Source organism: Schistocerca americana, chromosome 3, assembly GCF_021461395.2.
Source record: "Schistocerca americana isolate TAMUIC-IGC-003095 chromosome 3, iqSchAmer2.1, whole genome shotgun sequence".
Taxonomy (NCBI): Eukaryota; Metazoa; Arthropoda; class Insecta; order Orthoptera; family Acrididae; genus Schistocerca; species Schistocerca americana.
The window spans coordinates 235,842,764-235,914,852 of NC_060121.1; positions in this window are offsets into that span (position 1 = coordinate 235,842,764).

The following is a 72,089-nucleotide window of genomic DNA, read 5'->3' on the forward strand; positions in this document are numbered from 1 at the left end:
AATAAAATATTGAAGCATTCGCAACAATATTCCTGAATTCACTGTTCTCCAGGAAAGTTACCACGCTCAAAATTTTCTTGGAACCGAGAGCAGGCTGACACCCGAAGTAGAAAGCTCCGAAATATTTAGCGAGGCATGCAACTTATGTCAGAAATACAGATTAGACGCCATACGTGGCGAAATGTTCTTTCCAGCCAGCGAAAAGATTAAGTCTGTCGACAGCGAAACTGAGTCTGGTTGTGAACCTCTCTGGACTCATGTAACAGGGCTAGGTTAATTCGGTTTAGTTATGGCACGTGTTTACAGGCTACCCTACTCCGTCATGACAGTTTAAGAACAATTCAAATCAAGTTTACTGTCAGATCATGCAACCTTAATTGGAGGCAAACCTAACATACCGAGTATGGGGCACCTATGGATTCACTGCAATGTAGACAGCCAGTCTTGTACTTTTGAACACGTTTTCCGCAAACTGTCTTGAACAGCTTGTTCGACAGCCCATACACGAGGGAAATATTTCATAGCTGGTAGCTTCAAACAAACCAGACCTTACGAACGGTGCCAGTATAGAGGTGGTTTAGTGATTGTGATATCACGATTGCGACGATGCCTACTCAAGTTAATAAATCCATCAAGAAGTTTAGGACAGTATGTTTGTTAGAAAGAGAACAAACGAATGGACGTCACTTAGTTCCAGTATGATGGATGCAGAGGCATTAAGGGCAAAGTTTTAAACAGATTTCTAAAGGTAACTTGGAGAAGTATGTGCAGAACAAGCGGAGCAGGGTCGGAAGAGACTCACTGTAATTTAATAACAAAATACGGGAATTTATGAGAAGATAGAGAGAGAGGCACTCTTAGTTCAAAACGGAATGACGACAGGCAAAAGTAGTCGGAAATCCGTGTATCTGTAAAAAGATCGATGCCCAAAGCGCACAACAACTGACCCCTAGAAAATTTTAGGGTCTACGGAAAATCGCGAACCGGGCAGAGGGCTTCTATGGAGTCCCTCGTTGACCAGTCCGGTGTAGCTATAGAAGGCATCAAAAGAGAAGCCCAAGTTTTAAATCACGCCCTTAAGAAATCACCCACGCAGAAAGGTCATATAAACATAGCGTCGTTTGACCGTCGTGCGGTCTCCCCTTTGCACGACACAGTAATAGGCACCCCTGGCGTACAGAAGTAACTGGAAGAGTTGAAAAAAGACTAATAAGTCACCAGAAACTGGTGGAATCACATTCCGATTTTACGGGGAGTACTCTTCAGCACTCGCCCCTCATCTATCTTGTGTCTATAGCGAATAATTCGCCCACAGCAAAGTCATAGGCGACAGGAAGAAAGCGCAGGTCTGTCCCATACATAAGAAGGGTGAAAGAAATGACCCACAGAATTACTGATGAGTACCCCTAACTTCGGTTTGCAGCAGAGTTCCTGAACATGTCCTCAGTTCGAATATACACTGAAGCGCCAAAGAAACTGGTACAGGCATGCGTATTCAAATACAGAGTTATGTAAACATGCACAATACGACGCTGCGATAGGCAACGCCTACATACGACAACAAGTGTCTGGCGCAGTTGTTAGAGCAGTTTCTGCTGCTACAGTGGCAGGTTATCAAGATTTAAGTGAGTTTGAACGTTGTGTTACAGTCGGCACACGAGCTATGGGACACAGCATCTCCGAGGTAGCGAGGAAGTAGGGATTTTCCCGCACGACCATTTCAAAAGTGTGCCGTGAGTATCAGGAATCCGGTAAAACATTAAATCTCCGACACTGCTACGGCCGGAAAAAAGATACTGAAAGAATAGAACCAACGACGACTGAAGAGAATCGTTCAACGTGCCAGAAGTGCAATCCATCCACAAATTGCTGCAGATTTCAATGCTGGACCATCAACAAGTGTCAGCGTGAGAACCATTCAACGAAGCTTAATCGATGTGGGCTTTCGGAGTGGAAGGCCCACTCGTGTATCCTTCATGACTGCACGAAACAAAGCTTTACGTTCGCCTGGGTCCGTCAACACTGACATTGGACTTTTAATAACTGGAAACATGTTGCCTGGTCGGACGAGTCTCGTTTCTAATTGTGTCGAGCGGATGGACATGTACTAGTATGAAGACAACCTCATGAATGCATGGACTCTGTATGTCAGCAGGGGACTGTTCAAGCTGGCAGAGGCTCTGTAATTGTTTGGGACTTGTGCAGTCTTAATGATATGGGACCTCTGACACGTCTAGACACGAATGTGACAGGTGACACGTACGTAAGCACCCTGTGTGATTACCTGCATCCATTCATGTCCATTGTGCATTCCGACGGACCTGGGCAACTGCAGCAGGGCAATGCGACACCCTACATGTCCGGAATTGCTACAGAGTGGCTCCAGGAACACTTTCCTGATTTTAAACACTTCCGCTGACCACCAAACTCCCCGGAAATGAACATTATTGAACATATCTGGCATGCCTTGCAACGTGCTGTTTAGCTCTCTACCCGCTTGTACTCTTACGGATTTATGGACAGCCCTGCATGATTCAGGGTATCAATTACCTCCAGAGCTACAACGTGTACAACTTTGCAACCGCCGTTTTTTCTCCAACATTTTAGGCTTTAATGAAACAAATTGGTTACATATGTATCATTCAAAGTAGTTTCCATCGCTGTCCACTATTTTCTCCGATTTTTCGGGCAGTGTACGAATCCCGCGTAGAAAAAAATTGTTCATCTTTTGAAACGATCAACGAATGGATCCAATTTGTGACTTCTTCATGAGATCGGAAGTGTTGGTCAGCCAGACCATGAGCCACTGATCTAAACAGGTGATAGTCAGAGGGAGCAATGTCTGTAGAAAACGGTGGGTGGTGTAGGACTTCCCATTTTAACGCTTCCAAGTGCGTATTGACCTCTTTTGCAAAGTGGTTTCGAGCGTTGTCGTGCTGCAAACTCACTTTCTCTTGCCTCTCGCTGTATTTCAGCCGTTTGTCTTGTAATGCTCTGCTCCAACGCGTTAACTGCGTTCGATAACGAGCACCTGTGATTGTTTCATTTGGTTTTAACACCTCGTAGTAGGCGACGCCGAGCTGGTCCCACCAAATGCAGAGCATGATCTTGGAGCCGTGAATGTTCGGTTTGGCTGTCGACGTGGAAGCATGGCCGGGATATCCCCATGTTTTTTTGCGTTTAGTGTTATTGTAATGAACCCACTTTTCGTCACCGCTCACAATTCGATGCAGAAATCCCTTCCGTTTTTGTCTCTGAAGCAACTCTTCACAAACACACATATGTAGGTGTAGATAACATGTGTCCAGTATTTTCTGGTTACAAATAATCAAAAATAATGGTTCAAATGGCTCTGAGCACAATGGGGCTTAACATCTGAGCTCATCAGTCCCCTAGTACTTAGAACTACTTAAACCTAACTAACCTAAGAACATCACACACATCCATGCCCGAGGCAGGGTTCGAATCTGCGACCGTAGCGGTCGCGCGGTTCCAGATTTAAGTGCCTAGAACCACTCGACCACAACGGCCGGCTACAAATAATCACAGAAGGAGTTAAGCAAACGTATATGACCAAGTTTCAAGTCTGTTTTCACGAATTACACTTCAGACTGCAATGAACAACGACACGTGTATCTCTTCTGAGGTTGTCTTTGGATTCTTTTACAAGGACAGCACTGATCGTAATTTCAACGATCAACTCGGCTCTTGTGTTTAGTTTTCCTCCGTAGACTTCACCTTTAAGTCGTCACCACCAGCAAAGATCGAAAGGGGTCAAGTCGCGGGACCTTGGTAACAAAGAAAGGCCACATTCTGTCGACTCGTTGATCGGATAATGTTAGGTTCAGGTGATGTCACCTAGCGAGTATAATGAGCAGGAGCCCTGTAATACTGCGAAAATATACCGATTCCTCTAGTCAAAGGAACCTATACAATCAAACATAAAATTATAAAAATTTTAAAAACTGACTTTAAAACTTTTGAAAAATTCTCTAAATAATCTCTCAGTCTCTTTCAATACTGAATATTTTTGACCAGTTTCGGTAGCTTCACTGTCGCCTTCAGATTTGACAAATCAAAAGAAAAATTGCCATAAGTAACAAGATATGTAAAAATTGCTTTTAGCTTACTTTAAATTGAAGAATATAACAGATTTCAACTGAATATATAAAGTAAGAATATTGTGCAGGATGCTATGGTGTTGTACATTGCTATCTCCATTTATAATACCACAAGTTGTACGTTAATTCTCTGTAAATTTACTAAATGTACGTATAGGTATTTTTTCATATTTTTAAAATGTGTTGTAGGAAATTTTTAAAGCCTTGTAATTTTCGATTTGGTTATCTGCTTACGATCTCTTTCTCCTATCCCGGCAGTGTCAGATCTGTTTAACAAAGGAACCTCCCCCATTAATGCCGGATGCTCGTTTTCAAGAAAGCCCAGGCAACCGCGTCCTGGAGGGAGACGTGGTTATATAGGGCGACTCAGCTGGCATTCTATTATACCACAACACACATTTACAGGAAAGAGTTCTGGATAATAGGTCATGTGATTGTTTTCTGGGCCATCGATGTGAGTTAACGGCGTTAACCCAGACGTGAAGTGACACATCACTAACAATAAGCCTCACATTCCTGGAAGCCGACTGGGCAGACATGATCATCACGTTTCACGGTCATGGAAGTTCTGTGAACTCACATTTTGCTTAACTCCTTCCGTTCTCTGTACATACTTATTGCCCGTGTTTCACTGATTGCAACATTACATTCTGTGATTTGTAGGGCCAAGTAGTGCAAGTATTGTAACAAGATTGAGTGCAGTTATTTGTTTATGGGGTATCGTTGACTGATGAACTCACGTATTGCTGCTACTGTACATTACAAAGCAATAACTTACCAGCTTATAAAACGGAAAATACATAATTAACCAACTATAAACTTGAATTAAGCTGTCTTCAACGATATGCACGTATTACTACAAGACAAGGAAAAAAATTGCTCTTTGTATTCCATTTGTTTTCCATTGAGCTGTGATCAGGTACACGCTATGAAAATTCAATTAAATGAATATTGGATACGATACTGTTGTTTTTCATTGGACTAGAGAACCATGTAATAATAATTATCAAGACGTTCTCAGTAACTGAGAATTGCGAAGAGTACCATTTCGATTCCGGGACGTTGAGTAGCTCCATTTAACTATATACAAAATACATAAAGCGCTAGTCTTAGGGTATCGTTGCTACATCATAACGTGGATTTACTAGATGTGATGAATTAGTATGGTTATAAAATTTAAACTTGCCATTGCAAGATGCATCTGCGACTGTGTGTGTGTGATGCACAACCTTCGTTGGATTGTTGCATAAATCGATATATATACGACCAATGAAAAAGGTTAAAAATAGAGATATTTGTCATAGCATCACGTGTTCTTGCAAGGAAGTAGGACACTGATTTTAATTTTTTTAGTCTTCACTACTTGGACTGCTGGTACGTCGGTGCTAAAATTTACCATAAACTTAGATATAATTATGAGTCACATTTTTCTCGTTTTATTTCTCCCTTCATATTTTATTGAATAATAAAGTATAATGGGAGAAATAAAAAGAGAAAATTGAATAATAAAATATGAATGGAGAAATAAACATAGAAAATTGAATAATAAAATATGAAGAGATAAATAAACAGAGAAAATGTGATTCCTTATTGTTATATCGAAGTCTATGGTAAATTTTAGTACCGACATACCAGCTATTGAAGTGGTGAAGCCTAAAAAATTAAGAGTAAGTGTCCAACCTTCTAGTAAGGCCACTTGAACATTTAGGTCATTTGTGATGCGAGTGACAAACGATAAGTATTTGTATTTTTAACCTTTTACATCGGTGGTATATCGAATTATACCGTTTAAGGACGCTGCCTGTACCTTTCATGGTATAATACCGTCCGTACATCAATGGATCGTGAAATAATGTATACGATTTAAGGCGTTACGTCGTTTATTAAATTTACCAATTGCTAATTGGCTCCCCTGAGCACTAGAACATTTGCTACAGGAATACGATATTATCCCTATATGTAGGTCACGCTCATCGGATACAATGAATGAAAAAGTATTGTACTAGTGTCAACCAAAGCTGCACTTAGGATGTGATTTAATTGCTAAGATATGTTTATAAAAGCATTTAGAAGAAATGTAAACGTAGAACTAATGGTGTATACGAACTGGTAAATCATATCTCATGATTACAATATCCGCGTTTTTTTCTAGCGAAAATAATACTAAATTAACGAATTTTTGCAGCACCTTTATAACTTTTATTTTTTATTTCCAGTCGGCTGGCACAGCGAACCAATTAGTGCAGGAGGGAAAGCGAGCGCGCAGCCTAAATTGCAGCTCCGCTAATCCCTCGCCTGCCGGCGTTCGTGGATACGCGTTTGCGAATCATTAATAGCACGTACTCATTTAAATTTTTAAATTATAATGAGACTAAACTTAGTTACACAAGCTGTTGAAAATTCTCTCCATTAGCAGTGATACGAGGACTGGCTGATAAAGCTGGTAAATTTCCTGTGTAAAATGGAACTTTTATTGAGCTGCGTGATGACTGATACCCGTGATTGGTATAACAGGTCTGTTGAAATTATGAGATAGATCCTACGCGTGGTTGTCCGTTCTCAGCAACCTTCACTAATCGATGTCGCAGGTCTTGTATGAACGGATCAAGACGCTGGGTCCACACTAGCAATGGACAGCGATAATATTTTACCATTAATCATTTCCTTTCCTGTGCCACTCGCACTTGGAACTAGGGAAAAGTGACAGCCTGCATGCCTCCGTATGAGCCATAATGTCGCATATCTTCGTGGTCCTTACGTGAAATGTAAGTTGGCGGCAGTAGAATCGTTCTGCAGTCAGCTTCAAATGGTGGATCTTTAAATGTTCTCAACAGCGTTCCTCAAAGAGAACTGCGTCTGCCTTCCAAGGTTTCCCACACAGCTTCCCGAAGCATCTCCATAAGACTTGCATGTTGTTCGAAGCTATCGGTAACAAATGCCTGCCTTTGAATTACTTCGATGTCTTCCTTTAATCCCATCAGGTATCGATACCGGAAACTTGAGGAGCACTAAAGAACTCTGTACTAAAGAACACTGACAAACAATATGCTGTCTCCTCTATAGATGAACCACAGTTTCCCAAAATTCTCCCAATAAACCGAGCTCGTCCATTCGCTTTCCCTACCAATAACTTCACATGCTCTTTCCATTCCATATCGCCTTACAAAAGCGTCAAATCGTCGCCAAAATGGTGGTTTCCACTAAGTTATAAATCGTTCAACGAATCTGAATACATTCACTAGCAGGGGTACATATGCCAGGTGAAGCTGACTGTTGAGAGACCCCAGTGCATGGTAAATTAATGAGATAGAGTGCTCCTTCCAGGACTGCTGCAAAAAGCACAGTTAGGTTGGCCACTTTAGGAGCTAAGGTTTTCAAATAGCACCCAAAGCAAATGTTGGCACTCACTCTCTTACTTTTTGGACCATCATGAAGAAATTCATGATAGGTAGAGTCAGCCACACGGAACAATGATTTGCAGCGGTGAGCCTGAGTGATAAAGCCTCAGAAATTTATGGGAGGCTACCAGATTTCAATGAGGCATCCGATTATGTACCTTTTTGCCTCCTAGTTATGACAACTTGATTAGAAAGTTCTTCTCTCTCTCTCTCTCTCTCTCTCTCTCTCTCTCTCTCTGTCACTCGCTCTCTCTCTCTCTCTGTCTCTCTTGTCTCCATTTGCTCAGGTAATTCATTATTTATTGTGTGTGATTTTCTCCTGTAATCAAGTGGTGACTACCATTCAGATAACCTTTACAAGATGAAAATTTTTCGAACAGACTTTGCCCCTCATTTCAGTACTGTTACATTGATCGATGAAGAGAAGATCTTGAATTTGTATCTGCGCGTTTAATTCAGTCTATACTTCTTTGCAACTGTCTACAACTCTTATTGATGTATCTTTATAATCTCCTCTCGTCCTCAATTTACTTTTAGCAGTTAGATCGTAAACACAATGATTGAGCCAGAGATCACGGTTAATTACCTCTGGAGTATTGGGGCTTCAATTAATCTCGCAGTTTTTCGGACAGAAAACATATGTTTATTTTAGCAGAATGGTAAAAGACAATTTACTCTCTCTCTCTGCAGCTACCACTTTTTCCCACTTTTCGGGCAACAGACGGATTTTGGGACAGAAAAATTTCAGGTTCTCTCGAGGCGATCTACTCTTGGAGCCCATTTTCGAGATCATTACAAGTTGTGAAGTGTTGGCAGAAAAGACATGTTTACCCAATAGTGAGCGGTAAGGGCGATGTCTGGTGAATATTGCGGATCCTATTCCCCCTCTTCAGGGTTCTCTTCATTTGGTTTGCAAAATGTTGTTGGGCAATTATATGAAGCAGAATGGCTTTGTCGTGTCTTTTAAGCATGTTGCGAGCCTTTGTGTCTAAGAGCACCGTTCAGATTGTGTAATTGTGCTTTGTAGCGTTTAGCATTCACTGTTCGACACAGTTGCAGCAGAACTTTTGTCTTAGAATCATCGAAACTAATTTCTGCCCGCTATTTCCCTCGACATAGCAAATTTTGCATACGCTTCCACTAGCGAATGATGACTTTTCGCAGCAGAATCCTAGAGTTGAAAGCGGACACGTTACACGTCCCGCAAATATAGTGAAGCATCCAAAAAGGGAGGAAAAAAACGAAATGAAACTTTACGGGTTGAGGGAGCATGTAATGATGTTAGAATGATTAATAAATGAAGTCAAATGTACAAAAAAACTTAGCAGGACAAGCACACTTAACGGTATGAAGTTGCCTATGATGGTGCAAGCAAACTTTTTTTTTTTCCAAATAGTGTCATAAAGTCGTCACATCTTCTCCTGGAGGGAGCTGGTCCACAACTGTTGTAGCTGGTTCTTCGTATCCTGCATACTGTCACTGGAGTGGAGTTTACGTTCTAACTGTCCCCACACATGTACTGGAACGGACAAGTCTGGGGACCTCACTGAACGCGGGAGTGCTTCAACATCGCGTAGAATCTTCCCAGGGACACGTGCCATTTGTTGTCGAGCAGTGTCCTGTTGAAAAATGGCACCATCGTGCAGTAGCTTGAGAAGTAACACATAAGATACACGATGTCCGTGACGTATCGTTATGTTGTCAGAGTGCCATTAATCATTACTAGCCGTGACGGTACGTCATATCCAATAACCCCCACACCATGACGTCAGGAGTATCACAGTTGTGTCTCTCCAAATAACTGGAAGAACAGGAACTCTCTGCAGGTCTCCGCCATACTCCCTGACGATTGTCACTGGAGGCAGTGCAGAGTCGCGATACACTCAGATTACGACGCCAAATGCAGCCATCTGTGTTGTGGCTGAAGGACAGCCTACGCGTGGAATCATAATCCTTCATTCCGCTGTTTCTAGCCTCCGACCAATGAAGAAGGATGAGACAGAATGTTGAAGGGAGTCCATTGTTTGTTCTCGTGTGGCGGGCGCAGATGTGAGCGGGTTACGATGTGCGTGGTGAACAGTACGGGGACCCTCTCTTGTAGAGGATGGACTTTATCGACGGGTATCTAATGTTAGCTCCACAAGCAGTCCAACATCGGGTCACTGCACACATCAGGACGCCTAATGAATCTGGATATTGCCTGACGCGACCAAATGGTAACCCATAACGAGGCCACTTTCAAGTTCTGTCAGGTGCTGATAACGCTGCCTCACAGGTGTATGTGGCATCTCCGTGTCCTTCATAGTGATCACTCAACATCGATGGCTACAGCAATGCAATCGGTCACATAGAATTAACACTCTAATCATTTACGTACCCGACGATGGTGTGTACGTGAAGGAAGCTACACTGACGTCCGACGATGCTTTCTGGGTGCTTTACTTTTTTGTCAGGCGGTCCATTTCAGGGGTAGCTGTCCGTCCCTACATTAATAGTCTACGCCCCGCTTGTCTTCCAGCTTCTCGCATCAGACTTCCGGCTTTACTACCTCCTTCTAGACAGTAGTACAGTCTGCGAACAGCCTCATGGAGCTTCCAATGTCGTCTACTATGTCATTTCTACACAATTGAAGAGCCACGGTCCTCTCAAACCTCCAAAGGATACTGCTAAAATTACTTTCAATCAAGTTTATAAAGCGCCCGTGGGTTTGTTATGTATGCACAGATAATCCCTGAACACCAGAACAGGGGCTGAATAAATAACGACCGCGTGCCTAAACCTGATGTAAATGATTTTCCCCTCAGCTGTTGCTCTTGTCGCCTTGCACTTCCTGCTTCGATGAGTCCTTTAATATTTATTATGTAAAAAGGTGCGGAGCCACCCATACAAACAATGCCATCTCAGTTTGGTAGAATTCTGTATATTCTGCTAAACATGTGGTCTCTAGGAAACCTATGTATTCGGTTCGCTCGACAAACATTCGTATTAATGAGTGTTATTACAAACAGTAGATTACAATATTTAACTTTTGCAATTACACAGATGTGTCGCATGCAAAGGGCGACGTATAAAATAATCGATCTTCATCAGTATAGACAATCCTCTGTAAGTGCGCCATAGCGAGTACAAGCGGTATAGCGTTGACCTTGCTATTCAAGTCGCTAGTCTTGAAGCGGCTATTGAAATGGGCCGTCGCGGTCCGAGCGCCTCCCCGCATCGGAGGTTCTAGTCTTACCTCGGGCATAGGTCTGTGTGTGGTCCATAGTGTAAGTTGGTTTAATTTAGATTAAATAGTGTTTAAGCTTAGGGACCCATGACCTTACCAGTTTGGTCCCATAAGACCTTACCACAAACAAAACAATATGGGCCGTCACCAGTCGGTCGCAGCCTCTTCTCATGCGCGCCTCTGCTGTCGCGTTGTCGTCCTGGACAGCGTGCGAATGGCTGACTTCTTCTCACAGCCATCTCTTCTCTATCGTTCCCGACTGCCGTGGCGGCTCTTGACTTTATGCCGTTACAAAGCACAAACGCAGGGTTGGAATACACTGTTCACAATTAACATCATTCCGTCTGTATTTACCTTCCAACCCCGTAACCCGCTGTGATGTATTAAATTTATTGCTGAAGTAACAGTATCCAATTCAGTTACATGGAACACAGAACACACACAAAATTCACTGTTCAGAAGTTGTTTCATAAGTCGTCGAAAACCATAGTTCATCTAGTCCAGTGGTTCCCAACAGTTGGTCCGCGGACCCCCAGTGGTCCGCGAGCTATGCTAGAGGGGTCCACAAGATGCTATCAGAATAAAAAGTATATCGATTATATTTCGTATGACAACAGATTTTTTTGTTTTGGCCGCTTCCTGCATGAGCAGAGCTTTAGCGAACGCCAACTTCTTCGTCTAGCGTCTTCCTAGAACGTAAAGACATCGGCAGTGGGCATGAGAAACTTCTTATTCATACGGAAGTAATTGAATTTCTCGAGGTGGATCTTGTCAAGATTTTTTGAACTTTGAGACGAGGTTCGTGTCTTCCTTCTTGACATAAAGTACGCGGATTTTCTCACTAACTTCTCTTGGCTTTGCTCAGTTGCGTACTTGGCTGATGTGTTTGAACACTTGAATGTGTTAAACTTGAGTATACAACGAAAATATGTAGACATGTTCAGAGTTGAGGATAAGATTAGTGCTATGGTCAAAAAGCGTCAGATCTGGGCGTCAAGGATAGAAAACGAGTCACTAACTTTTCTACTTTAAAACAATTCTTGTAGTCATCAAAGGAGAGTTTGCCCGACCAGATCAAGATCAATGTAGCCGACCATCTACGAAGCCTAGCCAGCACTTTTAGAGAACTGAAAATTAAAACTAACTGTATACTGATGGAATACTCTGTTGCAACTGTATTTTTTCAAATAAATAATACCTTGTATGCAATTAGTGTTTTCTTATTTTTCACACATGTCTACTCAATGCAATCTGAAGTGTAGTAGACTTGAAAGACCAATACACTCAGTTTCAATTTTTTCCTGTCACTTTCAGTTCATACTCAATTTTTATTTTTTTAAGGACGTTGTTGTACTAAACACCCAAATTTGAAGACAAAGATTTTGAGCAATAATAAAAAGTTTAACAATAACAATGATGACTAAATTGAAAAAGTCCTAAGCTCAATATTTTTTCAATAATCAATATGTCAATGTTTTTTCTAAGTACCAAAAATAGAAAACGTTAAAAAAGAGTCTTAATTTGGCTTTTTTAGGTACTTGATACTGTGATATAACAAGGTAACAATCACGCTCGATGAGGGGTTCCTCGAGAAAATTTGTTGGGAACCACTGCTGTAGTCAGTAGTAAAGAAATATTTTAATCTTTGGACTGTACGCGACACCGAATGTTTCAAAAATAGTCGGTGTACAATATCCGAAACGAGAAAGTAGCTAAGCTTGTGAAATTCAAGCAGTCCAACCATACGTTCATCTTTTCACTTAGAACTGATAGTTCGAGTCAGTTTACCCAACAGACGAAAACCAAAATCGTCATCTTTTATGTAGACATTAATATTGAGCCGTAAACGCTGATATTAAATGAACAACTTCCGTGGCAAAACATTTTTAATAATTTGAGAAATGCGTGCTGCAGCCGCGACAACAACACTGCACGTTGTCCGAGCCCTCACGGTAACTAAGCTACCACTCGCTTGATGCGCTCTACCCTCGTCAGAGATGCGACTACCGATAGGTCAGCGATACAACAGAACGCTTACAAGTTCCGCCTCCTAGGAAGTCCTGAATTCTTTCGCGAAAACTGTCCAGTATTCTGTGGGCTCATGTATTACTAATTAAAGGATACTGCGGAGCCCTATCGAATGTCTTTCAGTAGTCCACGATACGGCTAGAAGCTAGACTCTGTCGTATTTACAGATTTTGGGAGTCTATGATCTATTATCAACGCAGTCAACGTACAGTACTTGTTTCCACGTTTGCCTTCGCTCTGATGAAGAACGTAACATGTGGCAACGTGTTGTGGAGCCCATCAAGCAGCTGCGTGCGGCCAGTGGCGGCTGCAGCAGCTCACAATTAATGAACTTATTGGCCCGCTGCGAGAAGCACAGCTGGTGGCCGGTGGGGGAGGAGCAGAAGTAAGCCGGTGCTTAGTGTTGCCATTAAAATGTAAAGCTCTCGGCCGGCAACCTTCTCCCCCATCCCCCCCCCCCCCCCCCCCCCCCCCCGCAACCCCTGCCTTCAGGCTGCAGCAGTAGAGCGTGCAACCTGCAAACACTTGCCACGAACAACCCGCCCACGCAATGCTGCCCTCGTCCTTAGACTGCCGGGCTCCTATTCGGCACTTTAATAGTATTTTAGGTCGAAAACAAAATACTACTATTTTTCGTTACTGCATTGTTCTAATATGACACATTATTACTCTTATTCAAACCTATCCTTATTTAATATATCAAATCATTATATGTCTGTGGATCACTCCATCACACAAACAGCCCCGTGTCCCTCACCCCCCACCACCACTGCAACCTCATTACAAATACTGAAATTTAAAATTTGTTTTAATCGTTTTTCGTCTCTAAAAATCATGTCACATTACACTAAAGAATGTAAGTAGCAGGGGCGTTCAATAAGTAATGCAACACATTTCCTTTCATGGAATATTTCGGTTGAAGAAATGCAGAATATGTTGTGGGACATCGTGGAATATTCCCGCTTCAGCTCCTATGGCTGCATGATTTTCCGAGATGTGGCTATATATAATTAGGCTTCAAAATTGTGTTTATAACAGAGGTGCGTTCCAAGCAGAGAGCTGTCACTGAGTTTCTTTTGGTGGAAAACCAGAATATCGCAGAAATTCATAGGCACTTGCAGAACGTGTACGGAGACCTGGTAGTGAACATAAGCATAGTAAATATCTGGGCGAGGTGTCGGTCATCATCGCAACAACGTCGCGCAAACCTGTCTGATCTCCCGTGTGCCGGCCGCACACAGCTTTAACTCCTGCAAAGCTGGAACGTGCGGACACTCTCATTGTAAAAAACTTCCTGGCAGATTAAAACTGTGTGCCGGACCGAGACTCGAACTCGGGAACTTTGCCTTTCGCAGGCAAGAGCTCTACCATCTGAGCTACCCAAGTACGACTCACGCCCCGTCTTCACAGCTTTACTTCTACCAGTACCTCGTCTCCTAGCTTCCAAACTTTACAGAAGCTCTCCTGCGAACCTTGCAGAACTAGCACTCCTGAAATAAAGTTTCGCAGGAGAGCTTCTGTAAAGTTTGGAAGCTAGGAGACGAGGTACTGGTAGAAGTAAAGCTGTGAAGACGGGGCGCGAGTCGTGCTTGGGTAGCTCAGATGGTAGAGCACTTTTCTGCGAAAGGCAAAGTTCCCGAGTTCGAGTCTCGGTCCGGCACACAGTTTAAATCTGCCAGGAAGTTTCATATCAGCGCACACTCCACTGCAGAGTGAAAATCTCATTCTGGACTCTCATTCTAGGTGATCGACGGATCACAATTGAACGCCTCGCTCCTCAGATGGACGTCTCTGTTGGCTGTGCTGACACACATGTCCACCAGTTGGGGTGCTGGAACGTGTCTGCGTGCTGTGGTCCTCGTCGCCTAGCAGATGACCATAGAGAGCAGCAAAGGATCGCCTATGAGGAATTGCTTGTGTGTCACGAGGCTGACAGTGACAAAATTTGTGGAACTTACAAGGGGAGGCCGCCAATTGTGAAATTCAGATTCGATTCATACTGCGCATAATAAAAGCTCATGGCCAGAGGTGTAATGTGGCAAAGCACCAAGATGCACTTCTAAGCCATTGTCGAGAAAATCGACAGTTAAAAGAAACCGTTGCGATGAAATACTCTCTACGATTAATAATTTTCCAGAGCGACCTGCCGCAGCGGTAAGCGCTCGGGTTCGTAATCCGAAGGTCGCCGGTTCGAACCTCGCGCCATGCAAACTTTTTTTTTAGTATTTGTTTTTTGTAATTTATATATATATATATATATATATATATATATATATATATATATAATTCTCGGCAATCAGTCGCAACAATTATGCATATAATAAGTTGTTCAAAGTCGTTTGTCGTGGAAAAACTGGCGACTTCGAACGTCATTATGTTTTCCGCAAACAAAGTTGTATTTCACAAATGTTATTAATTGTCTTCATAATGTTAACCACGTATAGTTAACGGAAGACGTAGAAACGATATTCCGAAACGAATATGTATCGCGTAAGTCAAACGTTCGAATTAGAATAGAAACCCCACGAACACAAATTTGCTGTGGCAAGTATGAAATATAAACTCCGTTACTCGCTCGTTACACTTGAAGGACAGATGTTGAATGGGCCGAAACGGGCCGCCGCTTAACAGCGTAGTTGCCTGCTAACTTCGAAAGAAGGTAGATGCGGTCCCTAGCGCAACTTATAACATCGTCGAAAATCAGTGCGGACGGGAGAGCTTTGGTACACTCTGTTAAACAAACGGAAAAATGGAGGCGGTGCAATTGGAGAACGATCCGCCTTCACCAACATGCATAAGCAATTCATATATATATATATATATATATATATATATATATATATATATATATATATATATATATATATTGAATTACAAAAAACTAATCATAAAAAAAAGTTGCATGGCGCGGGATTCGATCCGGCGACCTTCAGATTACGAACCCGAGCGCTTACCGCTGCGCCAGGACGCTCTGGAAAAATCATTAATCGTAGAGAGTATTTCACCGCAACGGTTTCTTTTAACTGTCGATTTTCTCGACAACGGCTGAGAAGTGCATCTTGGTGCCTTCCCACATTACGCCTCTGGCCATGAGCTTTTATTACGCGCAGTATGAATCGAATCTGAATTTCACAATTGGCGGCCTCCCCTTGTTAGTCACAGATGATAAAACATGGATTCATCATTTCTAACGGGAAACAAAGCAGCAATCCATGGAGTTAGCCACGAGACCTCTCCTTTGAAGAAAAAGTTCAGAGCGGTACCGTCAGCCGCTAAGGTCATGGAGACAAACTTCTGGGACTCTGAAGGGCTCATTCTGTTTGATGTCGATCCCCAGGGTGCAACGACTAGCTCTGAAATGTGCTGTGCTATTTCCAAGAAAGTGATGAAACGACTTCAGCGTGTTCGTTGCCAAAAACGTGCAAACAGACTTCACCTCCATGACAGCGCATGATCTCACGCAAGTCTGCTCAACGGAGAGGAGCTGACAGAACTTCGTTGGACTGTTCTTCCTCATCCATCCTACAGCCCGAAACTCGTATCTACCAGCTTCCACCTTTTTGCGCAAGGAATAGTCCACACTGCGAGGAACAGTACGTGGATGATGGTGAGGTTACTGAGGTAGGAAAACGTTAGCTCTGACATTGATTAGGAGAGTGGTATGTGCGGGCATACAGGCTCTCCCCGTAAGGCAGCATAAGGCCGTCGCATTGAAAGAAGATATTTCGAGAAATAAGGTTTTTCAGCCAAAAGAAACGGGAGTTATATGGTGTATTGGAAACCTTATAAAACCATCATGCTTTTAGGAGACAAAGGGGTTGCGTTACTTACTAAACGCCCTTCGTACAGCGTTCGTGGTTTCGTTACCAGTTATAACTCGTCCTACATAAAGCTGCCCCATGGATTGCTGCTTTGTTTCCCGTTAGAAATGATGAATCCATGTTTTATCACCTGTGACTAAGGTCGACAAATTTTGTCACTGTCAGCCTCGTGACACACAAGCAATTCCTCATAGGTGATCCTTTGCTGCTCTCTATGGTCATCTGCTAGGCGACGAGGACCACAGCACGCACGGATACATGTTCACGACTTGGTGGAACTATCGACTCGACTCGAGTTAGGCATGAACAGTGTGTGTCATGTCTTTACTCACTGCAGAGTAGTTACTGAACCAGGGCTCGACAGCTTGTGCCATGTCGTTAGTCGTTACCAATTCGGCACGCATAAAAAAATTAACAAAATTGGGATAAACGTTCGTTACTCAGTACCACTAGTGACCTGGCCAGTGTGAGGCAACCCATGTGCCGTGTCGTTAGTCATTCCCAACTCGGATTGCAAGTACGGTAACGTAATGGAACAAGTATTTGTTGCTGAGTCAAACTCGACAGCGCGTACTTTGTCGTTACTCGTGCCAAACGGTCAGCATTAAAATTAACAAAACGGCGATACACATTTGCTACATGGTATCGCTACTGACTCGACCCGAATCAGGCACAAATATCATGAGCCGCGTCGTCTTCCGTTACCTACTCAGGCTGCATCAGTATTAACAAAATTGAGATACACATTCTCCACCAATTGTTCCTACCAATTTGGTCCGAGCCAGGCACGATTGGTGGCTTCAGTGTAGTTCTTCGATACCGAATCGGCCTGCATCGATATTAACAAAACTAGAATTAATATCCGTCACTTGGTGCCACAACTGACTCGATCCCAATCAAGTGCGGCCGGTGTGTGCCGTCTCGTTATTCGTTAACGGACCAGGCGCCAATCAGAGTAAAGTAACAGGATCTGTATTCGTTATACACTGAAACGCCAAAGAAACTGGTATAGGCATGTGTATTCAAATACAGAGCTATATAAACAGGCAGAATACTGCGCTGCGGTCGGAAACGCCTATATGAAGAAACAAGTGTCTGGCGCAGTTGGGCTCGCCGTTGTGGCCGAGCTGTTCTAGGCGCTTCAGTCCGGAACCGTACTGTTGCTACGGTCGCAGGTTCGAATCCTGCCTCGGGCATTGATGTGTGTGATGTACTTAGGTTAGTTAGGTTTAAGTAGTTCGAAGTCTACGGGACTGATGACCTCACATGTTAAGTCCCATAGTGCTCAGAGCCATTTAACCATTTTGGCACAGTTGTTAGATCGGTTACTGCTGTTACAATGGCAGGTTATCAAGATTTAATTGAGTTTGAATGTGGTGCTATAGTCAGTGCACGAGCTATGGGACACAGCGTCCCCCATGAAGCGATGAATAGGGGATTTTCCCGAGCGACCACTTCACGAGTTTACCGTGAATATCAGGAATTCGGAAAAACATCAAATCTCCGACATCGCTACGGCCAGAGAAAGATTCTGCAAGAACGGGACCAACGACAATTGGAGAGAATCGTTCAACGTGACAGAAGCGCAACCCTCCCACAAAGTGCACAGATTTCAATGCTGGGCCATCAACAAGTGTCAGCGTGCGAACCATTCAACGAAACATCATCGATACAGGCTTTCCGAGCCGAAGACACATTCTTTTAACCTTGATGACTGCACGATAGAAAGCTTTATGCCTCGCCTGGGCCCGTCAACACCGACATTGGACTGTTGATGACTAGAAACATGTTGCCTGGTCGGACGAGTCTCGTTTCAAATTATATCAAGCGGAAGGCCGTGTACGGGTATGGAGACAACCTCATGAATCCATTAGCCCTGCATGTCAGCAGATACTACTCAAGCTGGTGGAGGCTCGGTAATGGTGTGGGACGTGTGCAGTTGGAGTGATGTTGGACCCTTGATACGTCCAGACACGACTCTGACGGGTGATACGTACGTCCTGTCTGATCACCTGTATCCATTCACGTCCATTGTGCGTTCGGACGGATTTGGGCAATTCCAGCAGGACAATGCGACATTCCACACGTTGAGAATTGCTACAGAGCGGCTCCAGGAATACTCTTCTGAGTTTAAACACTTACGATGGCTACCAAACTCATGAGACATAAAAATTATTGAGCGTATCTGGGATGCCTTGCAACGTGCTGTTCAGGAGAGATCTCCACCCCCTTGTACTCTTACGGATTTATGGAGAGCCCTGCGGGATTCATGGTGTCAGTTCCCTCCAGCACTGCTCCAGACTTTAGTCGAGTCCTTGCCACGTCGTGTTATGGCACTTCTGCGTGCTCGAGAGGGTCCTACACGATATTAAGCGGATGTTCCTATTTCTTTGGCTCTTCATTGTTGCTGTCGTCACCGAGACAGGTACCAACAGTGTGCGTCGTGTTGTTACTCGTTAACGACTCTGTCCGCCGAGGCGAACTGGTGAAATACGAAAACTTATCGGGATTGAAATGAGAAACGAATTTCCACGCTGGAGAGAAAACACGCTAAGACGACCGAAGCAGTGATGAGTGTCGTACAGTGTCAGTTACTCAGTGACGAATACATACATCTTTCAACGTGGGTACTGATTTGGTTCTGTCGCAGCCCTGTCCTTCGGTTGTTCCCTCTTCCCGTGGTGCCGTGTGTTCGGCTGCTATGGCCGGCAGCCCAGCCTTTCGGCTCTCCGCCATCCATCAGCGGCTAGGCGCGGCGCGGCGCCGTCGCAGCCAATATTTGCCGTTTAATTAGCGGCCCAGCTGTCGATATCCAGCGCAGGCAGCCGCACAAAACAACGCCGCCAGCTCCACGGCGTTCCTTTGCCGCAGCGGCAGCGGCAGCGGCAGCGGGCTCGTCAGACTAATGGCAGCCCTGTATGGCGGGGTGAGGGGGACGGCCGTGTACCAGGCGCCTTAACGCTCAGCCGCCTACGCCAACGACTCACGCTTGCAGTTGTGCACGGTATCACTTCAGACAGACGTCGTAACCTCGCAAGTGGCGCCCTGAAAGTGTATCTCTTTTACTAACTTAATTTACATCCGATATGCTCGAGACAGACTGACGTTCAAGAGCCATTTACAGGTGAAAGGAAGGCAACTGTAAAGAAACCTTGGGTTGTTGTTGTGGTCCTCAGTCGTGAGACTGGTTTGATGCAGCTCTCCATGCTACTCTATCCTGTGCAAGCTTCTTCATCTCCCAGTACCTACTGCAGCCTACATCCTTCTGAATATGCTTAGTGTATTAATCTCTTGGTCTCCCTCTACGATTTTTACCCTCCACGCAGCCCTCCAATACTAAATTGGTGATCCCTTGATGCCTCAGAACATGTCCTACCAACCGATCCCTTCTTCTGGTCAAGCTGTGCCACAAACTTTTCTTCTCCCTAATCCTATTCAATACTTCCTCATTAGTTATGTGATCTACCCATCTAATCTTCAGCATTCTTCTGTAGCACCACATTTCGAAAGCTTCTATTCTCTTCTTGTCCAAACTATTTATCGTCCATGTTTCACTTCCATACATGGCTACACTCCATACAAATACTTTCAGAAATGACTTCCTGACACTTAAATCTATACTCGATGTTAACAAATTTTTCTTCTTCAGAAATGCTTTCCTTGCCATAGCCAGTCTACATTTTATATCCTCTCTATTTCGACCATCATCAGTTATTTTGCTCCCCAAATAGCAAAACTCCTTTACTACTTTAAGTGTCTCATTTCCTAATCTAATTCCCTCAGCATCACCCGACTTAATTCGACTACATTCCGTTATCCTCGTTTTGCTTTTGTTGATGTTCATCTTATATCCTCCTTTCAAGACGCTATCCATTCCATTCAACTGCTCTTCCAAGTCATTTGCTGTCTCTGACAGAATTACAATGTCATCGGCGAACCTCAAAGTTTTTATTTCTTCTCCATGGAATTTAATACCTACTCCGAACTTTTCTTTTGTTTCCTTTATTGCTTGCTCAATATACAGATTGAATAACATCGGGGAGAGGCTACAACCCTGTCTTACTCCCTTCCCAACTACTGCTTCCCTTTCAGGTCCCTCGACTCTTATAACTGCCATCTGGTTTCTGTACAAATTGTAAATAGCCTTTCGGTCCCTGTATTTTACCCCTGCCACCTTTAGAATTTGAAAGAGAGTATTCCAGTCAACATTGTCAAAAGCTTTCTCTAAGTCTACAAACCTTGGGTAACAGGTGAAAACCTTCAATAGATTAACGAGGGAAGGAAGCGCAACATAGCACATGCAAGGACCGGAATATAGCAATATACAGTAATAAGCGGAAACATTGTGACCACTCCTCACTGCCAGGTTTGACGCCCGCTGCTGACGTTGCGGGTATGTGACGCTTTATGGAAAGTATCTAAGAGCAGCAGAGACGGCTGACGATCACCCTAGCGAAGATACGCCCTACAGATGGGGAAATTCATTGAGATGAGCAAATTTGTCGAAGGACAGATTATTATTAAACAGAGCGTGTGAACGACTACCTCAAAAACGGTAAAGGTGGTCGAATGTTCACGTGCTGTTCTCATGAGGATCTACAGAAAGGAGTACAAGCACAGTGAAACTACCACTAGGCGCTAAATGGTTCGAAGTCCACGACTCTTCACAGAACGTGGAGTTCGGAGGATTGTGATGATGATGGTGAGGTCGCATACTCCGAGGAGCGTAGGGGACGATGATTGAGACCCGCACCGCTGTACTAGGCAAGGTCCAAGGAAGACGACACAACAACACCTAGTCATCTCGAGGGAGTAAAAATCCCTAACCCCGCCGGGAATGGAACCCGGGCTTCCGTGCGCGGGAAGCTAGAACGCTACCGCAAGACCACGAGCTGAAGACCTAAGGATTGTGTGCTCTGTTAAGTAAGATCGATGGAGATCTATGGCATCTCTGCAAAAAGAGAGCAATGTTGATGCACGCACATATATTTCGGAGCACACCGTTCACCGTAGATTGTTGAAGATTGAACTCCGCAACAGCTTATATGTTGACCCAACGACAGCGTCAATTACGATTGCAGTGGGCTCGGGACAATCGGGATTCGACCGTCGATCAATGGAAACGTCTCAGTTGTTTGGATGCATAACATTTTTTCTACACTAGGTAAATAATCGTCTCTACTAACGCCGTCATCGAGGTGAACAGTGGTTGCCGGACCTTGTGACCGAGCGGTTCTAGGCGCTTCCGGAACCACGCTGCTGCTGCGATTGCAGGTTCGAATCCTGCCTCGGTCATGGATGTGTGTGATGTCCTTAGGTTTAAGTAGTTCTAAGTTCTAGGGGACTGATGACCACAGATGTTAAGTCCCATAATGCTCAGAGCCATTTGAACAATTTTGTTGCTCTGCCCTGCTCAATTGTTCTATGAGGTCGCCATCATGATTTAGTGTACGTAGTACTTGGTAATCGGAGGTATATTGGCAATTTCATTTGAACCTCAATCCACAGAATTTAGTTAACTAAAGTTATGAAGTGGTGGAGTTGGTCACAACTGAGAATTTGGTGCACCTAGTACATATTCTTTACGTTGTTGCGCTAGTTCCACATTAATTACAAACTTTACAACTGTCAAAAGACGCTACTGTCACTAGCCTAAGTATGGAAATTTTGTTAATTAACGCTAATCATAAATATAGTCCGAAATATTAATTAATATTTAATAACATAAATAGGAAGTATAGGCTGTGGCAACTGGTTAGAAGATAATTCTGACTTTGCCGATAGGTGGCTACGCTACAAATTTGTTGTTCACCAACATCTATTTTTCTCAAAACCTTGTTTATCTGATTTGGGCATTTGTGGTTCTCAGTGCCTCAAACGATCGCGGGAAAAATCTGAAGAAATGGAAAGAAAAATAATGATCATTGAAAATTAAAAAGGAAGAATTCAATATTAAGAGTGCCAGAGGAACTTCGCTGTTAACCCTTGCAATGATAAGGGGGAGGGAGAGGGGTCCTTTGCTCCCAACGTTTCACAATACTGTAATCTAGTCACTTATTTTATAACTAGAAATTTCGAAAAATACTTATTGTTTTCTATGAATTCTTCTACCACGTTCCATAAACTTCGTCAAATTTTTCAGTTAAACTTAACACAAAAGTACAAGTCTCAGTAGTTGATGTTACTTTGCGCACTGAATGTCGTGGTAAATATTTCCATGTTAAGGGCCTTACTTATACATCAATATCTCTCTAAAAATTATTTTGGGAGTAAAAGTCACCAAGAATGCATAGAAACTGTATTTTCTACATATTTTTGTCTATGTCATTAAGTTGATAGTGTACGTATTGGAAATGTCTTATTATTGTTGAGAGTGTCCTGAAGGATATTTTCATGTTCTGAACCCCATTTACACATTAGCACCTCTTTAGAAAAGCATGTTGGTTAGTTAAAAAAAAAAAGGGGAGGAGGGAACAAACTACGAGGTCATCGGTCCCTTGCTCCCCGTAAAATAATTACACATGGGAAAGAAGAAAAGAAAGGAGACGTACAGCACAATAACAGAAAAAGGAAGAACCAAAAGAACGACAGAAGGACAACCATCACTACTATGGACAAAACAGGAAAAGAAAAGCACAGAGAGAAGCAAGAAACAGGTAGGAGGGGTAAAAACAAGAGAGCAGATGACCGTGGCTGGCCGACAACGAGAATAAAAAGGTCAAACCAGCCACTATGCGACACATTAAAACATCTACCCTAAAGGCATTAGACTGGAGAATATAAAGGCACAAAGGACAAGCACTAAAACTTATATAGAATGATAAAACCCACTGTCGCGTATAAAACGTAAAACTAAATTAGCCGATGAGGCGTTATCAGCTAAAATTAACGGCAAGTCCGTTAACTGAAAGGTCTGTCGCAGGGCAGCCAAAGAAGGACAGCTCACAAAGATATGGGCCACTGTCAGCCGGATGCCGCACCGACACTGAGGTGGGTCAGCTAGGCGCAGGAGGTAGCCGTGTGTCACCCGAGTGTGGCCAATGCGGAGCCGGCAGAGAACCACAGACACCCTGCGAGAGGCCCGCATGGAGGACTTAATGGCGCGCAGTCTGTTGTGCGTGCTAAGGTTACGCCATTTCGCCTCCCACAGCCGCAAAACCTTGCGGCATAGTACTGAACGCAGGTCAGTTGCAGAGAAGCCTATCGCCATAAGCGGTTTACGCGTTGCTTGTTTGGCCAGCCTGTCGGCAAGTTCGTAGCCTGGGAGTCCGACGTGACGTGGGATCCAGACAAACACCACTGAACGACCGGACTGGGCATAGATGGACTCCTGGATGATCGCTATCAAAGGATGGCGAGGGTAGCACTGGTCGAGAGCTTGTAGGCTACTCAAGGAGTAAGTAAAACGAAGAAACGTCTCCCCAGGGCATGAGCGGAAGTGTTCAAGAGCACTAGATAAAGCCACCAGCGCAGCAGTGAAAACGCTGCAGCCATCGGGCAAGGAATTCTGTTAAATATGTACTTCATGGACATACGCGAAGCCGACGTGAGCATTAGCCATCGAGCTGTCGGTATAAACCATATCGTGGCCTCTTTACATGTCAAGAATTGAGAGGCAGCGGAGAGCGGCGGGGTTAACTGAGTGTTAGGGCCATGTGAAAGATCCAGGCGAAGCCGTGGCCTAGGCGTACACCACAGAGGTCTACGTGAATGGACATCAAGTATAGGTGGTAAAAATAGAAATGTCATGTGGCTAGGGCCTCCCATCGGGTAGACCGTTCGCCTGGTGCAGGTCTTTCGATTTGACGCCACTTCGGCGACCTGCGCGTCGATGGGGATGAAATGATGATGATTAGGACAACACAACACCCAGTCCCTGAGCGGAGAAAATTTCCGACCCAGCCGGGAATCGAACCCGGGCCCTTAGGATTGACAGTCTGTCACGCTGACCACTCAGCTACCAGGGCGGACAGTATAGGTGGTAGAGGCAAGGCCTCCATTTCGGAAAGAAGGGATATGACACGAACTGCAACTGGAAGCCCAGACCTGGGCCGCCGATGCGGGGGATGAACTGCTGTGGGTGGGGAAAGGAGAAGGTGATTCGGATGCACAGGAGAACTACGAACGTGTGCAACGTAAGTGGCCAGCAGCTGTGCACGCCTAACCTGCAATGGAGGGACTCCAGCCTCCTCCAGGACGTTAGTCACCGGACTAGTCCTAAAAGCTCCTGTCGCTAGGCGAACGCCACAGTGGTGCACTTGATCGAGTAAACACAACACTGAGGGCGCCGCCGAACTGTAAACCAGACTCCCATTGGCGGGATTTAACAAGGACTCTGTAGAACTGCAACAGCGTAGGGCGATCTGCAACCCGTTTGGTGTTGTTCGGGCAGCGGAGGGCATTGAGATGCTGCCAGGACTGCTGCTTAAGCTGACGAAGATGAGGAAGCCAAGTCAATTGGGCGTCGAAAACCAGTGCTAAGAATCAATAGGTCTCCACTACAGTGAATGGATCGTCATTAAGGTAAATTTCTGGTTCTGGATCAACGGTACGACGCCGACAGGTGCATTAACACATGACTTTGGATATGATGTCGCCAGGTGGTGTCATACGCTTTTCGTGAATAAGAAAAGACGGCAACCAAGTGTTGGCATCTCGAAAAGGCTGTTCGGATGGTAGACTCGAGGGACACAAGATTATCAGTGGTAGAGCGACCCTGGTGGAAGCCGCCCTGACATGGAGCCAGTAGGCCACGTAACTCCAGGACAGAATCCAACCGCCGACACACCATACGTTCCAGCAGCTTACGAAGAACGTTGGTGAGGCTGATGGGCCGATAGGTAACCACATCAAGCGGGCTTTTTCCGGATTTGAACACCGGAGTGATGGTGCTCTCCCACCATTGCGATGGAAAGACGCCATCGCACCAGATCCGGTTGAAGATTACGAGGAGATGTCGCTTGTAGTCAGATGAGAGATGTTTAATAATCTCACTGTGGAAGCGATCTGGCCCAGGAGCTGTATCGTGGCAACGTGCAAGGGCACTCAGGAGCTCCCCCTCTGTAAATGGGGCGTTGTAAGATTCACTAAGGCGTGTAGTGAATGAGAGGACTTCCCCTTCCAGCCGCCGTTTGAGAGTGCAAAAGGCTGGGTGGTAATTCTCCGAGGCAGAGCCTCAAGCATAGTGCTCAGGAAAGTGCTCAGCAATCGCGTTTGCGTCGGTGGATAACATATCATTTACGTGAACACGGGGACACGTTTGATCTTTGCCCAGACTTTGGAAGGTGACGTATGGTACCCAATGGTCGAGACAAATCTCCCCCAACACTCCTGCTACCGTCGTTTGATATATTGGCGTACGCAGGCACAGAGTCCTTTAAAGGCTATGAGGTGCTCCAGGGAAGGGTGCCGCTTCTGAGCTGTAGAGCTCGACGAAACTCCTTAATTGCTTCAGTGACTTCCGTCGACTCCCAAAGGGACTGCCTTTTGCCGGGAGCAACCTAAACTGCCAGGGATCGTGTTTTCTGCCACAGAAACGATTGTTGTATCACCTGCTCAACAATCACATCGATGTTACCTTGTGAGGCAGATTCAACGGTGACAGCAGAGGTGAAACTTTCCCAGACCGCTTTGTTTAAAGCCCATCTAGGCAGGCGTCCATGGGTCTGATGCCTGCGCAGTGACAGGAAGATGGGGAAGTGCCACACAGGTCGTCATGTGCTCTCCAGTGGATAGATGGGATTCGTCCTGGGCTGCAAATTGATTAATCTATGGCCGAGTAGCTACGGTGGCGGCCCCAGTATTTAAGAGGCAGAGGTCGATCTGAGACAGTAAAGTTTCGACATCTCTGCCTCAGCCAGTAAGTACAGTGACACCCCACAGGACGTTATGGGCGTTAAAATCTCCCAAAAGTAGAAAAGGTTTATGAAGTTGATCAATCAGTGCAGTTAATACATTCAGGGATATTGCACCATCTGGAGGAAGACATACATTGCAGACAGTGTAAGGAGTATGCTTCGCCGGCGATGGGCGAAGCATGACAGAATCTCTGACCAGAGAGTAGTTTATTGTCAGTTGTAGTCTGCGCGAGTGGACAGCAGAAGCGAGTCGACATTAGTAGTCGGTCGTCTGTAGTAGCGACTGGACGGTTGTAGTCTGCGGGAGTCGGCATGCGTAGGCTGTGTGCTCTGCTCGCGACTCTGGTCAGGACTCTGGAGGATGAGTATTGTTGTAGAAGGTAAAGAAGCAGCCTTGCGCATATTTAGTAATGCATGTTAATTGTAATTAATTTTGTTAAAAAAATGCCCCAATAATAATTTTTATAATATAAAGTAACTCTTTTAAAGAAAAGCATTCATTTCAATTTCCAATGCATTATCATTGCTTCCAAGAATCAAAAAAAAAAAAAAAAAAAAAAAAAAAAAAAATACGCGAACATTGCACGAAGCTGGGTCGAAGAATGTATAATTAAGAGCAGATATAGATGCAGTTTTTATTGAGGTAAGAATTTTTTTTTATTCAGAATACAGGGCCGAAGGTCAGCGCTGCTGCCCTCATAAAATTTACCAGATATTATTATTTCTGTTGAGAGGTTACATTTGGTTCATGGTTCATTATTTAATTAATATTATTGTGGGTTCATGGTCAATTATCATTTTTATTTAAAATATTTTGCGGGGAGTTTACGCTTGGTTCCATTTTGCATTTTCATTTAACAATATTTCGTGCGGAGAGGTTACACTTGGCGACATCCGGCCAGGATCGTATTTCTTTGTGAATCTTCTGAGAAGTAGTCATATATCTGCTCTTATTTACTTAAATGTAATTAGCATTTGGCGCAACACATTTTCTAATTTGTCACTCTTTCTTCCACAGATCATCGGCAATTTGTTGCTCTTTGTTGTAATATTGTTGGTTGGATTTTACATTGTCTATGTTTCATTTGTGAAAACTTTTGATTTGTGTAAAAATGCCGCGAAAAACTGTTAACAGTACATCGCGATGTATAATGAGCGAAATAGCCGACTTAAATAACTTGACAGATAGTACTTGCGACACGCAGTGTAATGATGACAATCCTTCAATTACAGACAATCAGTGTGTACTGACCACTAATGTTGATTTTGATCCTAGTGATGAACAGACGAATTCAATTGTGTCCTCCGTTAATTTAACGACAATTGATGACGCGGGACGTTCTGTTGCAATGAGTGCTGCCCAGCTTGACACACCCGGTTTGCAGGATTTACGTGACAAACAGATAAATTTTTATAATGAAAATGAACAGTGTAATCAGAGTATGGTAGATTTATTTAATTCCGGTGTAGTGACCGATAGTGCACATCCGATTGGCAAACCCTTTCAGAAATTACAGAATGACCAAATGGTCACACAAAACGTGACAATTGCAGGTACGCCATCAAACAGCACAGAGAATAGAGTAGGTAATATTGAGTTGGATCAAGTTATGGCATTTTTTAAACAACTTAATAAAAAAATAGACAGCAATTCCAAACAGTCGAATGAAAGACGAGAGGAAAACCACAAACAACTTAATGAAAATTTCAAACAACTTAGTGAACAGAACAAACAACTTAATGAAAAATTAGACAACAATTCCAAACAGCTTAGTGAACAGATTACAGCCGTTGCCGCGCAATGTCATGATACTAAAGAACAATTACGTGTGGAAATTGAGGCTTGTGCTAGGAAAAGTAGTGAAGAAATTAGATCTGTTGCCCAACAATTAAGGGATATGCAAATCGCTGCAACAGAATCACTTAGAGACGAAATTAGTGCAGTCGGTAAACAATGCTTTGAAAAAGCAACACAGCTACGCGACGAGTTTAAATTAATGACAGCAGAACTTTCGCGCACACTGGATGCAAAGGTAGACGCGAAATTCGACCAACAGAACAGCCAAATTGACGAACGCTTTAATCACCACCTACAAAACAGTGAAACGCGTTTCCGTAAATTTATATAGGAAAAAAATAAAGTAAAACGACAAGTCATGGAAACAATTACCGCACAGAGACAGGAAGATAAACGCAAATTGCTTACGAAAGCAAAAACATACGTAGACAACAATATTGCTACTGCACCAGACGAAATTAATACAATCAAACAGTTGAACACCGAGTTGCGTGATGAAACTTCCGATATTAAATCAAAAACAGATACACACACAGTAGATTTTCAAACAGTGACCGACAGACTCGAACAATTAGAACTAACACAGGATTCCGATGTCATCAAAGCTGACGTTAAAAAATTGAACGAAACCACGCGTAAAATACAAAAACAAATTAATGCTTCTGACACTAAAAACGATGATTAGGTTAAAGTACTGACTGAAAAGTATGATGAATTGGCCAGTCGTATTGACGTTATTGAAAGTAATAATAACAGCAAATCAGACGATATTTCACCGATTTCGTTTAATCAAACACCTGAATTCCAAAATTTACAGCAGACGATCAGTGAGATAGATTCGTCTAATAATACATTACGTAGAAAATTGTCAACTTTACAGCAAGAGGTAACAGAGATGAAAAATGTTTCAGCATTTAATACATCACAGCAGACGCCACTTTGCGAACATTTGTCAGACTCACACAGCCAGTATAATTTAGGTAATTTACAGAGAGTACGTGAGTTAGATTCCAAACAGTCACAGACAAATAGATTCTCATACAATCGGGAACCTATTCAGACATAAAGAGACGATAGTTTTGATTACAAACATTTTCTATCAGTGAGAAAATTTAAAGTATTTAAAAATGACAGATTCACCCCCTGGATTGGATACAACAATTTAGCTTTGCTTTTCCACTGACTTGGCCTGTAATGCACAAACTTGAATTTATTTGCAGTTTTTTGGAAGGCGAACCGGCAACTCGTATGAGACCGATCGCGAGACAATGCTACTCGAGAAGAATTTCAGAATGCTATTCTGTCAGCGTATTGGTCGAAGACGACGCAGCGCAGAATCAAGGATCAATTAATTAGTTTACCAAATTATGAGAACTCAAATTTTTCCACTGTCACGCAATTTTTTGAACACATGGTCCAACAAAACCAGTACTTAAGTGAACCATACAGTGAATCTGCACTTATTCAATTGTGTATTTCTAAATTACCACGATCATTAAGAGTGTCACTTTTAACGGGTCAACAGAAAGAAAATATTTCGGCATTCAGAGATCTGTTACAGCTTTTGAAAGTGCAGCAATCGGATTAGTCCTTCATAAACAAAAATTTTTCATATAATAACCAAGGTCAACAAACATACAGCAATTACGATCAGCCACGCAATTTCAATAGCAAAGGTAATAGACGCTTTAGGAACGACAACCATCAAAACTTTAATAACAGACAAAATTTTAATTTTCAGTATCGTCAAAATTATCAGCAAGAGAAACCACATTTTGGTAACAATAGACGTTTTCCCCAACAACAGCAAGAACACCAGCCAGTTAGCATACCTAACCAACAATGCAATGCACAAGCTCAACCAAGCTTTAATGTTTAGCCGCGTACGCATATAGCGTCGGCCCCAACAAATAGTAACGCACAGCAACAAGGAAATCAGTACGTACAGAAAACACACTATTTCAATTCCTATCGCAGTGCACCGTATAGAAATGACTATCATGACAGACGTAAAAATAATGAGCATAATTTTCAGCGTACATTTAATAACAGTCGGTCTTATCAGCAGCAAGAACATCCGCTACAACATATAATTATGAATGAAGCAGACAGTAGATATCATCCAGAACGTAATACGTCAGGAAGAAATAACAGAACAGTTCAAATAGTTGAAATGCCGCAGCATCCTCCTGAGAATAATAACACGTCAGATAGAATTTGACTAGATACCGTACGGGTCGCATCTTCCAGCAACACAAGCACTTATTTTGACACGCAGAATGTTGTTCATGAAAATGTTATTACTTTTGACGAGATCCGAGACACTCTTTTGCAGGAAAGACCAGTTGTTCAAAAAACCATTTCACACCCTGTCATCGAAGTTAAAATTGGATCATCGAAATTTTCAGCAGTAATCGATTCTGGATCACCTATGTCAGTTATAAATGAAGAAACTTTCAACGAGTGTAACAAAGAGAATACCTATCTTACGGTACCATTAGGCAAAACAAAAGTGAAAGGAGCAGTATCTAGTAAAGGAGTAGATGTAAAATCACAGACACATTTATCATTTTGTATTGCAGGTCATACGTTTCACTCAAATTTTTGGATTGTTCCGTTATTGACAACAGACGTTATTTTAGGTACGAATTTTCTGGTACAACACGACGCAACTATTGACTTTCAGAATTCATATTTAATGTCGAAGGATGAAAATGTACAACTAGCATTAGAATTTCAGCACTCTTTATCTGCGGAAGAACAAACAATTAATCGTACAGAGGTCATTTGCGCATCACGTAACATAGACTGTAATTCCACATTGTTCACAGATACGTATGTACACAACCATAATACTCCAGACGAAGCAGAGTATGACGTTATACAGATGATTTCTGATAAAGTTAAACAGAGCAGTGCAAATACAGACGACGAACGCACGCAACTACACAAAATTCTTTTACAGCAAGCTCCAGTTTTTGACAACGTTCCTGGTACTATGTCCGGTTTTATGTATGAATTTCAAGTTAAACAGCACGACACATTTAAAGCCAAGCATTATCCCATTCCATATATTCACAGAGAACAAGTTAAGAAAGAATTGCAAGCTATGCTTGACCAAGGAATTATTGAACCGGCAGTTAGTCCGTACATAAACCTGCTCCATATTGTTAAGAAAAAGGATGGTTCACTTCGCCTCGTACTTGTTTCGCGTCACATCAATGACATCAGTATTAATGAAACAGATCGCCCACAGACACTAGTGGAACTTCAGAAATTTCATGGTACTGCTATTTATTCCACATTAGATTTGAAATCGGGATTTTGGCAAATTCAGCTCCATCCGAACTGCAGAAAGTACACAGCATTTCTCTGTTTTGGTCACTGTTATCAATTTTGTAAATTACCGTTCGGTTTAACTATTTCTTCAGCAGCTTTTATTCGCGGTTTGAATACAATACTTCCGACAGAACTTAAAGACAGAGTCACAACGTACGTAGACGACATTCTTATTGCAGAAGCTAGCTGGTCTGAACACAATCTGATTCTTGAACAACTGTTGCAAACTTTTAGTGCACAAGGACTCACAGTTAATCTCAGTAAATCGCACTTTGGCAAAACTTCTATAAAATTTCTTGGACATGTAATTTCACCAGAGGGCATTACGCCTGACCCGGAAAAACTTCAAGCTTTACGTGACATTACTGTTCCTATGACGAAGAAACAACTACGCAGTTTTTTGCGTTTAATTAACTTTTTTCGTAAATTTATTCATCACTCTGCTCTAGACACACCTAGATTATGTATGTCAATTGACAGGTAAAAACACTATTTGGTCCTGGGATAGGCAAGCACATTCTGAATTTGTGAACCTGAAAGAAGCTTTGTTGAATGCACCACATTTATCGCACCCAGATCTTACCAGAAATTTTTCCATTGCCACTGACAGTTCTAACACCGCTTTAGGCGTACATATTTTTCAGGAAATTGAAGAAGTACAGTAATTGAAAACATCGCTTTTGCAAGTCGCATTCTGTCACCTGCTGAACGAAATTATTCTGTTACAGAACTTGAAATATTATGTGTTGTATGGGCTTTTACCAGATTTAGGCATTTTCTTTATGGAAGACACACTACCGTTTACACAGACCATAGAGCGATACAGTTTTTACTTTCCGCTAAATTTACACACGACAGATTAAGTAGATGGACACTTTATTTGCAGGAATTTAATTTTACAGTTGTTCACATTCCCGGCACACAAAATATTGTAGCAGACGCACTATCCCGTTCTCTCAGCAACAATCAGCAAGACATCGCAACCAACTTCTGCAAAGCAAATTTCAGCGTCATGTACATTCAACAAGTTGCATTTGAAAATTTCATTTCGTCGTCATTACAAGACATAGCACAAGAGCAGAGTATAGACAACGTGTGGAAAGAAATTAAATACCTTTGGCAAGATAGGAACAATGTTACCATTAGAAACCATTACACTGTACGCAATGACATTCTGTTTCGCCGCTCTTATTCTGACAGCAACAATTGGTTATTATGCATTCCTGACGAACTTGTTAACAAATTAATCTGATATACTCATTTAAGTTACGCACATTACGGGGCCAGAAAATGTTTTCTTATACTGAGACAAACCTGTTATTTTACCAACATGGAGAAACGTATTCGACGAGTTTTAGCGTCATGTAAAATCTGCCAGAAAGCTAAATCAGACACCACTTCACATATTCCTCCATTACATCCCATTGTTCCTGTTAAATTAAGACACATGGCCGCTGTAGACACTTTTGGTCCGATTCCTAGAACTAATAGAGGTTTTTGCTACATCTTTGTCGCTGTGGAACTCACTTCAAAATTTGTTACCTTCACTCCGTTGCGCAAAGCTACTGCTAAAACTGTTTCGAAAGCATTTGTAAAACATTTTCTATTTCATGTAGGGCATGTGTTGAAAGTAATTTCCGACAATGGACCACAGTTTCGATCTGTTATATGGACACGTATGTTACGAGCTAGAAACATTTCTCCGATCTATATATCCAGGTACCATGCTTCTTTGAACCCTTGTGAACGATTAATGAAACAAATTGGTAAACTGTGTAGAATTTACTGCCATAAAAAACATATTGATTGGGACACACACATACTCTCATTCCAGGATGTAATTAATTCCATACCAAATGAATCTACTGTGCTATCTCCGTCTGTTATACTGAGAAATGTTGAACCACCTAACAAAATTAAAGAATTAGTAACCTTTCCTACATCTCGTCGATTACGACACCATGAAATAATTGACATTGCGCTGAACAACATCAAACGTGCCGCAGAGCGCCGGAGAAGACAGCAAAAACAGGTTTGTACACGCCGTGACTTTCACATTAGACAGAAGATATTAGTACGTACACACTATTTATCCAATAGAGGAAAAGGTAGGTGCAGTAAATTTGAACTTCTATACGCAGGTCCATATCGGTTTCGCAGCATTCCTCACCCCAATGTAGTACACGTCGAAACTTTGAGAACCAGAAGAACCAAAGGGAACCACCACATATCCAACATCAAACCTTTTATTGAATGAAGATACTTTATGATTTATCACACTATAATGCCACTTCCTAATTTCTTTTTATGACCACCTATGCAATTATATTCACATGAACACTTACTGATGATTGTCGTATTTTTTCTTGGCAAGTGTCCGGCATGGGAAGGTTAGCAGGTCGCTTTTCTTGTCGTTACACATCAGACCGTGCATATTTTCCAATTTTTATGTATGTATGATTGTTTTCCTGTTTTGTTTGTATGCACTATGAAATATTTAAGATATAACAAACACCAGTTGACTTTAACATTTTTGCCTTATGATATCTCAACATCGTGACTATTTTACATTTTTTTTTTTTTTTTTTTTTTTTTTTGCCGCTACATTGTGATACACTGCGTTCATTTTTGCTTCTGAACACTGTCGATGTTTTTGACATATTACATTTTCTGTCATGCTATGCTGTATGCTCAATTATGTTACTATAAACCAGTTTTTATCTAATGGGTATATGAATTAAATGCAAGACATTAATCCTTGTTCATCATTTTCAGAAAGAAATAACGTGTAAAAGAAATAAATTAAACAGAAATGGGAATTCCACCTTCGGAATGAACGAAAGAGGATGCAATACCTCGTGATGAAGAGTAAATGGATCAGAATTAACAAGCGTTAACAAGAATATACTATACACATCGTATGATAGCAGTCTTAACTAATTTTTTTCTTTCAGAATACGAGGCGATTGATGCAGACTGTCGGACTGAACTACACATCTTAGTTTTAGTTATGAAATATGCTAGAAGTAAGGAATTGTTGTATAATGAATAATGAAGTGATTTTTTTTGCAGATGATAATGAATGGTGATGAATAATGATGAAGAATATGCTACTATGGATAATGAAGTTTTTCTTTACAGGTGATGATAATAATGGAGTTATGATAATATGGATAATGAAGTTTCATCTTTGCAGATGAAAATAATGATGAAGTTTATATATTTACTGTTAGTTAAGAGATGCTATGTAGTTATTTAAGTATTTGTTGCAGTTTGTTTTGACAGTATGTCTTATATCGCATGGTATAATGACTGAAGGTTTTGGAAAGGACAGCTAGAGAACATATATATTTTATACACATTTCACTACCTGTTAATTCGAAGTTCACTACTTTTCAGCATAATATGCGTTTCTTCTTTCAGTTTCATAATCCATTTGTATATTTTGCAGGAGAAATTATTCATGAAATTAATGTGGTATAATTAGTTATTTATTAAACCTATGTCGTTTATGAATGTGATCACATATACTCTACTTGTTTCATAACCTTGCTACAGCTGACTCATGACGAATGACGTTACACATCTTCATTTGCAGCAATAACTCAAAAGCAAACAAAGGAATTACCAGTCCCAAATAATGCTACTAGTTTAAGAGAGTTCTGAGTAATACTGATCAGCTCTGAATAGTATGTCACGTCAATAATGACTTCTGAATAATACAAAAAAAATGCTTTGTACCTGGCCAATGAATGCCACTGATTATTGTATAAGATGACCTATGATGCCAATGATTACTATAATTAGATTAATTATGTAAAAAAAGCTATGCCAATAATTAACTCATTTTGAATAATGACTTCTGAAAAATGCAAAAAAAATGCTTTGTAGCTGGCCAACGAATGCCACTGATTATTGTAATAAGATGCCCTATGATGCCAATGATTACTGTAATTAGATTAATTATGTATAAATGCTATGCCAGTAATTAACTCCATTTTGAATAATGACTTCTGAAAAATACAAAAAAAATGCTTTGTAGCTGGCCAATGAATGCCACTGATTACTGTAATAAGATGACCTATGATGCCAATGATTACTATAATTAAGTGAATTATGTTAATATTATGCCATTCATTAGCTTCTGTTTTGAATGATGACTTCTGATGGTTTGTAACTGGGCAATGAGTGCCAATAATTTCTATATTCAGATAATTTGTGAACATTATTCTGTAATACTACATACATGGTACAGAAATGTTCAGTAACTGGGCGATGAGTGCCACCAATTACTCAAATCAATTGTTAGACTAGTGTAATTCCCAATGAACACTACTATGTGACTTAATGTCCTTCACCTTCTGACCTATTTATCAGAAATTACTGCAATATCCATTTGCCCTGTCTATCCTCATGGTCATGGAGCACTATATTTGGTTTTTGCACTAATTATACGTTGGTCTACTTTACAAGAACATGGTGTTGACACGACATGCTGTCCACCACCTTGAGCGATGGAGATGTTATTATGGTCCCACTGTTTGGTGTACCTAGTGTACTACCAAAATGATAGCATGGAATATTATTACGACATTTCAGTGTCTTGGCTACACTGATTAATACTTCAAGGAAAAGAGTTTCAGATTGACTCACTTGGTGTTGTGCTTCTGTAGAAAGATATGGACTTTCAGTGCAGCTGCGTGCAACCTAAAGTGCTACAACCATGACGCAATCCTTCCTATTCCTTTCCTAATTCTTGTAAAATGATAAAGACATATACAGTGCGTGTGGACTTTATGCCATTAGTACTCATTACGTATACATTTTTGTGATTTGCTGATATGTTCTAAACTTCAGTGCGTGTGCACTTTTGTCATTTGTCAATATGATTTGTACTCATTATGTTTATTTGTTGTAAAAATATTAGAGAGTTTAACAGTGTGTGTGCACTTTATGCCATTTGTACTCAATACGTATACATTTTTTTTTTTTTGTGATTCCCAGATATGTTCTGTATTACAGTGCGTGTGCACTTTCGTCATTTTGTTAATATGATTTGTATTCATTGCACTTTGTGATTTGCTGATATGTTCTGAACTACAGTGCGTGTGCACTTTTGCCATTTGTTAATATGTTTTGTACTCATTGTGTATACATTTTGTCGTTGCTTGATATGTCTGTACTCAGTGCATTAGTAGTCGGTCGGCTGTAGTAGCGAGTGGATGGTTGTAGTCTGCGGGAGTCGGCATGCGTAGGCTGTGTGCTCTGCTCATGACTCTGGTCAGGACTCTGGAGGATGAGTATTGTTGTAGAAGGTAAAGAAGCAGCCTTCGCATATTTAGTAATGTATGTTAATTGTAATTAATTTTGTTAAAAAAATGCCCCAATAATAATTTTTATAATATAAAGTAACTCTTTTAAAGAAAAGCATTCATTTCAATTTCCAATGCATTATCATTGCTTCCAAGAATCAAAAAAAATATGCGCCAACATTTCACGAAGCTGTGTCGAAGTATGTATAATTAAGAGCAGATATAGATGCAGTTTTTATTGAGGTAAGAATTTTTGTTTTTTTATTCAGAATACAGGGCCGAAGGTCAGCGCTGCTGCCCTTATAAAATTTACCAGATATTATTATTTCTGTTGAGAGGTTACATTTGGTTCATGGTTCATTATTTAATTAATATTATTGTGGGTTCATGGTCAATTATCATTTTTATTTAAAATATTTTGCGGGGAGTTTACGCTTGGTTCCGTTTTGCATTTTCATTTAACAATATTTCGTGCGGAGAGGTTACAACAGTTATTTCCTGCATCGTCCTTATTCTGACTGCCACAGCTTTAAGAGGCGTTTGAAGGGGCACAGTTTCACTTCAGACTGAGTTTAGGACATAAACGGAAACTCCACCTGACACTCGATTAAAGTTGCTACGGTTGCTTTAGTATCCCTTACAGCCACAGAGAGCGGGGTCCGCATTTCTGGGAACCGGGTTTCCTGGAGGGCAATGCAGAAAGCAGGTGTAAAGCTTAACAGTTGCCGTAGCTCAGCCAGGTGGCGGAAGAAAACCGCCTCAAATACAGGGGAGGATGACGTCATCGTGAGACTGGGAAGGCATGGAACATTCAATGAGTGAGTTTACGACTCAAGGTCACCTGTGCCACTGAATTTTTGCCTCAGCAGTCATATCCATAGTGTCTGAGAGACAGCGAGATCTGGGTCCTCAGCGGACGCCAGAATCTCTACCTCATCCGCAGACACAGAGCTTGCAGGTAGCGGTGCCACCACAATTCCCCTGATCTTGGGGACCTTCGTTTTTGGATTTCTCTCGCTGCTCCTTGGGTTTCCCTGGCCGGAAGGACTTAACTGATTCAGTCGCCAGGACTGAGGATGAGTGTGAAGCCCTACGACCAGCTGCTTTTGGGCTCTTCAGCCACTGGTGGGTGTAATATTTCCCACTAGCAGAAACCTGGGATCCGTTCGCAGCGAGAGGAGCCGAAGAAGACTCAGGCTTCTCTGGCTCAGAAGTGGGGACTGATATCCCTGATGGTTGGGGGGTTTTTCTCCAGAAGTAGATGGTGTGGGAGCAACATGGAGGGAAGTAGCTCCCACCATCAAGGGAGCAGGTGTAGTCTTTTGGTTCTGAGAGGCGACAGGAATGCGGCGGGGCGACTACTGTTATCGTAGTGGCGGCGTGAGAGGAGGTCATAGCCACAGGATGTAGGCGCTCAAATTTCCTCTTAGCCTCAATGCAGGACAGTCGGTCCAGTTCTTATATTCCATGATTTTCCTCTCTTTCTGTAAAATACCGCAGTTTGGTGAGCAAGGTGAATGATGCTCTCTGCAGATTACACCGATGGGAGGCATATTGGGATGTGATGGACGTCTACAACCTCGACATGTAATGCTGGAAGTACAGTGGGAAGAAATGTGGTCGAACTTCCAGTACTTAAAGCACCACTTGCGAGGTGGGGTGCACGGCTTGACGTCACAGCGGAAGACCATCACCTTGACCCTCTCGGGCAATGTGTCTCCCTCGAAGGCCAAAATGAAGGCACCAGTGGCAACCTGATTATGCCCCAGACCCCGATGGACGCGCCGAGCGAAATAAGCACATAGCCGCTCTAAATTGGGGCACAGCTCGTCGCCAGACTGCAAAAGAAGGTCCCTGTGGAATGTAATTCCCTGAACCATATTTAAGTTCTTATAGCGTGTGATTGTCACAGAAACATCCCTCAACCCGTCACAAACGAGTAATGCGCGTGACTGGGCAGAGGATGCTGATTTCATCAAGACTGACACAGAGCGCATTTTGTACGAGCCCTCCACCTCCCCAAACTTGTCCGCCAAATGCTCCACAAAAAACTGAGGCTTCATGGACATGAAAGACTCTCCATCAACTCTCGTACATACGAGGTACCAGGGCAAATAGGATTCACTTCCACCCATAGCCTGGCGTTACTCCCTTTGTGTGGCTAGGGAGGTGAACTATTTGGTGTCATATTTCTTCGCACTGAAGCCAGACTTTGCACGCTTAGAGCCTGCTGGCGGCGGACCACCAGCAAGACATGATGTACTACGCTTCATGGCATGTCATCAGCCCTGATGCCACCAACTCCGACCAGCCTCCCCTCCCCCCCCCCCCCCCCCCACAGGCGCCATCCAGCCTCAGCAAGGGCACCTGGCAGGATAGACATTGCCGGGAGTCCCGATACCCAGGGGATGGGCATCTACTCCATGGCATGCCTGGGAGTTCACGGCGGAGGCATCAGCAGAGCGATCACTGTGTTGTCAGGGGGCTACAACCAACAGGGTACATGACGGTCCAACCACAACGGACTGGATGTCGTGCTGGATAAGAGGTGCTAAGAAGTCCATTCTCATCGTCCGCGCACAAAGCGTCACTGCGTAGTGTATGGTGGAAAACGCAACCAGGAAGGTGTCCTCGCCGAAGAGATGGAGAATGAGCAGGACTAAAAAATTGGCTCTGAGCACTATGGGACTTGACATCTGAGGTCATCAGTCCCCTAGAACATAGTACTTAAACCTAACCAACCCAAAGACATCACACACATCCATGCCCACGGCAGGTTCGAACCTGACACCGAAGCGGTCGCGCGGTTCCAGACTGTAGCGACTAGAACCGCTCGGCCACCTCGGCCGGCAATGAGCGGGACTGGAATGCGACGACGAGAAAGTGGCTAAAGATCCCATTGCACGATAGACACGATGCACCATGTAAAGCGACGTTCTCCAGTTATCTCGCTCTTCGGGAAAATTTAGAAATATGTACGTTTAACCCGACAGGAGACCGTAACATAAAGGCCGAAACGTGTGAGACTCCTTTCAGTAGCCTCTTAATACAGGCAGGAATACCTCGGGCCCATTCTAACCCACGGACCACCATGGGAAAAAAGCATGTTGTTAAAATAATTCAACAAGAACTAACGAATTTAATTTTTTTAAATTTTTTTTTTTTTGGGGGGGGTGGGAGGGAGTGGGCACGAAATACTCCCCCCTTGGAAAATACTTTGGTATTGCTCGGCTTAAACGTAGAGCAGAGAGCGGATGGATGGTAAAAGTATATTGAAAGCCGCTACAAGGGGAGAAACTGTAGGATGGAGTGGCAGAGGAAGGACTGGGAGTCGCTACAGATGACATAGGTGATCCAGTATTACAGTCAGAGTTTTACAGTCTTGGAAGACATACGATTAAACAAGGCGGGAGGCATAGATAATTTTCCTTTGAAGTATCTGAATTTACTGGGAGAAGTAGCAGCCAAACTCCGATCAAATTGATGCTTAGAGTGTATGAGAGGAGACATACCATGTGACTTTCGGGAAAATAACACTCTCATAATCCCGAAGAAAGCTAAGGTGTGTAAGTGCGAAAATAATTATGCAGTCGGCTTAACATTCCATGCATCCAAGTCACTGTCAAGGGTAATATACAGAAGAAGTGGGTCTGTTTGATTATGATTATTTTGGTTTTAGGAATGGTAAAGACACCAATGAGTCATTTCTTATGATGAGCTTAATAATGGAAGAAAGACTCATGGAAAATGAAAGTTCCTTCATTGGACTTGTCGAGCTAGAGAAAGTGTTCAAAAGTGCAAATTTGTTCAAGAAGTTCGAAATTCTTAGAAAAACAAGTATAAGTAATGGAGGAAGACAGGTGACGTTCGATATGTGGAAGGACCATGAAGGAACAAGAAGAACGGAATACCAGGGAAGATGTGCTTGTACTAAAAAGGACGAGAGACAAGGATGCAGCCTTTCTTCCCTACAATTCAGTCTGTTCATCAAAGAAGCAGTTTTGGAAACAAAAGAAAGGCTCTGGAGTGGAATTAAAATGATGTGTGAAAGAATATCAACACAACCATCTGCTGATAACATTTCTATCCTTAGTGGAAGCGAAAATAAATTGCAGGACTGTCTACTGAATACAGAATATGGACTAAGAGTAAACCAAAGGAAGACGAAAGTGATAAGGAGTAGCAAAAATGGGATTAGTAATAAAATTAGCGTCAAAATTATTGACCAAAAAGTACACTAAGTGAAGGAATACTGCTACCTGGGATACAAAGTAACGCATGACCGATGAAGCGAGTAGGACAAAAATAACAGTCAAGCACTCGCAAAGATGGCATTCATGGCCATAAATAAGTCTTATAGTACAAAAGAATTTGCCTTAATTTCAGGAAGAAATTTCTGAAAATGTACGTCTGGAGCACAGAACTGTATCTAAGTCAATATTTGACTGAGTTACAAGGTGAAAAGAAGAGAATCGAAGCGTTCAAGATGTGATGCTATTGAAGGAGACTGAAAATTAGATGGAATGTTAAGATAAGGATTCAGGAGGTTCTCCGCAGAATCTGGGAGGAGAGAAAAATGTAGAAACATTGACAAGAGGAAAAGATAGGCCGACAGGACATGTGTTAAGACATCAGTGAATAGCTTCCACGGTACTAGAGGGCAGTATGCAGTGTAAAAATGTCAGGGAAAAACGAAGACTGGAATATACTCAACAAATAATTCAGGACGTTGGTTGTTGGTGCTACTCTGAGTAGAAGAGGCTGCTACAAAAGTGAAATTTCTGTGGGCGGCATCAAACTAATCAAACAACTGATGACAAAAATAGAAATACAAGTACTGAAAACTACCTTTAAACGTTTGCTTCCCAGCGGATGTCAAACGGCAGTCAAACCTTCACACTAAGACAAATTTTAGAAAAGTCATTTGAATTCGGGAGTGACACGTGTAACATCTGCATTGACTACAAGTCAGATTACGACACCTTAGACCGACAGTAAGTGTGCCGTGCTTTGACTGAACTGAGAACTCCTGGGGAAACTGGTAAGGCAATGAATGAGGTGGAGAGCAATTAAGAACTGTAGGAACGGTGTCCGATTCACAAGAGGGTGAAGACAGTGTAAGTCAATGAGATACGCTAGTGTGGGTTCTCTTTAATGTTGCCTTGGGCGAAAGTTATGAGGGATGACAACCTGCAGAGTAGGGAAACGATCTCTTATAAACCACGCATACAATAGCTTATGCCGATGACATAGATAGACACTGAAGGAGACATTCATCGCACTTGAGCAGGCCTGTAGGGTTGCAGAAGTGAAAATGAACCAGCGGAAAACAAAGCATATGGCCGCTGAGAAAGCACGCAAGGGGAACATTCAATCATTTTGGGCCATTATATTTTTGAGGAAGTTGAATAGTGTAACTAAGTTGGATCCAGAGTAACCCACTCAGATGAAGCCTCTTAGGAAAGTAAATAGATATTAACAGCGAGACAAAACTTGACCAACGATTTATCCTAGAAGATATGTTGAAGAAAGGTACACCTAGGTTCTATAACGTAAGTATATTTAGATAAAGCTTTTCAGGTGATGTCCACGAAGATCAGAAAATTCACACCTTCGCCAAATTTGATGTCGCTAGAACCAATGATTTGGACTGGGCGTCGAGTCTTAGATTGCACCGTTTTCGGTCCCCTGCCACACTGTATAAGATCAGTGGATAATTCAATATTCTACTTCGCCAAACGGGGACCAGACATATGCAGAAACACCTCATCGCCACGGGGAGAGACCTTACCGCAACGCATAGGACACTGCATATCGCAGGGCACCGACAGAGTGAGTGGATGAACACAACCGTTGCACGCTCAGGCCACAGAAACAGGTAGCCCGAACGGTCTGGTAAAATAAGATGACTAACAAGGAGATGATAAACATAGCGCCGCACCAATTTTGACGAGTTTCGCCATACGCGTCGGGGAAAACGTGAAAGTACATCCCATGAAAGGTTTAGCTGCTACACATCTATTTTTGATAAAATTTGGAATCGTTAGGAAACTTCAAAGTACACCAAAAATTTCTGATACGTACAAGAAATTATTATTTAATCGCATGCATATACACTTAAAGACAATAGCCCCTGATAAATGAAGTACTGTCTACGTTATAAGAGGCTACCATTTAGATTCAGTCATCTGTCAGAGCGCGTGGTTCCATCCAAATTTTTACTCCTGCTAAGACGCAATGGTCAAAAAAATACAACTTCTTGTTATACGCTTTCTTTGTTATACCTTACCTCTATTAATCATTGGCTCTATACTTTTCTGTATACATACAGAATTCCGAATATGTTATTCCACTTTATATTGTACAATACTTTTCCTATATTTGCTGTACTGAGCCTTAATTTTAGATATTGTTGTACGCAATACTAATTCTTTTTCTTGAACGTATTTTTCAAGTGTATCCTAATCGAATGCTTAAAAATAGGACTGTTTGTTTCAAGAGATGTTACTCCACAACTTTATAGTATTCCAAGTCAACCATGTCTCTCCTTCTCATCCACACCATATCATTAGGACTAAAATGACTGTCCTATTTTCCCAGTAATTTCATACAAATAAGGGACACGCGTTCACAAGATATGGTTGAAACTGCTCTAGGCGTTCCTGCGTTATGCTTTTATGTCAACCTTTTTGATCCCTGGCCTATGGCATAGAGATGATATGGATGTCTTACTGTCACAGTGATTATGTGTACAAAGTTTGATAGAACCCACTTCTGTCGTAACAGGTATGTACCAATTCGTCGCTGCCCCCATGCACCCCAGCTCTTAAGAATACAAATTTTTTGGAACTGTTGGCAGTGAGCCTAGCGACCCCTAAAACGGTTGGTTCGATACCTTATCGGATGATAACAAAATAATTTGACATGTCATTGCTCCTCAACGCCACACCCACACCTACCGATGCTAGTGGTATAGATTACTACCCAAACAGCAGTTTACAATGATCGCGGATTAGTCCTTACATCTGTTCCGAAAAGCCGTTCTAGTCATTCATTGCTCGCTGAGGTCGCACATGGGAACTGTAACTCAAAATATTAGCTCACCTTATTGTTGCTGTTGTGGTCTTCAGTCCTGAGACAGGCCCGATGCAGCCCTCCATGCTACTCTATCCTGTGCAAGCTTCATCATCTCCCAGTACCTACTGCAGCCTACATCCTTCTGAATCTGCTTTGTGTATTCATGTCTTCGTCTCCCTCTACGATTTTTACCCTCCACGCAGCCCTCCAATGCTAAATTGGTGATCTCTTGATGCCTCAGAACATGTCCTGCCAACCAGTCCCTTCTTCTTGTCAAGTTGTGCCACAAACTCCTCTTCTCCCCAATTCTATTCAATACTTCCTCATTAATTATGTAATCTACCCATCTAATCTTCAGCATTCTTCTGTAGCACCACATTTCGAAAGCTTCTATTCTGTTCTTGTCTAAACTATTTATCGTCCACGTTTCACTTCCGTACATCGCTACACTCCATACAAATACTTTCAGAAACGACTTCCTGACATTTAAATCTATACTCGATGTTAGCAAATTTTTCTTCTTCACATACACTTTCCTTGCCATTGCCAGTCAACATTTTATATCCTCTCTACTTCGACCATCGTCAGTTATTTTGCTCCCCAAATAGCAAAACTCCTTTACTACTTTAAGTGTCTCATTTCCTAATTTAATTCCCTCAGCATCACCCGACTTAATTCGACTACATTCCATTATCCTCGTTTTGCTTTTGTTGATGTTCATCTTATACCCTCCTTTCAAGACTCTGTCCATTCCGTTCAACTGCTCTTCCAAGTCCTTTGCTGTCTCTGACAGAATTACAATGTCATCGGCGAACCTCAAAGTTTTTATTTCTTCTCCATGGATTTTAATACCTACTCCGAACTTTTCTTTTGTTTCTTTTACTGCTTGCTCAATATACAGATTAAATAACATCGGGGAGAGGCTACAACCCTGTCTCACTCCCTTCCCAACCACTGCTTCCCTTTCATGTCCCTCGACTCTTATAACTGACATCTGGTTTCTGTACAAATTGTAAATATCCTTTTGCTCCCTGTATTTTACCCCTGACACCTTCAGAATTTGAAAGAGAGTATTCCAGTCAATATTGTCAAAAGATTTCTCTAAGTCTACAAATGCTAGAAACGTAGGTTTGCCTTTCCTTAATCTTTCTTCTAAGATAAGTCGTAGGGTCAGTATTGCCTCACGTGTTCCAACATTTCTACGGAATCCAAACTGATCTTCCCCGAGGTTGGCTTCTATCATTTTTTTCCATTCGTCTGTAAAGAATTCGCGTTAGTGTTTTGCAGCTGTGACTTATTAAACTGATAGTTCGGTAATTTTCACATCTGTGAACACCTGCTTTCTTTGGGATTGGAATAATTACATTCTTCTTGAAGTCTGAGGGTATTTCGCCTGTCTCATACATCTTGCTCACCAGATGGTAGAGTTTTGTCAGGACTGGCTCTCCCAAGGCTGTCAGTAGTTCTAATGGAATGTTGTCTACTCCCTGGGCCTTGTTTCGGCTTATGTCTTTCAGTGTTCGGTCAACCTCTTCACGCGGTATCATATCTCCTATTTCATTTTCATCTACATCCTCTTCCATTTCCATAATATTGTCCTCAAGTACGTCGCCCTTGTATAGACCCTCTATATACTCCTTCCACCGTTTTGCTTTCCCTGCTTTGGTTAGGACTGGGTTTCCATCTAAGCTCTTGATATTCATACAAGTGGTTCTCTTTTCTCCAAGGGTCTCTTTAATTTTCCTGTAAGCAGTATCTATTTTACCCCTATTGAGATAAGCCTCTAGATCCTTACATGTGTCCTCTAGCCATCCCTGCTTAGCCATTTTGCACTTCCGGTCGATCTCATTTTTGAGACTTTGTATTCCTTTCTGCCCGCTTCGTTTACTGCATTTTTATATTTTCTCCTTTCATCAATTAAATTCAGTATTTCTTCTGTTACCCAAGGGTTTCTACTAGCCCTCGTCTTTTTACCTACTTGATCCTCTGCTGCCGTCACTATTTCATCTCTCAGTGCTACCCATTGTTCTTCTACTGTATTTCTTTCCCCCATTCCTGTCAATTGTTCCCTTATGCTCTCTCTCAAACTCTCTACAACCTCTGGTTCTTTCAGTTTATCCAGGTCCATTCTCCTTAAATTCCAGCCTTTTTGCAGTTTCTTCAGTTTTAATCTACAGTTCATAAGCAATAGATTGTGGTCAGAGTCCACATCTGCCCCTGGAAATGTCTTACAATTTAAAACCTGGTTCCTAAATCTCTGTCTTACCATTATATAATCTATCTGATAGCTTTTAGTATCTCCAGGGTTCTTCCATGTATACAACGTTCTTTCATGATTCTTGAACCAAGTGCTAGCTATGATTAAGTTATGCTCAGCGCAAAATTCCACCAGACGGCTTCCTCTTTCATTTCTTAGCCCCAATCCATATTCACCTACTATGTTTCCTTCTCTCCCTTTTCCTACTGACGAATTACAGTCACCCATGACTATTAAATTTTCGTCTCCCTTCACTACCTGAATAATTTATTTTATCTCATCATACATTTGATCAATTTCTTCGTCATCTGCACAGCTAGTTGGCATATAAACTTGTACTACTGTAGTAGGCGTGGGCTTTGTGTCTATCTTGGCCACAATAATGCGTTCACTATGCTGTTTGTAGTAGCTTACCCGCATTCCTATTTTCCTATTCATTATTAAACCTACTCCTGCATTACCCGTATTTGCTTTTATTTTTATAACCCTGTATTCACCTGACCAAAAGTCTTGTTCCTCCTGCCACCGAACTTCACTAATTCCCACTATATCTAACTTTAACCTATCCATTTCCCTTTTTAAATTTTCTAACCTACCTGCCCGATTAAGGGATCTGACATTGCACGCTCCGATCCGTAGAACGCCAGTTTTCTTTCTCCTGATAACGACGTCCTCTTGAGTAGTCCCCGCCCGGAGATCCGAATGGGGGACTATTTTACCTACGGAATATTTTACCCAAGAGGACGCCATCATCATTTAATCATACAGTAAAGCTGCATGCCCTCGGGAAAAATTACGGCTGTAGTTTCCCCTTGCTTTCAGCCGTTCGTAGTACCAGAACAGCAAGGCCATTTTGGCTAGCGTTACAAGGCCAGATCAGTCAATCATCCAGACTGTTGCCCCTGCAACTACTGAGAAGGCTGCTGCCCCTCTTCAGGAACCACACGTTTGTCTGGCCTCTCAACAGATACCCCTCCGTTGTGGTTGCACCTACGGTACGGCTATCTGTATCGTTGAGGCACGCAAGCCTCCCCACCAACGGCAAGGTCCATGGTTCTTGGGGGGGGGCTCACTTTATTACATTAATAATAATACTTAAGTTAGACACACTTCTTTTCCACAGGAGCGCTGGATAATTTACAACTGATATTGGCTAGCAAAATATCACTTGTTGCACTAATTAACCAACTGATCTCTTGAGGTACGAAGTTCGACATTTACAGCTGAAACATTCCCTCACAAAAATTTATAAATGACAGTGCTAGAAAACCTCTGCGTTATTTGGTTTTCAAACAGCTGAGCAAAACTGAACGTACTCAGACATTTCTCTCTTTACTTATTCTGATCAACAATAAACTGACACACAATTCTTTTTTCTAGTGCAACGCAATCTGACTTTCAATAATCCCTACAAAAGAATGGCCGTGACTGACAATAACCTATACCTTTCATGAATTACTTACCTCACAAAAATCTTCTTTACTCGAACTACTGCAATACAAATGGCATCAATATTTACCTTAATAGTGTTCAAAAGTCATAATATATCAGTTCATGACATCCAGTCTTACAAATATCCTTTTTCTGACGGACATACGTCCAGATCGTCCGCTCTCAAAACTCTGCCATCTCTCTCCCCACATCCACCACTGCTGGCGGCTCACCTCCTATTGCGCAACGCTACGCGCTGTTCCCATCCAACTGTGCAACACTACAATAGCGAATATTCCAACAATGCAAACCAACCACAGACAGCACACAACAAAGTCAGTGATTTTCATACAGAGCTCATGAAAACCTAAACAGCCTACTCACACAGCACCACATCTTTATCAACTTCAACAACTGGTTGCTCCAGCACTGAGATGCTTACTCCTTCAGATGAGGTCACGAACTGGGATAGAACTCTTCCTTGCTGAGGTGTATACTGATCTCAATACGAGAACACTGCAGAGCTGATAGGAGAGTCATGGTCTTCAGCGGTGCTTCTCATATCTCGTTGCGGATTGCAGCAAGCCCTCACTAACGTCTGTGGAATTGATATGCGCTGCCAACTTTGGTGTGGCACCACGAGCTATGGACGATACCACAGTGGAACATGTGGCACGCACGTCTCCAACCTTTCTGCCAATTATTGTTAGTAAACTAATTCTGATAATTTCGCTGCTTCTCCATCCAAACAGCCCCACGAGGCAGAACGGATCCGGTTACCTCAGAAAACTCCAAGGGGATACAGGGAATCTAACCTTTGTTCTTCTGTACCGAAGACAGCGATGCTGGCTATTCAGCTACAAAGGCAGTCAACCTCCTCCTTCCCCCCAACCCCCGCCCCTCCACACAAACATAGAACGGCATAGTTCTGTACATCGCTGGCATCGGGTTCTACACATATCTGGTGACTAGAATGAGATTTTCACTCTGCAGCGGAGTGTGCGCTGATACGTATAAAACTACCCGGCAGATTAAAACTGTGTGCCCGACCGAGACTCGAACTCGGGACCTTTGCCTTTCGCGGGCAAGTGCTCTACCATCTGAGCTACCGAGGCACGACTCACGACCGCTACTCACAACTTTACTTCTGCCAGTATCTCGTCTCCTACCTTCCAAACTTCACAGAAGCTCTCCTGCGAACCTTGCAGAACTAGCACTCCTGAAAGAAAGGATATTGCGTAGACATGGCTTAGCCACTGCCTGGGGGATGTTTCCAGAATGAGATTTTCACTCTGCAGCGGAGTGTGCGCTGATATCTGCCAGGTGGTTTCATATCAGCGCACACTCCGCTGCAGAGTGAAAATCTCATTCTGGAAACATCCCCCAGGCTGTGGCTAAGCCATGTCTCCGCAATATCCTTTCTTTCAGGAGTGCTAGTTCTGCAAGGTTCGCAGGAGAGCTTCTGTAAAGTTTGGGAGGTAGGAGACGAGGTACTGGCAGAAGTACAGTTGTGAGTACCGGTCGTGAGTCGTGCTTCGGTAGCTCAGATGGTAGAGCACTTGCCCGCGAAAGGCAAAGGTCCCGAGTTCGAGTCTCGGTCGGGCACACAGTTTTAATCTGCCAGGTAGTTTCATCTGGTGACTACTTTGAAGGAAGGTAACAGGTGCAAACATGTAACTCTTTTGTATCGGTTAATGGTTCAAATGGCTCTGAGTAGTATGGTACTTAACTTCTGAAGCCATCAGTCCCCTAGAACTTAGAACTACTTAAACCTAACTAACCTAAGGACATCACACACAGCCACGCCCGAGGCAGGATTCGAACTTGCGACCGTAGCGGTCGCGCGGTTCCAGATTGTAGCGCCTACAACCGCTCGGCCATCTCGGGCGGCTGTATCGGTTATGAATAATTAGTTGCCACTATTTAAGTTCCAAACCCTCGTATAAATTTGCTTGAAAAGGCTTAAGATGGTCACGAGGTGTGCTGCTATGTCAATCCCTTTTCAACCGCCCCGCCGCCTATGAGATGTAGTCAGTTGTAATCCCATCAGCAGCCTTCGCGAGAGTGTGTGCACCTCAGTGAAAATTCATCTCAGTCGTATGAGTGCTATGGAAGACGAAAACACAAATGTTCATTTTCATATATTTAATTGTTCAGCATTTTCCTGGTCAAAAAGCTATTCTTGTCTCAGTACAGTTAACTATAACAACGGCAGTAGAAAGTAACCAAGACTTCTGCCGCTTCTACGCTGAGCCATAAAGTCGCGTTTCCACCGGCTGGGGATTGTGTTATTCAGTGAGGGGAGACACCGGAACGGCGATAAAGCGAATACGTAAGAGCGTGCCGGGCAATTTTTCCGCGGAATCTGAAAGATGGATGCCCCGGATGAAGCAGTGCCCTAGGCGCGGCGCGGCGCCGCGCAGCTGGCGGTATTGGCCGCTTTAGAGCCGGCAGAGCCGCTTTACGACCGGGCCGAGCCGAGCTGAGCCGAGCCATGCCCCGTCTGACGGCGACGCCACGCGGACAGAGACGCTGCCGTGGGCCGACACCGCTCTATTACCGCCGGCGAAAGCCTCCGCAAATATCTCTATACATTGTGCCTGCTTCACTGGGGTAGCGCACTTTGTTAGCCCCGTATTAAAGTCGTAAACTTTGCCAGCGATTTCGATTCAAGTATTACAAGAGTGTTGAGGTGTCTTCTACACAGAATACATTCGTCTATTTTATTAAAAACTGTTTGGGGCTTTAATATACAGGATGGCCTGTTTCGGTTAAGTATGGGCAACTCGCAGGTTGCAGTCATTATGGGTTCATTCACCTGGCTTTACCTGATTTAATTAGGGCGACAAACCAACAGTAATATTAGCCCTTTTTTTCCCCCACCAAAACTAATTTTGTAAAAAGAATTAGCTGGTAGCCAAGATCGCACGAATTCTGTTTATTCCATGATTACCGGTTTCGGCGAAACTAAAGCCGCGTTCATCGGATCTAGGGTGGACAGAAAACACTATAACAGTGGGCTTGTATTCCACTTATATACACTACTGGCCATTAAAATTGCTACACCAAGAAGAAATGCGGATGATAAACGGGTATTCATTGGACAAATATATTATACTAAAACTGACATGGGATTACATTTTCACGCAATATGGGTGCATAGATCCTGAGAAATCAGTACCCAGTACAACCACCTCTGGCCGTAATAACGGCCTTGATACGTCAGGGCATTGAGTCAAACAGAGCTTGGATGGCGTGTACAGGTACAGCTCTCCATGCAGCTTCAGCACGATACCACAGTTTATCAAGAGTAGTGATTGGCGAATTGTGACGAGCCAGTTGATCGGCCACCATTGACCAGACGTTTTCAATTGGTGAGAGATCTGGAGGATGCGCTGGACAGGGCAGCTGTCGAACATTTTCTGTATAAAGAAAGGCTCGTACAAGACCTGCAACATGCGATCGTGCATTATGCTGCTGAAATGTAGGGTTTCGAAGGGATCGAATGAAGGGTAGATCCGTGGGTCGTAACACATCTGAAATGTAACGTCCACTGTTCAAAGTGCCGTCAGTGCGAACAAGAGGTGACCGAGATGTGTAACCAATGGCACCCCATACCATCACGCCGGCTGATACGCCAGTATGGCGATGACGAATACACGCTTCCAATGTGCGTTCACCGCGATGTCGCCAAAAACGGATGCGATCATCATCATGCTGTAAACAGGACCTGGATTCATCCGAAAAAATGACGTTTTGCCATTCGTACACCCAGGTTCATCGTTGAGTACACTATCAGAGGCACTCCTGTCTGTGATGCAGCGTCAAGGGTAACCGCAGCCATGGTCTCGGAGCTGATAGTCCATGCTGCTGCAAGCGTCGTCGAACTGTACGTGCAGATGGTTGTGGTCTTGCAAACGTTCCCATCTGTAGACCCAGGGATCGAGACGTGGCTGCACCATCCGTTACAGCCATGCGGTTAAGATGCCTGTCATCTCGACTGCAAGTGATACGAGGCCCTTGGGATCCAGCACGACGTTACGTATAACCCTCCTGAACCCACCGATTCGATATTCTGCTAACAGTCATTGGACCTCGACCAACGCGAGCGGCAATGTCGCGATATGGTAAACCGCAATCGCAATTGGCTACAATCCCACCTTTATCAAAGTCGGAAACGTGATGGTACCCATTTCTCGTCCTTACACGAGGCATCACAACAACGTTTCACCAGGCAACGCCGGTCAACTGCTGTTTGTGTATGAGAAATCGGTTGGAAACTTTCCTCATGTCAGCACGTTGTAGGTGTCGCCACCGGCGCCAACATTGTGTGAATGCTCTGAAAAGCTAATCATTTGCATATCACAGCATTTTCTTCCCGCCGGTTAAATTTCGCGTCTGTAGCACGTCATCTTCGTGGTGTAGCAATTTTAATGTCCAGTAGTGTACATACCTTAAGACACATACAGGTTACAACATCAAGGCTAACAAAAGTGATATTAATAGTTGTCTATAACACGCAGGCCCTACAAAATTGTCGTAAGTAGCACATAGGCGTCCAAGAGAGATGACATTATAAATGTTAAGTGTCTCCATCACATACAAGCACAAGCTAGGTACTACCACGACTCCGGCTCTGTTCTTACACTACAGGCCGCGTCGCGAGATGGCGCTAGCAGAAGAGCCGCCAATGAATGTCACATCTCGCGTCATAACAGGCACTGCGTGTGTGGTAACACTACGTCATTAGGGCTTGTACATAATTCTAGAGATTACTGTATCGCGTAAACATATACAAACCTTATGAAAGCTGCAGACCTTCACAACTGCACATCTGTCTTCTCACATATACTACATATCGAAAAGCAAATGCAAATTTCATGTTGAATTACAAAAATGCGCACCTGTCTGGTCCTGTACGTACTACGATACGATCATAGATAGATATTTTATGGGATCTGCAGGGCTATACACAGCACATCAGTCTGGTGATATATAAAATCTACCGAGAGTACATACAAATTAGAAGGACATTACAGGGTTACACATTGCATAGCCGTTTGGTCATATAAGAATACCAATAAAACACACCTTGCGTATGAGCATAGATTTTTCCGGTCGTATCAAATGGACATCTGCCTGTTACATATAAAACATACCGAAAAGAAATGCAGATTTTCTGGAACTGCCCAGTTACACAAGTACACATCTGTCTGGTCACATATAAAACCTACCAAAATTCATATATACACTCCTGGAAATGGAAAAAAGAACACATTGACACCGGTGTGTCAGACCCACCATACTTGCTCCGGACACTGCAAGAGGGCTGTACAAGCAATGATCACACGCACGGCACAGCGGACACACCAGGAACCGCGGTGTTGGCCGTCGAATGGCGCTAGCTGCGCAGCATTTGTGCACCGCCGCCGTCAGTGTCAGCCAGTTTGCAGTGACATACGGAGCTCCATCGCAGTCTTTAACACTGGTAGCATGCCGCGACAGCGTGGACGTTAACCGTATGTGCAGTTGACGGACTTTGAGCGAGGGCGTATAGTGGGCATGCGGGAGGCCGGGTGGACGTACCGCCGAATTGCTCAACACGTGGGGCGTGAGGTCTCCACAGTACATCGATGTTGTCGCCAGTGGTCGGCGGAAGGTGCACGTGCCCGTCGACCTGGGATCGGACCGCAGCGACGCACGGATGCACGCCAAGACCGTAGGATCCTACGCAGTGCTGTAGGGGACCGCACCGCCACTTCCCAGCAAATTAGGGACACTGTTGCTCCTGGGGTATCGGCGAGGACCATTCGCAACCGTCTCCATGATGCTGAGCTACGGTCCCGCACACCGTTAGGCCGTCTTCCGCTCACGCCCCAACATCGTGCAGCCCGCCTCCAGTGGTGTCGCGACAGGCGTGAATGAAGGGACGAATGGAGACGTGTCGTCTTCAGCGATGAGAGTCGCTTCTGCCTTGGTGCCAATGATGGTCGTATGCGTGTTTGGCGCCGTGCAGGTGAGCGCCACAATCAGGACTGCATACGACCGAGGCACACAGGGCCAACACCCGGCATCATGGTGTGGGGAGCGATCTCCTACACTGGCCGTACACCACTGGTGATCGTCGAGGGGACACTGAATAGTGCACGGTACATCCAAACCGTCATCGAACCCATCGTTCTACCATTCCTAGACCGGCAAGGGACCTTGCTGTTCCAACAGGACAATGCACGTCCGCATGTATCCCGTGCCACCCAACGTGCTCTAGAAGGTGTAAGTCAACTACCCTGGCCAGCAAGATCTCCGGATCTGTCCCCCATTGAGCATGTTTGGGACTGGATGAAGCGTCGTCTCACGCGGTCTGCTCGTCCAGCACGAATGCTGGTCCAACTGAGGCGCCAGGTGGAAATGGCATGGCAAGCCGTTCCACAGGACTACATCCAGCATCTCTACGATTGTCTCCATGGGAGAATAGCAGCCTGCATTGCTGGGAAAGGTGGATATACACTGTACTAGTGCCGACATTGTGCATGCTCTGTTGCCTGTGTCTATGTGCCTGTGGTTCTGTCAGTGTGATCATGTGATGTATCTTACCCCAGGAATGTGTCAATAAAGTTTCCGCTTCCTGGGACAATGAATTCACGGTGTTCTTATTTCAATTTCCAGGAGTATATATATATATATATATATATATATATATATATATATATATATATATATATATATATATGTAAGAACACTGTAGGGTTACACAAATGCATACCCGCCTATTCATATATTAAAAACTGACGACAATTTTATAAGGCCTGAGTGTAATAGGCAACTATTAATATCACCAATGTTTGCCTTGATGTTGTAATCCATATGTGTCCTAAGGTATTTAACTAAATTAATGTGTGTACATGATATATAAATGGAATCCAAGCCCACTTTTATAGTGTTTTCCGTCCTCCCTCGATCCGATGATGGCGGCTTTAGTTTCGCCGAAACCGGTAATCACGGAATAAAAAGAATTCCTGCGATATTGGCTACCGGTTTATTGCTTTACAAGCATCTAGATCACTCGCACATGAGCACAATGTGCTCTCTACAAAACTAAGTTTATCGTGCGGTATCTCTTTCTGTGATTATAGTAAGGCGAGCTAATACCATGTAAGAGAACTGAAAGACCATTCACTAGTTCTTCATCATGTACAGTCTCTTCAGCAGGTGTTAACCGAATTATAATTATTTTGTTCTTGAGACGTTTTAATCTCATCTTTACCTACAACAATGATGAAAGCTCAAGAAATGAATTAAAATTTGGGCAATGTCCAGGGCGAATCCAATCTTCCGGTTTGTGTTAGGAAGGGCACTGGACTAAGGTAATCGATGCAACTCTGTTAGCTGTAATGCTGTGGAGGTGTAATGACTAGCATACCTGCCTAGTAAGCAAGTAGATCTAGGTTCAATTTTTGGCTATGGCACAAATTTCATTTCACTTCTTCAGCTTCCATCATTAACCAAAACATGTTGTGTCTATTGGCCTCCAGGGCTCCTTAATTAAAAATTAAAAGTGGTGAAGTTCCATCCTCTACACCTAATGGCTTCTTTCTACATACCCACAATGTATAGGTGTTCTTGAAATCCCAATTGTCAATCATTAAACATACCATGAGTGTAATATGCTTCCTGTTCAACCCCACGATTGCAGGACTTCTCTTTAAACACGGTTTCGACATCATTGTCTTGGCATGTTCTTGTTTTGATCCAGATACGTATGAGGACGAGCTAAAAAGAAATACTCCCGGATTTTTTATGGGCAGCTATTATAAGTTTTCAGATAAAGTGAACTTTATGAACAATTTACGTGTTTACATGAAGATGGTATCTGTTCTTTCGGTCGGATACCATCTTCATATAGTTAAGGCTAACAGGCCATTGACCTTCTTCTTCTGTGCTGGATGCACATGCAGTGGCCGAACTCTTACGCGACTCAGTAAGATTGTCTGCCGCGAGTAATGAGTGTAATGGGCAGGGGCACTACGAATGTAGTGTGTGGACATTGAGTTGGGTGGCTCTGAGCACTATGCGACTTAACGTCTGAGGTCATCAGTCGCCTAGAACATAGAACTAATTAAACCTAACTAACCCAAGGACATCACACACATCCATGCCCGAGGCAGGATTCGAACCTGCGACCGTAGCGGTCACGCGGTGCCAGACTGAAGCGCCTTTAACCGCACGGCCACACCGGCCGGCCTATTGAGTTGGGAATGTGGGTCTCACGGGGAGCGTGCAAGGGATATATCCCTGCAGTCGCACTATTCTCTGTGCCCTCGGTGGCTCAGATGGATAGAGCGTCTGCCATGTAAGCAGGAGATCCCGGGTTCGAGTTCAGGTCAGGGCACACATTTTCAACTGTCCCCGTTGATGTTTATCAACGCCTGTCGACAGCTTAAGGTTTTTATTTTATTGTCATTTCATCTACGTGTTTATTCTTCATGTTTACATATTTGCATTGCTCGGGCGCTAGAGGGCTGCTAACTGTAGAGTGTAATATGGAGGTCTGTAACGTAAGTATGTCTGTGCGTCAGAAACAGAGTGCTGTAATTGGGTTTCGAATTCGAAGGGTTCGTCCATACACGGAGCACCCTCTCATTCAGCATGACAATGCTAGACCGTGCATGAGAGCTGCAACATCAGGAACAATCCGGCGCCTTGGGTTCGCTCTCATCGATTGTCCTCAAAACACACTTTCGAGTACTTCATTCTGATAGTGATGAAGCTATGCAATCAGAGGTGAGGTTCTGACTCCGCCAACAAGGTCAGAGAGTCTACAGTTGCTATATCAATAGACTGATCTCTCGCTGGGAGAAATGTGTTCGTCACCAGGTTCAACATGGTTCAAATGGGTCTGAGCACTATGGGACTTAACATCTGAGGTCATCAGTCCGCTAGACTTAGAACTACGGAAACCTAACTAATCTAAGGACATCACACACATACATGTCCGAGGCAGGATTCGAACCTGAGACCGTAGCAGTAGCGCGATTCCGGACTGTAGTGCCTAGAACCGCTCGGCCACAAAGGCCGCCGTTCGTCACCAGGGTTACTATATCGGGAAATAAATATGTAGACGCGAAATATAAAGAAGTAGATTGTTAATAACGTTTGTTTTATTTAGAAATCATAAAAGAGTTCTCACAAAAAAAGAAAAAAACCAGAGGCGTTACCTTTCAGCACCCTCTTGTAATTTAGATTTTATCATCATTTTAGCGATAAGCAGAACAGGTTCCAGTCAAACAAATGGAGTCGTTGCCTCTGTCCCGTCTAGCCAATCAGGCTATTCATTATCCGTAATACCTGTCTGATCACAGACCCACAGCAGTTTTACGCTGCCACTTTCCGCAGGCCTCACAACGGATTGATGGCATTCTGTGACAAACTTTGATCTCGTTGCAGTGGCTGATAGAGATTTCGGATGTACTTGGCTCTCTCAATGAATGTAGATGCTACGATCCTTCCACTACCCACGTAGGTTTCATTCAATGCAAACTCTGATAGGAAATATCTCCTTCTGGAATACCGTGGCCAGCTTCGGTAGAGAGAGTGTGCTCTCTAATCTGGGCTGTACCATGTCTATCCCAGACCCAGCACATTCGTCTTTCATCTGTCTCTCAGTAAACCATACATTTACATCGACATCTACATCTACATATACATATATTGTATTGTATTGTATTGTATCTTAACCGGGGACCTAGAAACGACGGAGAGGCTCCGTCCACGTCGCAGCAGCAGTGGTCACAACCCCACGACGACTACCGCAGTCCACTTCACCCCTCCGCCGCACCACAAGGAACCCAGAGTTATTGTGCGGTTCGGCCCCCGGTGGGCCCCCCAGGGAACGTCTCACACCAGACGAGTGTAACCCCTATATTTGCGTGGTAGAGTAATGGTGGTGAACGCATACGTGGAGAACGTGTTTGCGCAGCAATCGCCGACTTAGTGTAACTGAGGGGGAGTAAGGGGAACCAGCCCGAATTCGCCGAGGCAGATGGAAAACAGCCTAAAAACCATCCACATACTGGCCGGTTCACCCGACGTCGACACAAATCCGCCGGACGGATTCGTGCCGGGGACCAGGCGCTCCTTCCCGCCAGGAAAGCCGTGCATTACACCGCACGGCCAACCGGGCGGGCAAAATTTGTAGCAGAGACTAGACACGAACCCAAGTTTCCTACTTATGAGAAAGACGCACTAGCCGTTACACCACGCTAGCACTGCCATATACATATATACTCCGATAGCCACCAGGCGGTATGTGGCGGAGGGCACAATTCGCGTCAAAGTCATATATCCCTCCCCTCTGTTCCACCTGCAGATCGCGCGAGGGAAAAACTACTGTCTGAACGCCTCAGTACGAGCTCTAATTTCCCTTGCCTTTGAATGGTGATCATTGCACGATTTGAGAGTTGGTGATAATAATATATGCTCTACATCCTCGGCGGAGATCGGATTTCGGAATTTAGTCAGCAGCCCCTTCCGTTTAGCGCGTTGTCTATCTGCAAGTGTGTTCCACTTCAAACCTTCTATGAGATTTGTAACGCTCTCGCGATGGACAAATGTACCAGACACGAATCTTGCCGCTCTTCTTTGGACCGTCTCAATCTCTTGAATGAGGCCCAACAGGTAAAGGTCCGATACAGAAGAACATTACTCTAAGACCGGACGAACTAACGTATTGTAAGCAATTTCCTTTGTTGAAGGACTGCATCGCTTCAGGATTCTGCCAATAAACCGCAGTCTAGAGTTCGCCTTGCCCGTTACTCGTGTAATCTGATCATTCCATTTGAGATCATTTTGAATAGTCACACCCAGATACTTGACGGATGTTACCGCTTCCAAAGACTGGGCATTTATTTTGTAGTCGTACATTAATGGGGATTTTCGCCTTGTTATACGCAGTAGGTTACACTGCCAGTCATTACACTGCCAGACATTACACCACGCACTTCTTTTCTAAAAATCTTCACTGACTTGTTCACAGCTTTCGTGTGATACTACTTTCCTGTAGACTACAGCAATATCGGCGAACTACGAGTATGTATACCGAACGGTGCCGTGGATTATTCTTTCACTAATGTGTACTTACACAGTCGTTACTATATTTACCAAATTTTTTATATTAGTGTGGAATTGTGGATGTCATAAAGATTTTCAGTTTTTTTCGATTCTTTAACCTGTCTGCCCCTGTTATTCCACGCCCATAGAACAGCTGACCATAATGAAGAGTGTCTGTTAGGCATGTTCATTGAAATACCGACTGAATCACATGACGGCTAATACATATAATTCCCATGTGTACAACTGCAGCAGTACCGTCAGCATGATTCGCATGGCGAATTACACCTAGTTTAGGCAGGGGGAGATCCAAGACTTACCGTTCGCAGTAATTACGATTTAGGTAGGGCCACCATAAATCGCCATAGGCGAACATGTTTGCTAAAAGTTAAGGTAATGGCCCCAGTGATGCATGGTTAATGAAGTGCCACAATCGCACAGTCGTAGATTGTTGTAGGTACGTTCTAATTGCAGCGTAAACGTGTGATCAAGCAGCTGAGGCGTTAGCTTCCTCCTGTCCCAGAATGCATCTCAGCACAATGTTTATACCCTCAAACGGAGAGCGTTCGTGCGGAAGGATTGCAGGCCTCTGGTAGGTTGACAAGGTTTCCTCCAATAAGAAGCGGCAGATGCAGCAGCTAAGAATGCTTCCACGTAAAATACAATTTTCAAATGTGCTACAGTGTACATGTTGTTACCTCGCTGTTGAGGGAGAGGAGGAGGAGTGGTTAAGGTTCAGAAAAAAAAAAAAAAAAACTGCAGTCAGTGAAACAAGCGACCGCTGCGTCGTGAGGAAGTACTCTTAACGCGCCTGCCGATGTGCCACAGTGCTCTGACGCAAAGATTCCTCGTATGGCGCGAGGGCACACCAGTGTATAGTAGTGATGGGGAGCTCGTGAATGAGTCGTTCAAATGAACTCTTCACTCCAGTGAAGTGTGAACTAACCACTCAATTTCAATGAACTGGTACTTCAAACTCTTCACAGATAACGCACTCCACACTTTTTTCTAGTTCACTCACTCTCTTCCTCTCTCCCTCGCCCATTACATCGGCGCTACGTCACTCATTCTCCCTTCACTTCAGTCCCCCCTCTACTGCCTGTCGACGAATCGCGCGACGCTTTTGGGAAACGATAGGTTTGCGAGGGGTTGGGGAGGTGATGGGCGAGGGGATGGCAGCGTCAGCTGCTTCCTTCAGTGCTGACATCATTACCAATGACTTTTTGTGCAGTTCAGTTACACTTCGGATCTACCGGTAGCCTACCGTTGGCAGCGCTTGCGGACAAATGAATATTACAGATACAAACGAAGAGGCTGGCTGTGTCAGCACGCACAGCCAATATGAAAATAAAAGGTTTGCTAATAACACTGAAAGAGGAATTTTACCTGAAATCGTACCAATGACTACAGGTGACAGTTTACGTTTTGAATCTGGAGGGTTATTATTCTCAACAAAAATAAAATCTACAGGAAAACTTCTGAATAATTACTTAACGTAGATATATAGACTTTGTGACAGTGGTAAACATACTCATTCTATTTTGAATTAAATTTTAAAAGGAACATAAAATTGGACTACATTTCGTAGGTAGCCCTATTTCTCAGTCTATGAATACAACAAATAATGTTTCATTTGGCAGATAAACACTTTTTTGGGCGCTTCATGAGAAAATGTCCAGCAAGATTAAATGTAATACCTTTTTTATATGTGACAGGCTTTTCTGTTTATCTTTCCTTTGTCCCCTTCGACCATGCTCTACTTCATTTAACTGAGGCGCTGTAAGAGCGTGAAACGTTGTGTGCACGATAAGTTCGACAATCTGTTGGAAAAATTACGAAGTATTACGAAGCTTTATTGTACGAGCAAGGCGAAGCGAGCGTAGCCGCGGCTGAGCGGCGAACTGGGCAACTTCGCCAGGCTTCCGTACTTCGTGAATGAACTACTTCATTTGAACGCTTCACGGCAAAGAGTGAAATGAATGAAGTAGTTCACGGGAATGAACGAGTTCGACCCATCTCTAGTGTATAGTGTTGCCGGTGTACAGGTATCTGTGCGCAACATTTTGATTGAAAGCATCTTGTTTCAAATTACGAGGGCTGCTACCGACTTACCACTGTAGTTTGGGAAACAGTGGACGACTTGAGACTAAGTGCCTGGCCCCCAGAGGGCCTGGTCTCTACCTGTACCTACCATAAACCGTGTTATTTTGCTTTTCCATCGTAGTCAATGGTGGCAAAGCAGCCATATGATGCTTTGCAATTATACATAAATTAGTTTCTGGATGCATGGACGGTATTTAATTTTTTTATTCTATGCAATAAAGAAATCACAAATGATACTTGCAGCTAAAAGATAATTTAATTGTAGTTACATATTACTCCAATTTCTGCTTTCCCTTTTCTCTGTCCATTTCCTCCTAGCCTCTCTCTTTTCATCTCCTGTTCCCCCTCTCTCTACCTATCTCTTCCTTCCCATGTCTCTGTCTATCTCCCCCATTCCCTCTCTATTTCAATGCCCTCTTCCTCTGCCCTTCTGTTCCCCTCACATCTGTGTCCATCTCCTCTTACCCCGCACTGGCTCTCAATCTCCTCCTCCCCTTTTCTCTTTCGACGGTATAACGCTCACGGCAATAGGAGGACGATGATTCTTAACCCCACAGTATTTCTTTCCAGACCGCAACTAATATGTGGGACAAATTTCATTGAAATCGTTCCAAGGGTTGAGGATGGGCTTTTTACTCGTGACGTTGCCCACTTACGCACATGCTAATACATTTCACACAAATTCTACATGTTGCACACGTATTTGTACACAAAATTCATCTCTACTTCTAGCGAAATTCGCGTTGCATTTTCATTTTAACGCAGCTCAATGATTATGATGTCCTATCTCTTGAATTTCTTGCTGTACAATTATATAATTTTGCACATACATCCGGCGGTACATGTCGCTACTGTCCACGAAATATGTTGTGAATAGAGTCAGTAGTAGGTAAGTAAGTAATAAATTAAAATATAATGCATTAAGTGCCAACTTTCATGCTTCTCAGTGTTTTATGGTGCCACATCTCCTGAACTGTATGTCTTACAGTGATATAATTTTGCTGATACATTCAGTGTTATGCATGCATACTGCTCTTAAAATATGTAGCAAATACAGTTACTTGTAAAGAAGCAATAAATTAAAACTCCATGTTCCATGAATACATAAAACGCAGTAAGCGATTAAACTGTTTCCTTTCATCATTTTTCGAGGGTCGTCAGGGAGAAACAATTCCGCAAGGGCTTCAAATTACGTGCAAAGTTTGTTGCAAGTTTCAAAGTGGTTCTATTATGAAATACTGGATGACTGAAATATGGGCATTCTCTTGTCACGGGCTACACTGCTTTCTCAGCCACCTCGCCACCCCCTACTATTGGTGGGGGTGGTTCGTACCTCCACAGTGATGTTTTCCAAACAGTTAATGATATGTGAGTCACGTTTGGCCGAAATCTGTCCAGTAGTTTCGGAGGAGATGTGGAGCGTACACAAACAAGTACATACATACATATACGAGGATGAGTCAAATGAAAATCCTAAATATTTTTAAATATTATTCATTGTGCAGAAGTGCTATAAAACTATATCGCTTTTCAACGTAATCTCCTCCACACTCAATGAAAGTCCTCCAGCGCTTACAAAGTGCATAAATTCGTTTGGAAAAATATTCATTCGGTAGTCCGCGCAAACTCTCATGCACCACGTGGCGTACCTCTTCATCAGAACGGAACTTCTTTCCTCCCATTGCGTCTTTGAGTGGTCCAAACATATGGGAATCACTTGGGCAAGGTCTGGTGAGTATGGTGGATCAGGAAGACACTCAAAATACATGTCTGTGATTGTTGCAATTTTTGTACGGGCAGTGTGGGGCCTTGCAGTGTTATGTTGCAAAAGGACACCTGCTGACACCAATCCACGTCGCTTTGATTTGATTCCATTCCGCAGATGATTTTTTAGGAGCTCTGTGTATGATGCACTGGTGACAGTGGTCCCTCTAGGCATGTAATGTTCCAAAATGACGCATTTTCCGTCCCAAAAGAGAGTCAGCATAACCTTCCCTGCTGGTGGCTCTGTTCGAAACTTTTTGGTTTTGGTAATGTGGAATGGCGCCATTCCTTGCTCGCTCTATTCGTTTCCGGTTGGTGGAAGTGAACCCAGGTTTCGTCCCCAGTAACGATTCTTGCAGCTAAGCCGTCACCTTCTCATTCAAAGCGCCGAAGAAGTTCTTCACAAGTATCAACACGTCGTTCTCTCATTTCAGGAGTCAGCTGCCGTGGCACCCATCTTGCAGACAGTTTGTGAAACTGGAGCACATCATGCACAATGTGGTGTGCTGACCCATGACTAATCTTTAAACATGCTGCAGTGTCATTCAGTGTCTCTCGGCGGTTTTCCTTCACTATGGCTTCATCTGCTGCCATGTTCTGTGGAGTCACAACTCGTTGTGCCTGACCTGGACGAGGAGCATCGTCCACTGAAGTCACACCATTTGCTAACTCCCTCCTTCATTCGTAGACTTGCTGCTGTGACAAACATGCGTCACCCTACCGAACCTTCATTCGTCGACGAATCTGAATAGGTTTCACACCTTCACTACGTAAAAACCGAATAACAGAACGCTGTTCTTCCCTGGTGCAAGTCGCAAGTGCGGCAACCACCTTTATACTGATACTTCAACGGTATGTGTGCATCTGCACTATGCTGCCACCTACAGGCCAATGTGCACGCTATTTGTAGCACGCTCGCCAACTTACAGGACGACGGCGCGAAATTTCGATTTGTTATTACAAATTTAAGGTTTTCATTTGACTCACCCTCAATGTACATCCCTTTTTGTAATATGTATGGATTAATAGCGTGTCATAAGGAGGAACTTTCACTTCTGGGGGTCTGGCTCAAACAAATTGTATGTTTCTTACGTTACTGACACGGTTCTTCGATTTTTTGTTGTTGGACCTATTGAAGAACCGTTCAGTTACAGAGTGCTGCAGATAAACAGTACATACAATATGAGTGGGGAGTGCCAGATGCAGTGACAAAAGCACAAAATGACATCACGCGAACCATGTCAGCGTGCCGGCGAATCACGCATGAAACGCTAATCTGGACGAAACACAGCTCAATCTCGTGCATGCAAGAGGGAGAAGAGACAGTTGCGACAACTTTGTTGCTTCCAGTAACACGTCAAATGGGGCGTCGGTTTTCACCGTTGGATGCTCGCAGTCGCTGTTACTCGCAGTGTCGAGCACAACAACGTCTGCGATTTGACAGCTGTGGTCGGCCCTGCGAGGCGCCATCTGCCGCATTTGTAACAGCAGCTGCTGCGCCTGCGCACCCTAGCGACAAGTGGACAGATAGCAGCCTTTTGTGTCCGTGTGTAGCGTCGGCGCACCGAGCTGCTAATCTACGCCCCCCGCCACGGGGCACAGACGCCAAAGCGACGCACGCGGCCGCATAGCTGTATCAGCGCACCAGAATTTATTCCGAGATATGGCATTTTCCATTTGCCCGGAACGCCTCCATACGCTCGCCTTTGAAGGGTATCGAGCAGCTAACATCCTCCACGTGCTATCTGCTCAATTCCATCTCGAAGTCTTGATGCTGGCAATAACGAGAGGAAGGCACGAGGTTGCAGACTTCGAGACAGCTAGAGGTTGTTAGTCACCCCAGTCTGACGCTATTATTCCCCGTAGGACATGGGCTACCATCTTCTGTTACGACTGGATTTTGTGTATAGTGTTGAAGCAGTTGCCGACTGCAAGAAATGAATGATTTCATTTCTCTCATCAAAATGGAGAAATCACTGCCGATCAGTTCCCAACGTTGAGTATAAAGGCCGTTCCACACCACTGCTTACATATACACGAGAAATTCGCCATAAGCAGTTAGCTTTCCTTAGCTGCAGTGGTTTTATTCATCGTCGGATCAGTTTTAAAATATTATTGGTAATGTCGTGATATCAAACTTTAAGAACAACGGAAGTAATAAAATTCATATACTGATAAAATTTAGATACATACATCTAATACGACAAGGATGAACGGTGTTACGCGGTCAGTCGCTCTGAAACTGTCCCCCAACATATTTCAGAATGTTTTACGCTCATTTTTCTTGATCAGATAGCTGATTACTGACGGTGCGTATAGCAATTACAATCGAGATTCAGCACCTCCAGTCACTGTTCCTTTATTGCATTCTGCCCACTTCTTTTTTTTTTTTTTTTTCTTGTCACGGTGGAGGCACTGATCAGGTGGGAGCCTACGAGCTGATTAGCGATGGAGAACTACCCTTTTAAGAAGAGCTGGCCACCATAAAAATGTTCCAAGCCGATTTGAAATCGTATCCGCAGGTAGACAAACATGTATTCAGTACCCTAAATGGATGATCCCCTAGCATGATTTCGGCGGCCGCCTTTTGTCGAAAAAACGTATTGTTATTCGCAGAAGCCTTTTAGCAAGGTAACAGATCTGTAGTCAGGTGTCGCTTCCCCATCGAAACAAAGTTCGTTTAAAACTTTCAGAACCCTGCGTTCTGCTTGCTTCTTAATGTACGTTTTCGTAGAGGTTCCCGTTTCTCGCCCTTGCCTACGTGTCAGGCTTTTTATAGGTTCTTTTAAGTATTCTGCCACGTAGTTGGAGATATTTTCTGCCCTCCTTCACACCTCGGAACGTTATTGGTTGAAAATAGTAAAAATCCGCAAGACTAGGATATTGTTAGAATCCTTACTTAAATTTTATTGGACGAAATTCGCAGTTACCATCATTATTGGCCGGCAAGTACCTGCTCTGGCGAGAAAGCTGCCATGTTACAGAGCGTCCAGAAAAAGTACGGTACACGATAGCCTATATGGTAGGAGATGTTGTACTGAAGACTTGTCGCTCGGCGATCGATGAGGCGAACCTTGTGGTCACACAGAAAGATGTTGCCGCTTGTGTATTGTGGACAGAGAGAGACAACTGAAACCAAGGTCTCCTGCGTTGCTGCAGTTGCCATCAGCATTACTTTGCAATTATGGTAAGATGTGCCATCGCCGCGGTAGGAGTTCTATGGGGACAGGGTATTAGTTCACTCCCTTCACGAGCCAGTTATTGCGTTTTAATACAGGGTGTTTACAAATGAATGTCGGGGTTTTAACGCTTTATGATATTTATTACATTAAACTCACAGTTATAACTGATATTTCAAATGGAAGAACAACTCAAACAGTTTTACAAAGAACCTCACTGGCATAGCGAAGTACGCGATTGGTTGAACTTCACTGTACCCAAGCGCTGGATATGCCGCAAGGGGCCCAATGACAGCGGTTGCTTTGCATGGCCTCCACATTCACCCGACCTAACGCCATGCGATTTTTTCCTTTGGGGCTTCATCAAGGATCGTGTGTACGTGCCTCCGCTACCAGCAGACCTCCCTGAATTAAGAAACCGGATTGAAACAGCCGTTGCTGCAGTCACTGAAGACACACTTACCAACGTTTGGGAAGGACTCTGCTGTAGACTTGATGTGTGCCGTGAGCCAAACTGGGCTCACAGTGAACGTTTATAAGGTTCTCGGTAAAACTGTTTGAGTTGCTATTTCATTTGAGATATCATTTACAACTGTAAGTGCAATATAATAAATACTATAAAGCGTTAAATCCCCGATACTCATTTATAAACACCCTAACACCCTGTACTTCACAGCCAGCTAGTTTGCCTTCTATATGCGCTTTGGCGATCTCATTGTGGATGTTCGAGCTTCTCTCTTCGTGTTGTTCCTATAATTTACAAACCATACTTACAGTCACTGGCTATATTCGTGTATTATCAGTATAAATTTGCATTTATCGTGCCCAGCCACTTGCGCCAACGTTACAGTTCGCCAGTAGAGGCCCCCTCCTCCCCATGTTGAAGAATTCAGTATTCAGTGCTCATTTATATCAACGGGTAGCTCAAGGTTTTCTTAACGATAACAAATCTCATTGTTACAGAGACTCTCTGCGTTTCTTATAGATTAGAGTATCTTTCTTCTCATGAACATGTATATGTACATGTTTTGGTACCCATATTGTTATGTGCGACTGGGCCGCCCTTATTAACTTTTATTCAGAAAGACATTTCCATTGCGCAACATTGTTATTGATTTTAATTAACTTGCATGATCGTATGGTGTGTTTCCCTTTTCTGTCGGTCACCAGAGATCGGACTTCAGCGTCATATGGGTATGCAATAGAGCACAACCGACAGCCCCCAACAGGTAGTCAGCCATGGTCTTATAAGAGGATCCACATTTGCATTAATTAATTTAATACAATTCTAACTTATTCTGCCGTCTCAGTTACACGATTTTAAATACATGACATATTTCGATCTCTCTGGATCATCTTCAGCTCTATGTAGTTGCATCAGGAACCTTCTGTTTCGGTGTCAGATCATAATATCAGAGTATTGTGATCCAAACATGTCACGAATTTAGAAATGTGCAACTGATATTTAAGAATGAATAACAATTGCCGATACAACTGCTGTTATACCGCCACGATTTGTCAGCTGTATTGTGAAGTACTTTAGGGAGACCTCGGAAAACTTAAATCGGGATGACCAGATCAAGATCGGAATCTACATCCTCATAAATTTCTGATTAAAACATTGCTACATCCTTCACCGTATTCCTAGTGTACAAGAATGTTTTGTAACAGAGATATTTCATAATATAGAAGGCTAGTGCTACACTGCTCATTTATTTCTCGCTCCCAGTCACTGTACCCACTACACACGACATACGCACAGTATTTCATTATGTAGCCTTATCCTCACTATTACCTCACATCAGAACCACAGCGGCAGTTTTCGATTTTTGTTTTATGTACTGCAACTTTACATTAACCAGCCTGAAAAATTTATTCATGTTAGTAAGGCTAAGATGATAATACTTTTCACTAAATAGCTTTCAAAAATGGTTCAAATGGCTCTGAGCACTATGAGACTTAACATCTATGGTCATCAGTCCCCTAGAAATTAGAACTACGTAAACCTAACTAACCTAAGGACAGCACACAACACCCAGTCGTCACGAGGCAGAAATAGCTTTCGGAGTAGGTGTTTTCTGAGTAGAAAAAGAAAAACGAAAAAATAAAGTGACAGTGTTGTGTGAAATGTTTCATTACTATTAATATTGGTATTATTATCATTTACTTGTGTTACATATTTCATCGAATCCCTGTCTGGAATCATCTAAGCAACCTTCACTGTATAGAGAGCATTACTTATCAGGTAGATCTTACTGTTATCTGAACACATTTCTTATAATCGTCTCCTTAATCTCCTAGGGTAGTTTTACATACGCGGCCGGCCGATGTGGCTGTGCGGTTCCAGGCGCTTCAGTCCGGAACCGCGTGACCGCTACGGTAGCAGGTTCGAATCCTGCCTCGGGCATGGATGTGTGTGATGTCCTTAGGTTAGTTAGGTTTAAGTAGTTCTAAGTTCCAGGGGACTGATGACCACAGATGTTAAGTCCAATAGTGCTCAGAGCCTTTTACATACAGTTTCATTTCATGTTAAAAATGCTGTTCTGTGTTTTATGTTTATTCTTTCTTGGTAAGTTCACTCCTGTCCTTGTTCCATGACTATGGAAAGAGCTGTTGGTTCAGTAATTATCAGTGTCATTTTTGATATGGAAAACTGCTGGGTAAATATACTCATTTGGTGTAATAAAAATCCCTGCTTTCCGACAGACTTTTACAGTGACCTCAGGTACAATTTACGGTTATTATTCTTCGGAAATTTTCCCGTAATTGAAAGGTCTGTTCATATTTTGTGCATTTTTTGCCCAGTAAAACACTTCAATAGCTAATTATTGAGCGTACTTATGAACAGTATGCAGCTAAAACACACCGTCTGTTACACACTAATGACTGGACTCTAAGGGCGTGCTACCTGACATAGCTGCGCTCTGCTCACATGCATTCGCTGGATTTAAAGCTCCAGATGATGAATATTAACAAGAATTATATAACCACACACGTTTTATGGGATTTTTTGACTCCATTAAACCAAATTATGTCGTTCCATTTACGAATCCATACTCTCTTCACTATCTCGACTGATACACAATTTAAAAATAGTACAACAATATTGTATGCGTTTCTGCCTACACCCGTTTACCGGAAACCTCATGTCGATATATTAAACAATTCACGATACAAAATGATTGTAAGTATTGGGTTTATCGAGGTATATCGGATCTCTACTGGAACCGTCATTGATCCTTGAGCCGCGCTGGGTAGCCTTGCGGCCTGAGGGGCCTTGTCACGGTCCGTGCGACTCCCCCTGTCGGAGGTTCGAGTCCTCCCTCTGGCATGGGTGTGTGTGTGTGTGTTGTCCATAGCGTAAATTAGTTAGATTAAGTAGTGTGTAGGCTTAGGGACCGATGACCTCAGTAGTTTCGTCTCATAAAACCTCATCACAAATTTCCAAAAAAACTGATCTTTGAGGATATTTAATAACAACATCTGAGCGGCCTAATCCTTAGTTGTGTCTACTAGTTGAGCCATGTAGCGCAGGTGTCTAAATACATACCACAAAAATGTTACTTTTCATTAATTACAGCTGAAATTTCTTAAAATTAGCGAGTCGTGCATCATTAAGGCATGCTCAACATTTTGGTTGAAGTTGCGGCAGGGAGCTCGTAATACAGATGTTTTTTCCATATGGATTAATGAATTTGTTAATGGTATTCACACTTGAGGAAACCTCCATAAATAACTTCTACATTACGTACAAATATTGCAATTCTGAAGGCGAGAGACTACTGGAAAGCACTTCATGTACTCAAAATTTTGGGAAATACACGACAGTACTGGAAATCGGGAGTAATTAGTAATATTCTTTCAGGCACATATCTTACGAAAGATTTTAGGAACGCTTTAATCTCTGTGTGAAGTGTTCTGACCTGGAGGACCATTACACGTTTTGGAGACAGACATTACTACAACATCATTGTGGTGTACTCTTTGGAAAAATTGTGGTCACTGTCGTATCATGTTTGAAAGAATTATAGTGTTATCTTTCCGTTTTTCGAAAGTGTACTTAACAAAAATTACACCTGTGTGGATATTATTCAGTTGCATTTTCAACATTCGTTTCCTTTACTTTGCCGATATCTATTATGCGTGCTTGTTTAGAATGATCTTTCCGTTTTGTTTCTTAAAGGTATTAACTGTAACACTATATGGTTGAGCTGTTGTTAACATGCCAACAAGAACGGCTAAAAAATCTTACGCCGTAGAAAAGAACAGGAAGATTTTCAAAGTATTTCACAATAGTTACATATGATCTGGCGCAAACGTCACTGGTACACTGAGAATCACTTCATGATGTTAGATTCAAGACATGTTTGGCGTATAATAAATAACTTATTCTCAAAATGTTACAATTCTTTAAAAGAAGAAATCATTTTCTTGCTCTTCAGCTTAGAGCATGGCTCACCGACCTGACTTGCAGACTTCATTAAATTGCTTGTCTGCTACAGGCGTTCTGGAATAAATCTTGTCACTTACAGACTTGTTCTCAGCTGTAAACAGTTACTTGATAGGAATGTTAAGAGAAAAGAATACAAGCACATAGTTTTACTCTGTTCCGACGGTTTGAAAATTCAATGATTATATTCGTGTTTTCGCTTTAGTGTTTAACTGAGTAGAGAGAAGCAGCTGTTATCGTTGATACTGTGCCCCTGACAAAATTTCTTGTAAGTGTGAATCGAAATTCAGCATCCAGCAGCTTTCGAAACGTTATGTGTCAGTTAACGAAACGAGCAGACAGTGTTTTAAAATACGCTTCACTTACATCAACAGTCCATTGCCCTACGTTTCTAACAGCACTGGAAATGCGCCTTACTCGTCTCTTTACCGACATATTTTAATATTAATAGAAGCCAAATTTTGATATAACAGCCCTATGTATGAAGATACCGTTGCACTTCAAAACAGTTTCACCATGATTAGCTTGGAAGCGTTTAAGTTAGATGCACAGTATTTGAATCATTGCTAAACAGAATGAGGGACACTTTTATGTAAGACATTAATCATGACCAGATCATAAACAGTACGTTATCTGCACTGGGTGAAGAGAGTGCTGAATGAAGCGGTAACGTGCGTCAAGTTTCTGGGTGTGACTATTCGAAATGATCTCAAATGGAATGATCAGATTACACACGTAACGGGCAAGGCGAACTCTAGATTGCAGTTTATTGGTAGAATCCTGAAGCGATGCAGTCCTTCAACAAAGGAAATACCTTACAATACGTTAGTTCGTCCAGTCTTGGAGTATTGTTAGTCTGTATGGTACCAGTTGGGTCTGATTCAAGAGATTGAGACGGTCTAAAGAAGAGCGGTAAGATTCGTGACTTGTACATTTAGCCATCACGAGAACGTTACAAATGTCATAGATAGTTTGAAGTGGGACACACATAGACGGCGCACTAAACAGAAGAGGCTGCTCACTAAATTCCGAAATCCGATCTTCACCGAGGATATAGAGCAAGTATTACTACCTTCTACTTTCAAATCGCGCAATGATCATCATTCAAAGATAAGGGAAATATAAGAGCTCGTACTGAGGCGTTCAGGCAGTCGTTTTTCCCTCGCGCGATCTGTGAGTGGAACAGAGGGGGGGGGATATGATTTTGGCGCGAATTGTGCTCTCCGCCACGCACCGCTTGGTGGCTAGCAGAGTATATATGTAGATATGTAGATGTCACCCGAAGTGGCGTTTCACAATTTCGTAGAAAATTACAAGAGAGAGAAAGAAGTTTAGTTTAAGTAATAAAGGACTGCGTGATGAAATGTGATACGAGCATCATTACTTTCCGAAAATGGCCTGAAGACGTCCAGGCGACACAGTATACTTACTTGCTAGTAGATACGTCTCTCCGATCTTAGGGTCACACATGTCGCTAGATAGAAAGCTATCATGTATGCACGGAGAGTGATGAGATGGTGCTTCTTGCAAAATACTTCCCGAGGCTGGGAAAATGTGTGTTTTCTGTCACCAATGTACACGGGAACAGCAGTATTGTCTTTTTTATAGTTTAGTCACAATTCATACCTGGTTAAAGACCCCTTAACAAACTCTGTAACCACGTCAGTGTTGTGGGAAAGGCGTGGATAGCGACACATGTATTTGCCCCTGGACCGCTTTTCATGTTGGGAGAGTGTACGTAATGGCATGAGTTTCCTAAGGCTGCCGTGCTATCGTGCACGCAGTTGTCTGTAGAGATTACGTACTGCAACGGCGTGTCTGC